The sequence below is a fragment of the Enhydra lutris genome, unplaced genomic scaffold (genome assembly GCF_002288905.1).
Source record: "Enhydra lutris kenyoni isolate GAN:26980312 unplaced genomic scaffold, ASM228890v2 scaffoldscaffold19, whole genome shotgun sequence".
Classification (NCBI taxonomy): Eukaryota; Metazoa; Chordata; class Mammalia; order Carnivora; family Mustelidae; genus Enhydra; species Enhydra lutris.
This window is the reverse complement of record NW_019154103.1, coordinates 33,781,646-33,853,734: the sequence shown is the minus strand read 5'-3', so window position 1 is coordinate 33,853,734 and position 72,089 is coordinate 33,781,646. Positions and strand designations below refer to the sequence as shown.

The following is a 72,089-nucleotide window of genomic DNA, read 5'->3' as shown; positions in this document are numbered from 1 at the left end:
CCCCAGGCTACAAACCTCTTGAAGCGCAGAGACTAGTACTTGAGATCTAACAAGTGCCATGAAAACAGATATGACGCCATTCTTTAAGCTTTAAGTAGAATTAGTCCAAATTTCATCACAAACTTCTCAATTCTTTCTGGGGATTCTGGGAGTGAGGATCTATTACTTATCTAATATAACATAACAAATTTCCCTAAAACTTAGGGGCTTAAAATAATAACACTTATTTCTTATGGCTTCTTTGAGTCAGGACACAGCAGAGATGGCTGGCCTCTGCCACACAATGTATGGGCTTTAAGCTGGAAAACTTGAAGAATGAGAATGGGAATCACTGGAGGCTTGTTTGCCCATATTTTTAGGAGTTGAAGCTGAGGTGGTTGGTTAGAATATATACACATGGCCTTTCCATAATTATATGCCTGGGCTTCCTCACATATGGAGGTGGGGTTCCAAGGACAGGCATCCTGAGGGAAAGCAAGAGCAGGTGGAAGCCGCATTCTCATCTTGGACCCTAGCCTCCGAAGTCCTACAGCATGCCTTCCACTCTGTTTATTGGTTGAGGCACTTATGAGGCACCCCCGGGTTCAGGGAGAAGGATCATAGACTCTCTCTGTGATGGAGATGCATCAGTGTCACATTGTTAAAAAACAAAAACAAAAACAAAAAAATCACAAGGGTTGGGGAATATACTGGTGTGGCCTTCTTGGCAAAGGAAAGGTTCCTACAGGAAACGATAGTGAGGAAGTGAAAAGCTTTCCATCACTGATGCCCCTTAACTCCTGCTTTTCCTGAGTGAGTTCCGCGAATGAACTGTTTTATGTGCTATCTCCCTATTCTCTACCACTTAGAAGACTCAAGTCCGGCCTCCTTCCATGATTTACACATACAAAGAAGGACACTCCCTACCAAACAAACACTCACAAAGAAAAGCACTCATTAAAGTTTTTTCTGTGTAGCTGACTTGACTGAGATTTGCAGCAAAGGATGGGATTTACACGGTGACCAAAGAAATCACTTAAAAATAGAATATTGGAAACCCTTAATTTGAAAAGCTCTATGGACCCTTTCCTGTGTCCAGGGGCTTTCCTCTCTCCCTGTTGCCCTGTTTCCTTGTCTGCCTCTTCTCTCTCTCGGGAGTAAAAACTTTAAATACCTTCCATTTTTTTATAAAAAGTAATTCTTCTTGGCTGCACTGAATCTCCATACCCCACACTCAGCAGATGTGCTCTCTTTGTCTGAGCAAAGCCCCCCGAATGTAACCTGCTAAACCACACAGGCCGCCTAAACTTCCACCTCACCCATCTCCCTCCTCCACCTCTTGCTGCAAGGGGAAGGAGCAGTGAAGAGAGTCAGTCCTTCGGCGGGATGAATTACCCCCTCTTCCCACCCGTCTTCTCCATGGAAAAGGCAGAAGTTGCTACATTCGGTTATGGTTTTAAATAACTTTCCCCCGCCCCCACCCCCAGCATTGCACTAGCATGCCTTGAACTGCAGCCAGCACTATCCACTGAAGTTTTCCATCTCTGATTTCCAAAACATTCAGGGAAAGCTTAAGCCTCAGATGTTATAAATATGCCTTAAGAACAGGGCTTCCGAGGCAAAAATCACCATTCAATGGAGAGAGCCTCCGAGTCTCCATTAATATCTAAATCAAGTAGGTAAACCCCACCGTTGTCTTCTCTCCTGTAGCCCCATTCCAAAGCCCATCCCTAAATCCTATGAATTTTCAGAACTAGATTGACTCTGGAAAAGCCTTTATGGAAACATATAAATATGACGGAGAGGCTGTCTGCCTAGTCCCTAAATAGGCAGAGTCGGGAAGAATATTGCTTCCCACATGGCAGCTATAATACAAATTGTAACTATTTTCGCCACAGTCATGTCTTCACTGCTCCCCCAGTCCTATTCTCAGCAAGCGTGCCCCGAGCTCTCTCCTCTCCACTCCCATGGCCCTGCTGAGGGGAGGGCGCCTTGGGATCCCACACGCCTGACCACAGCTGAATGGACTATGGTGCCCACTGGCTCGGAGTAATCCAATCCAATGGTTTCTACAGGACAGTGGGACAGGACTGAAAGACGGGAGCTAGAAGAGCCTGAACAAAGCAGCGCACACCTGTCAGCTGAGGCAGAAGCACAAAGTAGATGCTGAGAGATCTGACAAATATGCGGTTGATTCGGCTTCCAGAACTGGAGAAGGAAATCTAATTCCCCAAAGTCAACTAGTTCCTGCTTCCAGGTCCTTGAGATCTGGTTACTCCTCTTGCCCCCCAGGGTTGGAGGAGAGATTCCCAACAATGAAACAACAAGCTGACTCCATTTCTTCAACTACTCCACAACCAAACAAACAGAGATGATTCTACATACCAAACGTGAGAAGGAAAATGGCAAGCTATTTCTATTTTCACTAATTTATCTACCTACCATTTTCTGGGCATCTATGCTGTAAGCAATGAAGAATTTTAGATCAAGGAGTTTCTCTACAGTGTAACTGATGTTCCTCCCTGATACTCTAGGACCATTAAAAGGATAAAACATACTTTAATACTGAATGAGATGTTGCCATCGTGAACTTAGGTGAGATAATCAAAGAGCTGTCTCGAGAAATAATATGCCGTTGAAGTATCTTTGCATTTTTTAACACTTGAATAGTGAACTTTGAGGGGGCTTCATCACAGGGCTTTGCAAAATGCCAACGAATATGCTACTTTGCAGGTTTTTGGTTTTTTTTCTTCCCAAGAGATCTCTATCTGCTCCCTAGGATGAGTGTCACAGCAAAACAAACAAAAATGCCTTACAAACTCGTAAGGCATTTCTAAGCAATGTGTGCCCATTTCAAGAAATGGGGTCAAACGCATCAGTAAATTAAGAAATGTAACAGATTGTGGAAAAAGCCTAAATCATGATGAAATAAGTAAGGAGTTGGACTCTGCATGTGTAATTCTTTACAGGAGGAGTTCATCGGAATTCTGACTGGTGGCAAGCCACGTACTGCACACACAGGGTAGGGTTTGGAGGAAAGGAAGTATGCACCACATTCAACTATTGAGCAAGCTGCTTATACTCATTGAGCCTGTTTCCTCATTTGTAGGAGGAGGCTAACAGCATCATTGCTGCAGCAGGATGCTGTGAGGATTTAACGACAGAGTGTACCCGAAACCCTCGGCACGTGCACTGATGTGCTCACTAAGTCTCCTACTTCTCGTTCCATAGTACTTACTGTTCTCTTCATTGTTACACATGTATCTGGAAATTCTGGTGCAATTTTCCTGGTATGTGAAGAGCCTGATGTGCTGGTTGGAGATTGGAACCCAACTTGATTCTCCTCACCAAGACCACTCTAATTTTTGGGCTCTGAGCGTGTGTGTGTGTGTGTGTGTGTGTGTGTCTGTGCGCGCTCGCGTGTGAAATTGGTCTGTACTAAATCCTGTGGTTTCCGCCATCAGGCTTCAGTTTCTTTGGCTGTCTTTGGCTTTAGTTACCTTGATTCACCAGCAAAACAGAGAAGCTATTTTGATGTTTTGCTGTTTAACCTTTAAAGTTACCAGCCAGACAGATTCCCAGATGTTCCCTACCTCCCCTCTTTATCGTAAGCATCAGCTCTTTCACAAGACAACTGGGCTTAGATGGGAAAAAGTGACCCAACCCTCTGAAAGAATATTATCGGAACACTGCCATACTTTAATCATGCTCTTGACAAATTCCGTTTTCTTCCTCCACGCTTACAACTTCTGGAACCTTGACAGTCTTAAATCATATACTTTGCCATCAAGTTTTTATTTTTTCTTTCTTAGAGAAACTCAAAGTAATATGAGTTGTTTATTTATTTATTTGACTGAGAGAGAGAAAAAGAGAGAGAGACAGAGCATAAGCAGGGGGAGTGGCAGGCAGAGGGAGAAGCAGGCTCTCCACGGAGCAGGGATCCCAGGACCCTGAAATCATGACCTGAGCTGAAGGCAGACACTTAATCAACTGAGCCACCCAGGTGCCTCATTTCTTAGTTAACATATAACCATACTGAAGCATCACTGCATTTATTTTATTTATTTTTTTTAAAGATTTTATTTATTTATTTGCCTGAGAGAGAGAGAGAGAGAACAGGCAGACAGAGTGGCAGCAGAGGCAGAGGGAGAAGCAGGCTCCCCGCCGAGCAAGGAGCCCGATGTGGGACTCGATCCCAGGACTCTGGGATCATGACCTGAGCTGACGGCAGCAGCTTAACCAACTGAGCCACCCAGGCGTCCCGCATCACTGCATTTATTAATAAGTGTCCCAGCTCTCCCATACTCTCGCTGCTCCGTCTAGAAATTTCTGTGTTCCCATACACATAGTATACAATTCAAGTTGTACAATTGGTCATACAGTTAGAAGTGAGCTACCAGATCCCTCTCCAATAACTATTTGTTTTTTGTGATAAATATATATTTCTAAAAAAACAATATGTAGCATACATAAACATTCTCATCTAGGATTCCTTGAGAAAGTTAAGCTCTTGTACCTGAAGGTATCCATGCCATGTAATAAAGTAATATTTCTCCTAGGCAGGGAGTGTTAGGTACTATACTTGGGAGAATGGAGGAAATAGTTACAAATAATCCTGTGTGTGCAGTGGTTCAGATGAGAAACTCAAGTTGGGATATGCCTTCACTTAATACTCTAGACTATAGGTTCTCCACAGGGGTACAAATAGATCCACTCTCCTCCTACTACTCATCCTCATCTTTTTCCTTATTCTTCCTCTTTTACTTTTTTTATCAAAGTTAAATCAAAGTGTGTGGAGTGCATCAATCTTAAGTGTTCAGGGGGAAAAATTTTATATATGTATACACTCCTGTAACCACCATTCAGATCAATGTATAGAACATTCCATCACTTCAGAATGCTCCCCCATGCCATCAGAGACAAACCTCTAGTCTAACTTCTGTCATTGCATTTAGTTTTGCATGTTTTGAAAGTTCATATACATGAAACCATATCTGTATCTCCCTTCTTTCCTTCAACAAGTCAAAGATTTTCCGTGTTGTTGCATTTCCGTTTATTTTTATTGCTGAGTATTATACTATTGTATGAGTAGATCACTGTTGACTCATTCTCCTGTTGATGGACATCTGGATTGTTTTTAATTTGGGGTTGTTTTGATTAAAGCTGCTATGGACAGACTTGGGCATATCTTTTAGTGGATATAGGTATTCATTTCTCTTGGGTATCTATCTGTGTGCCGACTGGGTCATGGGGTCGGCTTTTGTTTTGCTTTGGGAAACACTGCCAACAGTTTTCCCAAATGGTTATTCCAATTTTGCTCATTCTTTTTAACAGCTGCATAGTATTAAGTGGATTTTTCCATGATTTGTTTAACTAGCCCACTAATAATAGACATACATGTAAGTTGTTTCCAAACACTTGCTATCACAAAATATGTCCCAAATAGTATCCTTCTACAGAGACCACTTTGTAGATATACAGGTTTATCTTTGGGAAAAACTATAAGAAGTAAAGTTGCTGGACCGAGAGATATGTGCATTTTTAACTTTAGTAGATATGAATAAATGGTCTCCAAAACGTTTCAACTAGCATGGGCCCCTCCTGGCAGTATTTAACACTGTCTCACCTCATGTTCATGGCCACAGTAAATCAGCACATGTTTTGAACTTGTCTGTCCAATAGGCATAAATCATGTTTCCTTGTAATTTTAATCTGAAAGTCTCTTACTACAAGTGAGTATCTTTCCAAAATTTAAAAGCATTCTTATTTCCTTTTCTGAGATTTCTCTTTTAATGTTACCTAATCCATTATTCTTTTTTAAAAAAAGATTTATTTATTTATTCGACAGAGAGAGAGAGAGATCACAAGTAGGCAGAGAGGCAGGCAGAGAGAGAGGGGGAAGCAGATGCCCAGCTGAGCAGAGAGCCCAACACTAGGCTCAATCCCAGGACCCTGGGATCATGACCTGAGCCGAAGGCAGAGGCTTAACCCACTGAGCCACTCAGGCGCCCCTACCTAATCCATTATTCTATTGAGTTATTGGTCCTTCATTGATTTAGGGGAGCTCTTTTGATAATAAAGAAGTTAGACCTTCGTCTGTGAGAATATTTTCCTTCAGACAGTTGCTTGTTTTCTCTCACTGTTAATAACTGACAGAATGATTTGGGATATTTCCTTTACATCAAGTTTCCAAAGCATATTTTACAAAGCTCTTGTCTTCTCTTTCTTCCACCACCCACATGATGTGTCTTGATCATTATTAATCATTAAAAATAATTTATGCCGTAAATTCACTCTCTGGATTATTAAAAATAATCTTGCCCTAAGGCACGCTCCAGAAAATTAAAAGAAAGCCTGCATATAAAGTGATTGACAGACACACAGAACCTAAGTGTGGCTGCTATCTTAGTTTTTTCAAGAAAGCAAAAGGCAAATTGCACTCTTAGTAATATTCTGTGTTAGAGTCATTTGTTCAGTTTTGAAAAGTTTTATGTGTGGTAACCAGAGGGCTCACGCTACCCTAGGGAGGCCAACAAGTCACAGAAGGATGGAAAGGTGCTTCACACTGCTCCCAACTTAGACTGTCACATAAAATGACCCCCAAATGAGGACTGGTATGGAGAGGGACTTAAGGTGCAATCATTGAGATGCTTAAAGCTATTGATCTCATTCTTCAGGAAGATTTCTCCTCACCCACTGACCCCTTATAAAAACCCTCTTAATGATAGAGAGCAAACTGAGGGTTGACGGACGGAGGTGGGTGGGGATGGGCTACATGGGTGATGGGCATTGAGGAGGGCACTTCTTATGATGAGCCCTGGGGGTTGTATGTAAACGATGAACTACTGGATTCTACTCCTGAAACCGATACTGCACAGTATGTTAACTAAGTAGAATTTAAATAAAACTTTGGAGGAAGATAATTTTTAAAAATCATCATGTTATAGCCTGACATTTACTCATTTTTCTCCTCTATCAGATTCTCTGCAGCCGGGGACCATTTATTGTTTGTATCTGTTTTCCATTAATGCCATAACAAATTATCATAAATTTAGCAGTTAAAACAACAACGATTTTTTTTTTTTTTATCTCAAAGTTCTGAAGGCTAGAAGTCCAGGTATCACTGCTCGGCTAAATCCTCTGCTTAGAGTCATGTACAACAGAAATCGGGGTGTGAGCAGTGTGGGATCCTTTCTAGAAGCTCTGGGGGTGAATCCATCTCCCAGCTGTTCAGGTGGTCGGCAGATTCGCTTCTTGGAGATCACAGAGTTGAGGCCCCTGTTTTCTTGCTGGCTGGTAGCCAGGTGTTCTCTCAGCAACTTGAGGCACCTGCACTCCTGTCTAATTGCCCCTCCAGCTTCAAGCCCATCATAGTGCATTGACTCGACACATTTTGAATCTCTCAGAATGCCCCTTCTGTGGCCTCTCTCTTTGCTGCAGCTGGAAGAGGTTCTCTGCTTTTACAGACCCATGTGATTAGGTGGGCACAGCTGAAAAATCCAGGGTAATCCTCCTCTTTTAGGGTCTATAACTTTAATTACATCTGCCAAGTCCCTTTTACTATGTAAGGTTATCTATTCAGAGGTGGTGGGGATAGGACAGAGACATCTTTGGGGGACCATTAATCTGTCCATTGGTTTATTCTTTTCCTCCCTCCCTCCGCCCCACTGCCCCATCTCTCTCTTATCCAAAGCTCTAGCACAATGCTGGGCATGTAACATAAGGAGAACTAACTGAATACTGGTTAGTTAAATGGTGTTTTCAGAGTTCTTCATCTTGAGGCTTCAGTCTAAATTCTGGGAATATGTATTAAATAAAAATTTGTCAGGTGCTTATCAACTCCTGGAAGAACAGAGTAGAAAAAACCACAGGGGGCTTTTCATGACCTCTTCCCTACAACTGGGGCTGAAGGACCTGCCTGGTGTGGGAGTGTGGTTCTGTGTCTTAGGGTCTAAGCTCACCTTCAGGATTGCCCTAAGTGCTTAGAGGTTGCTACGCCTTTCAGGGCTCTGTGACCATTAAGAATATTAAGAATATTAAGGACTCTGTAGAAAGCAACATATTTTGAACAAAGAAATATCCCAAGGAAGAACTTTAGATCATTTAAACCCTTAGCTTTGGTTCTGGGTCCTCTTGGTAGAGAGGAAAGAGACATCTTGGCATGGGAACTTTGATCACCATCTACCCGGAGGCAAATTCTTAGTGATGTTGGTTGGACAACGGAAAAAGATGGGTTCTCACCCTTTCCCAATAAAGTTCACTGAAGACATTCTCACTGTTAAATATTCTCAGTGAAAGAACCAGTCATTTCCAAATTTCTTGAGCAAAGAACTTTTGACTAGTATTTCAGCTCCCACTTCTTGATTTCAATGAAATAAAAATAATGCGTCATTCCTATTTTTTTGCATCAGTCAAGGACTAATGAACGACCTCTAAATACAATTTATTACATTTGTTTTAGAGTTACATAGTTATTAGAGTCTTTATGTATGTGTATAATTCTGTCTCCTCTACTAGGCTGCTCCTTCCTTGAGCAAAGATTTCGTGTTTAATCCAGGAACATAGTACAGTGCTGGGCCTATGGTAGCTCTCTAAATTGTTTTTCAAACAAATAAAGGCTCAGAGAATCAAGGGAAAGTTATGTGCACTGTAACTTGCCCGCCTTACTGTCTGTTGTAACCTGCAACTGAGGACATGTAGAAGATGTGTGAACATAATAGTTAAAAGACAGTGTGTTGGGCGCCTGGGTGGCTCAGTGGGTTAAGCCTCTGCCTTCGGCTCGGGTCATGATCTCAGGGTCCTGGGATCGAGTCCCATGTTGGGCTCTCTGCTCAGCGGGGAGCCTGCTTCCTCCTCTCTCTCTCTTCCTGCCTCTCTGCCTACTCGTGATCTCTCTCTCTCTGTCAAATAAATAAATAAAATCTTAAAAAAAAAAAAAAGACAGTGTATTTATATATAGTAAAATTCTGGAATTATCAATACTATGTTGACTTTAGTTGAATACAGATGAACAGGGAACCTAAAATAGATCATCTGAATATCATCATTCTGCTATTTAAGAAAAACCAAGTGGTAGTAACCATTAGTAACAAGGTAGCGTTACCTAAACTGCCGTGCTCTGAAATGCAGCATCATTTATGTTAGGTCTCTTGATTAATAACATATATTAAGGAAAATTCATGAAAAGGAACATTTCAGGAAAATGACATCTTTCAGGGACTGAATCTAAGGCGATTCAGCCTTATGTTGTTCTCTAGGGGAAACATCCAGCCCCCCGGTCAAAGGCTGAGATTACAGTTCCCGTAAAGAACCAGAGACGCCTGTGGTCTCGTGTTTGGTGAGAAGGTGGAAGAGATCACCTGATTGTGTAATACTAAGGCTTTTCACCTTTTCCTTGATGTGGGGCTGGACTAAGTAGGCTCACCTCCGTCCAGCACCTCTGATGGTTTATCAGGAGTGCAAAGAGAGAGACTCTTGACCAGAGTGTGATCGAGATGGTAATTTTCCAAGTCCTCACAGTTTGAGGGTAACTAAAGGAATGCATTTAAGTAGGAGACGCCATTTGTCAATTTTCACACAGTAATTCCATTCCAAGCTTTAAAGTCATAGGAATTTTTACAACGTTAGAACCAGAAGGGATTTGGAGAACATTCTAGTCCAACCTCCTTGTCTTACAGATCTTGGAATACCTCATAATTCCATTTCCTCTGAAACTTTTCCTGATGATGGCATTTTACAGTGGCATTCATAGCTAAGCTATTGTAACAGCAGATAGATATTTTTAAATCATTCTATAATCACAGTTCTTTTGCTTCAGTTATTTAGCCAAAACTGAAGTCATGCCCCATGTTCTTAGGGACTTTGGTGTAATTTTTGGTTTATGTTAGGAGGATAGGGAAATACTAAATTTTGATGGCCCAATAAAATCCTGCCTCTAAATTTTCCATTGGCAGATAGAGATACACAACTGAATATTTATGTTCTTTGTATGTGTGTGTGTGTGTGTGTGTGTGTGTGTGGTGTGTGTGTAAAACATATATGTGTAAAAGAGTAAGAAGCTTCTGGTCAGTCAGTCTTGCTTTCAAATCCTGTCTCTGTCATTTACTAACTGTGTGTGAGCATGGGTGGGCTCAGGCAAATTATTTACTCAGTAATCCCATATCTGTTAAACTGTATTAAAATCTGTTCAAATGAGTTAAAGAATGTTTAATTTGAAGAATTTGGTGAAGTTTAAGGGAAATTATGCAGGTGAATGTGCTTAACACGGCGCCCATGAGAACACACAGCTGCTCCTCTTGTGACTTGGGTCCATTCCTCATACACCCTTACCTAACACTTAAATCCAATCGTCATCATTTCATTGTTTCTAAATGAACTATCGGTGCTATTCTCCTAACAGCCGTAGGAAAAGAAAAAAAAGGACATTAACACAGATGAGAGATAGAAGTTTGAGCACTTTTTCTTCTTCAGGTGAAACCCAAATCTTCTATGTTTACATTTCCTTTCCTAGGAGAAAAATGGTTTTGTGTGTGAGAGTTGGAGAATACTTTGAAAGTCAAGCTCTAATGCTTGTTTCCCTTGCTTGCCCACGGAGGGGCATCAGGAATAATTCATTATCTTTCCTTCCCAACATCCAGTCAGACTTGCATCATCGCCATTTCAACTCCGACACCAAATCAGACTTGAGTTTTGGTGTGGTTAAGGGTTAAAAAAAAAAATCATTTTAATACCTCAGATAAATTCTGAAGAGCTGTCTTTATAAGTTGAAGAGAGAAACTACAGTTTGTTTAGATAACTCTCTGCAAATTCTGTGCATCTTGGAAATTAACCATTGATGATTTATTAAACACTTAGTAAAACTTCACTATCTTGAACTGACTAGCCACTTTAAACTCTATTTTAAAGGAAAACATGTATTCTTTCATATTTATACACTAAACAGATGTTCTACCCACTGTGTCAAACATCAAAAATCAAAAGTAATGGTCCCCAAAGTCTGGTGATACAATGAAAGGTTTAACATACAATGGGGCATGTGCTAAACCAGAATTCCTGCCTTTGTGATCTCATCTTCATTATTCTTTTCTGTTGCTCATTACTTTCCAGCCATATTATCTCAATCACACTCTTTCTATGCCTTTTTTTTTTTCTCTTTGTTCAAGTTTTTATTTAAATTCCAGTTAGTTAACATAGTGTGATATTGGTTTCAGGAGTAGAGTTGAGTGATTCATCAGTTCATATAACACCCAGTGCTCCTCACAACAGTGCCTGCCTTGATGCCCATCACTCATTTAGCCCATTACCCCACCCCCCTCCCCTCCAGCAGCCCTCAGTTTGTTCTCTAGAGTTAAGAGTCTCTTATGGTTTGCCTCCCACTCCTTTTTTTTTTTTAACCTCTTCCTCTATGTTCATCTGTTTTGTTTCTTAATTTCCACATATGAGTGAAATCATATGGTATTTGTCTTTCTGACTTACTTCACTTAGCATAATACCCTCTATTTCCATCCACATTTTTGCAAATGGCAAGATTCCATTCTTTCTGATGGCTGAGTAATATTCCTGTGCCTGTATGTATGTATGTATGTATGTACACACCACATCTTCTTTATCCATTCATCAGTCAATGGACATTTGGGCTCTTTCCATAATTTGGCTATTGTAGAAAATGCTTCTATAAACATTGGGGTGAATGTGTCCCTTCAAATCAGTATTTTTGCATCCTACGGATAAATACCTAAAAGTGCAATTGCTGGATCATAGGGTAGCTCTATTTTTAACTTCTTGAGGAACCTCCACACTGTTTTCCAGAGTGGCGGCCCCAACTTGCATTCCCACCAACACTGTAAGAGGGTTCTCCTTTCTCCACATTCTCACTAACATCTGTCATTTCCTGTGTTGTTAATTTTAGCCATTCTGACAGCTGTGAGGTGATATCTTGTTGTAGTGTGATTTGCATCTCCCTGATGATAAGTGATGTGGAGCATCTTTTCATGTGTCTGTTGGCCATCTCTATGTCTTCTTTGGAAAAATGTCTATTCATGTCTCATGCCCATTTCTTAACTGGATTTTTTGTTTTTTGGATGCTGAGCTTGATAAGCTCTTTATAGATTTTGGATAGTAACCCTTTATCATATATGTCATTTGCAAATACCTTCTATTCCTTTGCTTCTCCTATGCCTTTTAGTTTTGTTGATTGTTTCCTTCACTGTGCAGAAGCTTTTTATTTTGATAAAGTCCTCAAATTTCATCTTTTTGGGGCAGCTGGGTGGGTCAGTGGGTTAAAGCCTCTGCCTTCAGCTCAGGTCATGATCTCAGGGTCCTGGGATCAAGCCCCGTATTGGGCTCTCTGCTCGGTGGGGAGCCTGCTTCCCCCTCTCTCTCTGCCTGCCTCTCTGCCTGTTTGTGATCTCTGTCTGTCAAATAAATAAATAAAATCTTAAAAAAAAAAAAAAGTTCATCTTTGCTTTAGTTTTCCTTGCCCCCAGAAATGTGTCTTCTTATGCCTTCAACACTCCATAGATTCATGCCACAGTACCTTTGCCCTTGCTTTCTTCCCCTCTGATAGAGCACTTACCCCCCCCCCCCCCCCCCATATCTTTTAGCTGCTGTCTCTGGCTCATTTTGCAGGTCTTATCTCAAGTATCAGCTCAAAAAGCCCACCCCCAATATCCTTTCCCCCACCTTACCCCCAAGCCATTCTTTGCCACATCGTTTAAGACATTGTTTTTCTTTATTTAAAATGCCTTGCTTGCTAACTTATTTGTATTATGAATTGTGATTGTAGAATTAAATTCCATTAGGACAGTGCCAGTGTCTGTCTTGTTCACTGTTCTATTTCCAGTGCTAAGCTTTTTCCTCTGTGCATAATAAGCAGATGCTCAACAAATACTTAATGAATCGAATGAATGGTGTCACGAGGCATAATGGGTCATCAGGGAAGCTTCACAAAAGTGGTAATGTTTGACTTGAGGCTGAAGGATGCTGTTTAAAGTATAGGCTTAACACCAACCAGAGATGATCAGAAGAGTGAGTTGAGGAAGGTTTCCACCTGATGTGAGTGAGCACATGGAAGTGTGACCATTTGTAAAAACAGAGAACAGAAGATATTCCCAGACTTCCAAGAAAGTAACTTCAGGTTGGGGTAACATGAGTGTCCGATGCCTGCAGGACATACAGATAGCAAAGTGCCAGGGACACTAAGTCAAAGGAGACTAACACGTCCATGTTGAAGACAGAGATTTCTGCTACTTTTTACCTTGCAAAGCCACTAGCAGAGTTGCCATTGAACTACTCCAAAGCATGGGTCTTTTAGGATTACTTTAATAAGTAAGCTCTGTTTTGTTTTGTTTTGGGTTTTTGTTTGTTTGTTTGTTTTGGTAATTTACAGCACATTTTGTGAAAATTACGAAAAAGGTGCTGAAGCTCGACTCTAAAACATAAAGCTAGGCTTTTAAAAGCTTGAACCATGTTTATCTCATTAATTTGCCTGTAAAATCTTCCTTTTCATATATGTTGCAAAAATACAGTTCTGTCTCCTCTCAGGTCAGCCTAACTCAAGTTGAAGCATCAAAATTCTTGACTGTTTGGATTCCCAAGTTTGTGTTTATGTATCACCAGTGGAAGCTTTGTTTATGTGTATCCTTAAATCCCTAGGGTAGGAGAGATGCTAAAGTAAATTGCAATTTATGAAAAGTGGACAAAACGACTTCAGGACATGTAAGACTGTAAAACTGTGCATTTGTTGGCAGAAGGAATGAAAAAGTTTCTGAACTTAGCAACCAGTGAAGAGTTATCACCCAGAGGATTTATGTCAGAAAGAAATGTTCTCCCTTTGTCATACTGTTTCAGGAAAAAGCACTTACCCACTGCTTTCCTGGGCCTTTGGCCCCTGTCTCCCACCTGAACTGAAAGGGCACCTAATTCCATGGGGGAGAAATCAAGGGACTAGTCATTTGAACTTGAGTTTGTGAGGAGGAACCAACAGAACTCCAGGAGGATGAAAGGAGGAGGAGAGAGTGAGGCAGAGGGAGAAGAAAGGGGGAAGGCCTAGTAGATGATGGAGGAAGACCCAAGAGGAGAGGTTTCCAGGTATCTCCTGGGTGGATTCAGTATGTGGGAGGATAACACAGCACCGCCTTGCACACCCCCCTCTACGCCTGTGTTCTTGATTATCTGCCTGAAGAGTTCTCTCTCTAGTGAGGAGCTGACGTGTTTTACCCTATCAGCTCATCAGAGTTCAGCTGAGGGATTATAGCTGGATGCTTTAAGTCACTGACCTTTTGGCACAAAATGAAGGCAAGTCCATGAAGATGAAAACCTGGCCATTTTTCTTGGAACTGTCCTGATTTCAGCTTCTTAAAGTATACATTCTCAGAATTCTCAGGGAAGTCTCGTGGGCCTTCCTAATCACAGAGTCAAATTCTCACTATTTTATCATGATGCCTTTGAGGATCAACAAAAATAAAACTCTACACTATTTTGAAGAAACGATTAGGACACATTTTCCAACTCCAGCAAGGTGTTTAATTTAGAACGAAAGGGTTCCATTCAAGGCCAAAGCCAAGGTGAACCTGAAGTTATGAAATCTGTGTGCTTTCAAAAGGAACTGTAAGCATAGTTGCGTGTGTAAGTGAGTACGTGTGGAGCGGGAGAAGAGAATCTGGGTTTTTCGGTGTTTTCGGACGGTATATCATTACCAGTATTTGGTGGCCTAACTGGTATATAGTGTCACTCAAAACCACTTATAAAAGAAATTGATCACCTCAGAGGGTCACAAGCTGTTTTAGGGACAGTTTAGGTGATATTTTTTTTAACGAACTCTTCTGCCTAAATGACCATCTCATTTCTGTAAACTGTCAGAATGGATGGTGTAGAAGGAAGATGAGTCTGTAAGAAAGTCAGAGAAGCCAGAGAGTATAGCCAAGAATTAGGGGAAGTCAGAGAGGGACGGGCTAACCAGTGGCCACCGGATCTGGATATATTTTGTAGACTTCAGTGCACAGCAGGGGAGCTGAGAACATGGTGGAGAAGAGAATGGGTTCTGGAGTCAGACTTCTGGGCTCAAGTCCCAGCTCTACTACTGACATTGAGCTGGGCGCTTGGAGGGTGTAACCTCTCTCTGCCTCAGTTATTCATCTGTGAGGTGAGGATGTCACAAAATCAGTACAAGGAGTCCATGAGGTAACTGCCTGCACGTAGGCAGTGCTTGTTGCAAATGCTAGTCTTGGGGCAACGGAGGCCTTTGGCAAAAAGTAATGCAGTGCAGTCATGACTTAGACAGTCTAATCCGTGTTCACTAACTGAGCTGTGATCCTAAAGGGCTCCCTTTGTTTTTCTCCCTTTCCCCCCATCATATATATATGTATGTGTGTGTGCGTGTGTAAAAAGTACGACAAACATGTGTGATATTATTAGTTAAACCCAAATACTTCTGTTATTCTTTACATCTGTATTTCTATGAATTCCAGGGGAATCTGATATCTGAAGCTTCTGGCTAGGGCTTCTTGTGTATCTCCACAAGGAGAAGAGGTAAATTACCCCAACTTCTGAGAAGAAGAAAAAACTCATTCTGAAGACAAAGAGCCTTGTCTTCCAATCAGCTATTTCTTTCTTCGGTGTCAGCCCCTCTTCCCTCCTTCCCCCACTGAGTGGTCAGGTGGGGAAGGTGCCCCAAACTAGATCCCTGGGCATTTCGGGCTCTCTGGAATCCTAGAGTCTGAGGATGGCAGTAATGGGGACAGAACTTGGCTCAGCTCTCAAGCTGCTCAAGTTAGTTTCAGAATTAGAGTTAGTATGTATGGAACACTATAAACACAGCACAGTATCAGGGACATTTAAATCTAAGGACATTTTTTTCTTACTCCACCTCTTGAATGATAAGACAAGCACTACCTTCACATCATGTAATGATATATAGTTTGTGAGTCTTTTAGGGTATTAATTCTGCATTTCTCTAGCGTTATGGAGAATACACATTGATTACGTTAATCACTTTTCAAATTCAGAATTTCCCATAGGAAAAAAACATTCTTTGTTAAGGGTAATTAGCTAAAACACACATACACACATACAGGGTGCACACCCACTGGAATTTTAAAATAATTTCCTTTTACTTGTTTTGGAACAGCATTAACCACCAGTATTATTTTTAAAGTTTTGCTTCACCATTCAGATAACTTTTAAGACAAGCAGAAGGCAAATTTTTAAATGGGTTTCATATGGTCTGTTTTGTAGGGTAGGATAATCTGGATAAATCTTCCTTTGAGACATTCCTTCCATTTATCTCTTTGTTTCTGCAACAGCTAGCTTGTTCTTCACCTCTAGAAAGCTTAACTTGACTTTTCCAGGGATTTCCAATTATTTCCAGATGTTGGACAAAATATAGGCCTGTGGGTACCATGATTTTCAAAAGTTCCTCACTTCTTACATTTGTCCTTGATCTTTTAAATGCTATGCTCATCCTTATGTTTTCTAGAGTGGCATGGGTTATAAGTCATCCTGAATTTGCTTCCACATTCATATTTCATATTTTGCTCAATTTACACCTATTTTTCCTCCTTTCATTGCCGGTGTCCCCAGTATCAGTGACTTGGTTCTTGATGTTTTGTGTTCCTTCCTGAGGCTTCCTGAATTTTCAAATACGGAGGCATTTTCTGAACTTATTCTCAGTGTGGGTTTCTAAGTGGTGAAGGGAGAATCCTCATCTGTGCTGCCTTCACCAGCTGTGTAAATACAGCTGGAAACTTGCAAGTAGACAGGGGCGAGATCATAAATAGGTTTCCCTATGTGTTTCGGAATGCTGTTCTGAGAACCACGGACCCTGAATTTCAGATGAGCCTCCCCAACTCCAGCTTTCATATACATATTTAATGGGACTTTCTAGATCGGGACAAAGCCTTGTTCTTGGAGAACATATTATTTAGCTTCCAGATCTTTCTTGGACCTTCCATTTTTATAGTATCCCCAAACTCGTAACAAACAGAAATATTACAGATCTTCTACCCTTCCAGATGTTTGGTGCAAGGAAGGTGCATTAGTTTGCTAAGGCTGCCATAGTAAAGTACTACAGACTCGGTGGCTTAAACCAGGGGTATTTATTTTTTCACAGCTCTAGAGACCTGGTGGCTTAAACCAGAGGTATTTATTTTATCACAGCTCTAGAGACCGAGAGAGAAAGAAACTGGTAAATGGCTGTCTTCTCCCTATGTCTTCCCATGGGCTTTCCTGTATGTGACTGTGCCCAAATCTCCTCTTCTTACAGAGACACAAGTCGCAGTGGATTAGGACCCACCCTCAAGACCTGATTGACCTTAATTATCTATTTAAAGACCCTATCTCCAAATACAGTCACATTCTGAGGTACTGGGGGTTATCACTTCAACATAAAAATTTTGGAGGGGACATGAGTCAACCCATCTTAGGAAGGAGGCACGAGGAAGAGGGAGATGGCAAGAAGGAACTTATTCACGACTTGCTGTTGGAACATAGACTATGCGGGTTCTACTCTCAGTAGGTATAAAACTGAACTCATTGTCACTCCCTTCTCCTCCCAAATCCACTCTTCTTCGCATATTTTCCATTTTAGGAAGGAGCATGAGCAGTCACAAAGCCAGAAATCTGGGATCATCCTAGACTCTTTTTTCCAGCTAATCTCTAGTACTCTATCAAGCCCCCAAGGAACCCTGCAATTCTGCCTCCTTCCCTATTCTCCTTTCCCATGGGCCATTCAGGATTACTCACCTGGATTACGATAAATAGTCTCCTAATTGATCTCACTTCCTCAATTCTTCCCCTTCTCTCTACCCAAATGTATCCTCTGAATTGCGCAAAGAATAATCTCTCTAGGGGGGGAAAATCTGTTCATGTCACTTTCAGATTAAATATCATCGATCGTTGTATATTGCTTTAAGCATAGAATTTACATTTCTTAGCTCAAGCATGCAATAAAATTCTTTCCTTTCAGTTTGACTGGTTGAACTTAGGTCACATGCTTATCTATAGCCCATTATCAGCTCCAAACAATTTAATACACTGATGGGCTAAAACCACCAGGGTCTGTTCTTCAGAATCACTTTCCCTGGAATTTAGGGACTATATGGCAGGGGGATGAGGGGGTGGGGGGGTTGGGAAGGAGGAAGACTAGGACAAATCAGGGTTTCATTAAGAAAGAGGAGGAGGAAAGAAACAATGGGTGTTAGGCAAGTTACCAGAAATGTCTACTATAGTCTGTTCCTTCATGGAATTTATAGTCTGGTGGTAAAGACAGAAAAATAAAGCCAAGGTTACAGCAGTATGATAAGGACAGTGGCAACCCCTGAGCACAAAGACTCCTTTCTAAATCGGGCCAGAGGTTCAAAGCACATTTCCTAAAAGAAGTGATATATAACCTAAATTTATGAAGCAAGAAACACACTGGGGAAAGGGAAAGGGCCATTCTGGCAGCAGGTACAGCAAGTGAAAAGGTACAGCAAGTGAAAAGAGTCATGCCACGGAGTCACTCACTCGGAAACTGTGCAGCATTGAGACTGAGCAGAAGGGGATAGGAGATGAGGCTCAGAGAAGATACATTGTATAATTTTGGTTGTATAAAGTTACTTATAATACCTATTGTTTGAGCCTCTGTAACTGCAACTAAAGGCCAAACATAGTCTGTAGTTTCACCATAACACAGCACTTTGGTCCTCTGGTGTAAACCCCAGTCGAACGGTAAAGAAGGTTAAATCAGTTCTCAGGGGTCACAGAGCGCTGACTCTGACCACTTTACATCCAGCCTTTTGTCCGGAGCCCAAACTCATGGAACTTGTTACCCGAAACCACGAATGACACAGAAAATAAACACAATTGCAAGACTATATATTTGAGATGCATTTGAGTATATGAAGATACATTTGAGAATGAAATACCTACGGGAGGTTGAAGGAAAAGTCTGCATCTAAAGCCTATTCTCATTTTTTTTTTTTGAAAAGATGAATTTTTTTAAAAAAGATTTTATTTATTTATTTATTTGACAGACAGAGATCACAAGTAGGCAGAGAGGCAGGCAGAGAGAGAGGGGAAGCAGGCTCCCCGCTGAGCAGAGAGCCCGATCCGGGGCTCGATCCCAGGACTCTGGCATCATGACCCTAGCTGAAGGCAGAGGCCTTAACCCACTGAGCCACCCAGGTGCCCCAAGTCTATCCTCTTTTTGACCAAACCCTGGACGGAATGTTCTTTGGCAGCCATGCAAAGGACAGAACACAAGGGTCAGCTTCTGACCTAGGATGCTTGCGTTCTGGAATCACCTGGCTATCCCCAGTCACCAAGCAAATTCCTTAGCTCATGATTTACTCCTGCCTCTACCCCAAATGTCACTTTCCTCCTTCTTCAGTTTGCTGGCTTTTCTTCACTCTTTACAAATTCAGCTTAAGCATCGCCTCCTTTAGAAAACCGTCTTGGAGCCCCCTGGTCTGATTGAGAAAGGAGCCTCCGACCTCGCAGGGTGCCCCGTTCCGAGCTCCGTCTAGAGTTGTCCTTATCACTCTGTGCTGCAGCTTTGCCTTAGGTTGCTTCTCCACCCCTCGCCCCAGACTGCAGATTCCATGAAGATAAGAATATTGCCCACTTCTTTGCCATCTTTCCTAAGAACACCTTGCTTTTGTTCAGGTCTCTGTCCCTCCTGCACACAGTCCACATGACTCAGGCGAGGCCCCCTCTCCCACCTCAACAAATGGATCTGATTGTTTAAGACAGTGGTTCTCAACCAAGGGCAACTTTGTCCCTTCAAGGAACATGTGACAATCTCTGGACACCCATTTGGTTGTCACCACCAGGGTTTGCTACTGGCATCCAGTTGGTAGATGGCAGAGATGCCACTAAACATCCTACAAGAAATAGGACCTCTCCCTTCCTCCGCCCCACACCTTGGCCCCATCAAAAAATCATTCAGGGGTGCCTGGGTGGCTCAGTGGGTTAAAGCCTCTGCCTTCGGCTCGGGTCATGATCCCAGGGTCCCTGGATCGAGCCCCACGTAAGGCTCTCTGCTCAGAGGGGAGCTTGCTTCCTCCTCACTCTCTCTCTCTGCCTGCCTCTCTGCCTACTTGTGATCTCTATCTGTCAAATAAATTAAAAATAAAATAAATAAATAAATAAATAAAAATTCATTGAGCCCCAGAAGTCAACAGCACTGACGTTGGGGCATCCTGTTGGAAGTCAGTGTTAGCGTGACTTTGCTTCCCTAATGGTCTAGGGATACATGTATGCCCTAAGCAATCAAGGAGACTGAATTGGAGGGCTGCTATTCTACAACTGGGAAAGAACTGGATGATGAAGCTAGAAAATTGGATTGAGGTCACACTGTGGTGAGATCTGAGTGGAAGGCTAAAGTGGGGTCTTTATCCTGTAATGAAGCAGGGGGTGCTGTGATTAGAAAGGTATTTCAGGAGAGTGGGTCTGCCGTACAACCTGCAGGACAGATGGGAGGGGCTAGAGTGTGCTAGCCAGGATTGCGGGAGCCGGCTATCCTCACATCTCCTGAGTGAGGTGGTGTGGCGCGAGTTCCTTTATGTCCATAGTGTTTAGTACAGTCTCCTCTACCCAGAAGGGCTCAAGAATGTTTCTTCGATAGACAGATTGTAACCGTTTTCTGGAACACAGTAAATAGACTATGATTCTGACCCAGTGTTCTTGTTTCTTAAAAAAACAAAACAAAAAAACCCAATGTCACCCGTATGTTTGTGGCTATAGCATAGAAAAAATAACATATAATAGATCCCAAATTTCTCTGTGTTTTTAAAGGGCATCTTAGTAAGTTTTGCATAAATACTAAAGTCCGTGTGTTGTGTGTATGTTTTCTTATAGAAGTAATTTTTGAACATATCTTCCTGGGATAGATTTTTGATTGATGTGGAAGTACAGTGCCTTCTTAGATTACTTTTGAGGCCAAAGATCTCAATGTTGAGGTGCCTTTGAACCAGACTTCTGGGGATTTAGACCTACCAAAGCAGCCTGAGGTTCTTCCTGTCCCACCTTCTGACTCATTCCCCAGACCATCTACCTGGGAGGTGAACATTGGCTCTGAAGGCATTTAGAAGGTTTGATGAGTTTTGTGTCTTCGATTTGTTCCTAGTAATGGCTCCAAGGTAAGTTTTTTGCAGGAAAAATGTGATGTTTTAGATTAATTCAGGTAAACTCCTAGCTGGTCCCGTATGTGTCACATTCACGGACAGCTTAATAAGGATTTGCCTCGGCAGTGGCTTTTGTAGTGTGAAAGATCTATGGGCCTGGCAACAACTTTATAGATAATTTATTCTTCAGAATTAAGAGTGTAAAATATTGCTATTTAAGGTGTGCTCTATCTATACCCCCAAAAACCTTAAATCTAAAAAATAAGACCATCCATAAACATGTTTTTGTCAATTTTCCCTCCCTAGCACCCTCTTGTCTGTCTTCTCTGTTGTGGTGGGAAAACACTGCTTTCAGTGATTAGAACTAAAATGTGAATGTAAATTTAGAAGAGGTTATGATCTTTTATATCTTTCTTCTTGGCAAAGCATTATAATTAGGAAATAATCTCCTCTAACATCTGACATTTACCATAAAATGATAATTCTGTTTTGTTGGCAACAAAACCAAGTTGTAGCAAAATTTTGAGCTGTTACACTACTGTGAAGATATTCAGATTTTAAATAAGAACAATTTTTTTAAAAATCTGAAATATAAAGCACTTTTTAAAAATGCAATCTGCGAATTTAAAAAGTATGATTTTAGTAGGGCAAAGAGCAGGGGTAACAGGCTAAATCCTTCAAGGAAAAAGGAGCAAGAGGGGAGTGTGTCTCGGGCTGATCATACCAGGTCGCCGCTCTTGCCTGTTCGGGCGCGTGCAGCAGTGTGCACGCGTGCGTGCTGCCTGCACAAGCGTGTGCCCAATTGTGTGCGCGCAACCACCGGGCCTCGGGGCCGGGGTGCTTCCTGCGGACAGGGGCGGGCGCGCGGAGCCGGCGGGGCTGCGGGCCGGCCGGGCCGTGCGCAAACGCGTGCCTCACGGCTCTTTGTGTGTCGGTGTGCGGCTCCGCGCCGCCGGCGGGCACCATTTTCTGCTTCGCTCGGGACAGGCACATAAAAGGGAAGGCGGCTGCCGACCGTCGCCGTCCTCTTTCCCTCAGATGCCCTCGGCTGCAGGTTTATTATTACAGTACGGGCCGCGCCGCCTCTCCCCGCGGCCTGGCGGCCTGCCGGGCTGTGCAGCGCTCTGGCCGCCTTCACGCCTGGCGCGCCCCCAAACCGCCTCCTCCGCCTCCTTATTTGTCTGAAAAGCAACCGCACGTCGAGGCGTAGAAGCCCGCCCGGGGCGGGAGAGACCGGGCCAGGGTGTGCGCGCGCCGCGCTCCGGGGCGGGGCCGGGGCCGGGGCGGCGCGCGGGTCTGCAGGGGCCCCTTTGTCCCCCGGGGCCCTCCCCACCCGGCGGGTGCAGTGGGGGCGGCGCGGCGCGCAGGGCGCCCGGGGTGCGGGGTGCCTGGGCGCGCGCGCGCTGGCCGTTCGCCGATGGGGCCCCGAGTCGCCGATTCCTGCCGAGTAAGCAGTCTGGCTCCGCCGCGGCCGCACAGTGGCAGCAAGGCTGGGGCGCTGGCGCTGCGCCAGCCCCATCAGAATTAGCTCATTGTTCACTAGCACACTGGCAGCAGAGAGAGGGAGAGAGAGAGAGGAGAGAGAGAGAGAGACTGAGACTCTTAGAGAAAGAGACACACACACTCTTGGAGAGAGTGGGAGGCAGGGAGACCTTCCCCTCCTCCTTTTTCCACGGCTGCACTTCTTGGAAGTGAAGCCGGTTTGGGTTTTGTTTCCCTTCCCCCTCCTCTCTCCTCTTCCTCCCCCCCCTTCCCCTCCGCCCCCCCCCCCCCCAGCTGTCTTTCTAGCATGATGCCCTTTTTCATCCACATTTGTGTTTCAGGTGTAGAGAGGAGAGAGTGAACAGGGAGCGGGGCTTTTGTCTGTAAGTATATGCTATTCCCATCCCCGGCCGGGAGCGCTGCTTTCTCTTTTGTGTCGATTTCTTGCCATTGCTCTTAGCTGGACCCTTCAGCCCTGCAGAGTTCATGCTTCTTCCCTCTCAATTTTAAAGAGCCGAAGCGTGTACCTTGAAGAAATACTGGTATTTTGGTCCTGCTGCATTAAGGCTGGAATTTAACTTGGGCTTTTTTTTTTTTTTTTTTTTTTTAATGCACAAGTTAAGAGGGAGAATTCTTTTGGGAAGGGGTGGGGTTTTTGCTTTATGGTGTGGTTAATTTTTGTTCTTCTTGCTCATAAAGCATTGTTAGGAACTGTTTTTGTTTCTTTGCATTAGGTGCACTTTGGTGCATGCCCCCCCCAACCCCCTTGATTAAATGAATTCGTGTCCCTCCATCCGTACACTTTATTACTTTCTCCGCGCTGCTGCCGCCGCCAAGGGTCTTCTCAGACATTCGATCTTGCAACACTTTTTTTGCATTTTCTTATAAAGCACTTGAACTTTGGGGGAGGGAAGGCTTAAAAAGAAATGACTGCTTTCTGCTTGATGATGATAATAATCTGATTTGCATTTATGTGTATCTATGATAACATTATAGGAAAACTCTAAGAGCTTATGATACCCTCTTGGAGAACTTTTAGTTTCTCCATTCATCTTAATTTTTGTCATAACTTATGTTAACAAAAGAACCGTGTTCTGCTGACATGAAGGCTGAGAGGAAAATCACTGCAGCATATACATTAGTGTTTGGTATAGAGAGAAGGGCATAATGGTGTATATTCCTGACTTTTTCCCCCCCAGTGTAGTGGTTTTTTTTTGTTTTTTTTTTTTTTTGTTTTTTTTAACACGGAAGGTTATGTAATGCAGTGCCATTTCCAAAAATATCCACTCTGAGGCATTACACTACACGGTGGAAGGCTGATTCCTATTCTGCTGTCTTGATTGCAAATATACTGCCAGTAGTATGTCTGGGAACAAAGAGCAGCCAGAAAACAATCTATCTTTATCACTTGGTTCTACTTTTAAGTTGCTAAACCTTTTGAACTCCTTCAATTTAAAGATGAACCAAACACTAAGAATAGCCCAGGACTCTGCAAAGCGGGTACCAGGGATTCCTTTGTCCCCTATTTAAGCCTATAGACCCTTGGAAAGCTCTCTCCGAAGCCCCAGTGGTTACAATAATTTGCATGTAACTTATCTTAACCATGGAAAATGGCTATTTGTCTGTAACCTTTCAACAGACATTTTTCATTTGCGGACCTGCGGTGAGGCGATTTGTCTATTGTGTTTAAACATATTTTGCAGGTTGGTCTCCCTGGACTGAAGAGAGGGAGGGTGCGAGGCCAAGACTGTTAGCGATTCTCAAAATGGTAAGAATGGGTCATCAGAGGGGATTCTCAGGAGATTCTTGTCAGTCTTTATTTCATGTAAATATCAACCACCCGCCTTCATCCTGCCTCAACCCCTTATTGTTCCTACCCCATTTGACCTTTAAAAGGGTCTCTCTCTCTCCGGCATGTGGGAGCTTTGCAGTACAGCAATTTATATGAGCTGGATGTGGTGAATTAGATCTTTTGATTTGCAATCATTTTGAATAGCAGACTGAAATTCCTCTTTCAGAAGTGAAGATTTATTTAACTTGAACAACGGAAACTGTTCTGTTCTTTAAGAAGAGTGATGTGTTGTGACACGCAGAGAAGAGGGGGCAACAGTAGATCTCAGACAAAGCAGCGGGTCCTAGTTTAGAGATAGCTGGAACTTACCCACGGAGTAGGAGTCTGTGTCCTGCTAACCAAACAGCCATAGTATCTGCTCGCCTTAAGAGCAGTGTATATGAAGAGAATGGACTTTGATATTACTACACTCTGTCTCTTCTATCTCAAATGGTATTGATACTTTTTGTGGACTTGTACCTTCACTTCTGAGGGGCATTACTCAGTTTTAGAAGTCAAGCATGCTACCTCTAAAGGAAAGTGTGACTATTTCAGACAAGCATTATGATCCACAGAGAGGGCAGTTTCGTGTTTGGTGACTGAATAAAGAGCAAAAGAGATGAAATACATATCAGAAGCCGTTGAGTAAGTACATTGGCCTCGTATGAAAAAATGTCCTCCTTGGAAATAAGGTTGGACTGCAAAAACATAACAGAAATGTCCAACTTTTCAGTTAAGTACAACATGTCCCACTGCAGATGTTTATACTTTCTAAAACACCTCTTTGCCACTTAGAATGTGTGATTTCCAAATTTAGTTTTAGGGTTTTATTTTGTTTTTTTTTTTTAATGAGGGTGGAATTTAATGAATCAAAATCGAATCTGATATACTGGATGTTTTCTTTGAGAACAACCCAAGTATAAGCTTCCAAGGAGAAGAATGAATCAGAGCAATTAAATGAGTTCAGTTTGAATCCTATTAGCAAGTAAGCTCTTTATTTTTTGTGTATGCCTCCCCGTCAGTCAGTTCAACAGGTGGGTGTCAAAGCCTCAAGTAAAATAGCTCTTGCTCTGACTCAGAGCGTAGAGGCCAAATTAAGGAACGTGAGGTGGAAGGGCAAAAGGGATGAGCAGAAAATTAAACTGGTCAGGGGGTTTTGCATGAACATTCCTACCTTCATATTAAACTCCTAATCAGTCATTGTCTCGGAGTGCTACGATGGAAATAAAATGCACTGTCACAAAGTATTTTTCTTTTTACTGAGACTGGCCCCATCCGCTTGTCTGGTAGCTCTTTATCTAGAATCTTACCCCTTGTGTCTCCGTAGTTAGACCATGAAGGTTCATGTATGTTGTAACATGTCCAGTGACCAGTTTGGTTAGACATAAATCCGACCTCTTACCCTGTCAGAACTAGCCCTATAGGTCATGCTCCAGGAGTGAATATCGTGTTTCTGTGTTAGTGAGTGCAGTGAGCTTCGTGAAAGGCCAGCGTGTGTGCCAAAGCCGAGAATGGAAGTTGGAACGATTTGAATGCACAAGAGTAAATCTGAATTATTATTACATGTTGTTAATTTCTTACTGTTGTCCTTTATGTATGGTGGCAGGATGAGAAATCACAGTTTGTTGCTCTTGGAAGGATTTTTACTCATGGAAAAATTCTTACAACTTTTTGGTGATCCTTTCATCAAGATGTCAGTCCCTTTTGGCACAAGCCCATTGCCTGAAATGAAACCACCGACAGTTATTGTCTGTGGGTGATTCCAAGTAACTTTCTAGCAATTCGCTTATTCCGGGAGGCCTGAGCTCTTAGAAGGCTTTGCATATGTTAATGTTTTAAAAAAGTTTCTATTTTATTCTTTAAAAAACCGTTATTAGTGGCACCTCCTTTTCTCCTTTTGGGCAAAATGAAGTTATTTTCCTTCCTCTATTAAAACTGGGAATCACTTTGCTGATCTCTGTGACTGGCTTACTTAGCGGAAAGATGTAGCCTGCGTACAATGGAAACTTTGGCTGGGGAGGCAGTAGCTCTAACACCTGGCCGCCTCAGGAAAATGGATGAACATGCCTTTTCTGTTAAATGTGTATTTCCATTTACATAATTTGAAACACTAAAGAGGATCTAATTTCAGTGTACTTAGCTGGTTTAGTTAAGAGCTTATGCCAAATACAAATTTATAATCAGCTCATTCCAGGGTAAGAAATTACTGGTAGACCTCAGAGTTCAAAACAGAGAGATTCAGAATCTAGACATTTTATAAACCCTAAAATGATGATGTTCCACAGCAATAATTTGAAGAAACTCAAGAATCCTAGAGTGCCCTTATTAAACAAAAAAAAAAACAAACAATTTGTTAATTCTCCCAGGCACTAATCACATTGTATTCTGTGTAGGGGATTCTCTGAGCACAATTGCGGGTGGGGGGTGGGGGGGACACACCACGTATATAGATAAAATGTATTGTGTTGTACAACTCAGCACTGTTAAAAGGTGTAATTTTGAGTATAGTTTGCTGTGTCTTAGTTGACCAGAGTGTTAGTTCAGTAACCCATTCCCAAACTTTTTAGGTTATCTAGTAAACGTGCATTTTTCCAGTTGCCCTTTTTAATTTTTATTTATTTATTTATTTATTTATTTATTTTTGCAATTAACAAGATATTGTGAGACTCCAGAGAGCATCCATATTTCTTTAATTTATATTTGGCTTTTTGTTAAATTTGAATTTCTGAGATATATTTTATATGGGCTTTTGGTATTTAGGTGTTTTATTTTCAAGGTACTTGCTTCAGGTGCATCAATGGTAAGAAAATACTAAAGAATGAGCAGATGATCTTATTGGATAGTTTGAAAAAAATGAATTCTTTAATCCAGTGTCCAGGTTAAGTCCTGATTTTGAACAGGATCACCCTCTGTGCAGTAAGCTTGCCTTTGCATATGTGTGTGCACGGACTCACAGTGACCTACACATGGACTCATTATGTTTTAATGGAGATCTAGGAATTGGAACAATTTAAGTTCTCTCTAAGGCTGATGCTGAGCTTTTCAAAAAGATGAGTTGACTCTATTGTACTGTTCATAGAGCTCTGCTTTTTGTACAGTCTGTGAAGTGGCATTCATGGGTTTACAAGGAGACTCTTTCAATAATCTCTCCATTAACATAAGGTTTTCTTGTTTAAAGAGAAAGACAAAGATTGAGGAGGGATGAGGTCCTATTGGTAGCTGTGCCCTTGGGCTTTGGAATGTAAATTTACAGGTTGCTCAGTTGATTGTGGAGATGCTGGAGAGTACCTAGGAGGGTAATTTTATATGGTGCTATCTTACACAACGCCTTCCAGCACACTGTGAGGGGTAGATTGGGGATTGTTTGGGGAATTAGGACAGTAGGGATTTTCTATCCAGCTTTAACAAACCCAGTCCAGCTTCCTTTGGAGTTATATAGATAATTCAGGCAGGAGAAGACATTTGAGCAGAAATCTTAGAATAAACAGCTACTCAGAGTGTCACTCTATTTTAACCTGATAGAATTCTTAAAAATTGGTATGTAAAGCAGATCATTATAAATACATTAAAGGAATTCACTTTATTTTAAATCTTAAAATGAATACTTCTAAAGTAGAAAAACACACTTCTGAAATGCAGCTGCTTCAGAACAAGGCAATAAAATACGAATACTTCACTAAATTAGATGAGGGACCTCTAAATGATGAGTGTTACACATGAAGCATTCATCCACCTTGGACTGAGTGGGGAGCCTTGGGGTGAACTACTGGGTTCCTTGCTCTGGCACGTTTTTTTTTCTTAGTGGTATTTTTGGCTAAAAAGTCTTTTAAAGTCTTATCCACAGAGCCAAAGTGAAATGGAGCATTGATCGCTTATTGGAATAATTGTGCCTAAAACAAAACAAAAAAGCTCGACTTCCTGATTCCTCTTGGTTATTCAAAATGTTGCTAGAGTGATAGAGGAGTGGGAGGGACTTGCCTAAATGATCTGTGTAATTTCTTTGTTATACAGGAAAAGACTGGGGATAAGGAAATCTTATCAGCAAATCCAGTTTGAATACATCAGAGGAAAATGTATTGAATGTACTTGGGCTAGGTCATCTTGGTTGATCAAGATATATTAAAAGATTCCAATTTTAAACTGCTCTTTTGCTTTGAACTGGAAAACAGATTAACCATAAATATTAGCCCACATCTGTAGAAATTATGGTTGCTAAAAATACCATTTATTGGGTCTAAATTTATCTGAAATAGATATTTCTAGACATATTTTGCAGGTAGGGACAGCTTCAAGGATTTCTGTCTCAGTGGTTTAAAAAAAAATAGCATTGACCCTGAAATTGATCTGCTAGTGCATGACAAGTATTAGCAGCTCTAATGGCTTGGGATTTAAGCATTAACATGGCTCTCAACTAAATTCTAAATATCAATTCAGTTATTAGTAGCAATGACTTGGTATTAACCTGGGTGTAACACTAGATTATACTGTCCTACATTATTTGTTGGTTGAGTCATATTCATTTCTTCTGTTGACCAAATAACTTATAGGATCCCAGAGGGTTCATAAACTTCATATGCAGTGCTTAATAAAGTTTTAAATACATGTTAGAAGCTCAATAAATATTGGGTTGGACTTGTAAAAGTTCATCCTAAATGATTGAATCATGTTTAGTTTTAGTGATCTGGAAGTAATTTGTATCCTTACCTTTTTCTACGAGCTAGGAAGTTGAAGTGAATGTAATTTTAGTTTTCACAGTAAATTATTTTCCATGATTTATTAACAAGAGACCAAATTTGTGGTTAGGCCATAAAGCCACTTGCCAAAAGAGAGTGGCTTGCAATTGTTCGCACTGACCAGCTGTTAGAGCCACACTCTGATCAACCTGGTGATATGCTGGGTGATATGCTGGGCTCAATCCACCTGTGGCACTCAAAGTTTACAGCAACTTTTCCCATAGCCCTAAGAATCCCCTCCAAGATCCGGGGGGAGCTCTGACCCCCTAGTACTGGAACTTCAAAGCCCTCACTTATTTCTAGTATAATTTGATTCTGTGATACTATGAAAATGACCCTGAGAACACAAAGGTGCCATGACTGAAAGTATTGAAGAGAATGAGAAGAGTTAGTTGTAGGATTGTACGTCTGTTCCCATGCCAACTGGACAAGTAGTTTCTGAGCATTTTATCGGTGCTTCGTTCTCCCGCATTATGGAAGACGCACACTTGGCCCCTGCCTTCGGTCAACTTGTATTTTAGTTATGTAAGGAAGACTAACGTGTGCGATGAACTTAATGTCAGGTGGTATAATCTGGTTCTAAATTGTAAGATGCAGAAGAATGATGTTATTGAACACTGGGGAATGGGGATGGTAGAGGAAACATTTTTTTAAGGAGGTGGAAATTAAGCTAGACCCAGAGGCAGCAAATATGCACACCTCCACTAACTCCTACTATCCTGGTGGCAGATAGGCCAATCAAGCCTGATTCTCATTCTCATTATTCAGCCTGAGTAGAGAGCTCAGTAATAAGTGATTGGAGTTGGCATTAAATTTGAAACCTAGAAGTGGACTCTTTGCTCCTTGAGAGCAGATACCATGCCTTCTTGAGCTTTTTATCCCTAGGGCTTAACACTAGTCCTTAATAATTATTAGGTGAATGAAGAATTAGAAATATTTGGATAGATTTAGATGAGAGAGAAGTGAATTCCAGATGAAGGGATTGCATTAGAAAGATACACTTACTTGCAAGAGTAAGCATGGTGCATTTTTATACAGTGGGGACTGTCCTCCTTCCTATTTAGGGCCTCTCTGCTGTCAAGGACAGACCTCACAAACTAGACCTAGAAGTCAGGATTTGATGTGCTAAGTCAGAGGGAGCCACCATCAAGCTGGCATCTTAAAGGTGGCCTAGGGCTGTCACTCAGGTTCCAACCTGTCAGGTTCTTTGCCTTTGGACTGTGCCCAACAGAAAAGACCGCAGACTTACACATACTTCTGGTTAGATGTCAGCTTATTGTGTTGGTGCCCCTCACTGTCCTTGGCTGGGGTGGAGTGGTGGAGAGAAGGAAGACCCCCTCGCTACAAGGAATTGCGAAGGAAGAAGGGAGCACAGTTAACCTCTTTCTCTCGAGAAGGTGGCAGCACTTCTGCTGGCCACGCCCAGCCGCTCCGTCAGTGCCCATGTGGCCAGAGGGGGTGTTGCTCCCGTGCCAGCACCACACTTCCCTTCTGTGAGGCTAACTGGGTGTAGCCATGTGCTAATCAGTTGCAACCACATGGACCCAGTTGGTTCTCTCTCTCCACTTCTTCCTGATTGGCCAGACATACTTACTCAAAATTCAAGCCAACACTGACATCATCATCATAAAATTGTTTATAGTTTGAGGTCCTGCAGGCTGTTACTAAGTTAGTCAATAGTCTAGTGAGAAGGGAATCTCATCACAGGATAAACAGAAGTTGGGGAAAGCCAAGACTGAGAAGGACTTTTCTGGAATTTCTTCTCGATACAGCACAGACTCCTAGCTTAGAATACATCAGCCTTGAGATTTTCAATGTGAAGTGATTCCACTAGCTCTTTTAGTCCTTTCAGATGTGGCTGGACTTACCCAATTCTCTTGGTAAAAGTAACGTAGGTAAGCATGGTTCCTTGAATTCTTTATGCCTATTCTCACCTCATACTTCCAAATAATTTATTTTTAATTTCTGTGTTTAGACCTTCAGAAGTTTAATTTCTGTGACTGGGCAGCCATGCCAAGAATTATATAAACTTACCTTCTATTTCTAACCACAGTGGAATATATTTTCCTAGAAGGACCAGCCACTTGTTACTCTAAACATACCCCATGGGTCCTTCCTGTGTCTTTGCTTGCTTAGTCCTGGAAAGAAGTTCCTTCTGACAAAATAAATGTATTCTTCGAGACTGAGTGTCAATGACAGCTCCTTTGTGGAACTCAGCCCTGCACGTCCAGCAGGAATGATCTTATGCTCCTCTGTACAGGCGTCACCCTTACAACATTCTACTTGTTGGCTGGCTTACTTCTGCCAATCTGTTCTTCTACCCTCCAAGACTGGAAACTCAAAACAAGAACACTGACCCCTGGTAAATGAGCATCAACCCTCTTTTTGGTAGCAGCTTAGACTGTGATGCCTTGGTTTGGTTTGGTTTGGTTTTTTTCTTTTCCTCTACGGTTAGGATGGTGAATTCAGATGTGGGAAGGTTTTATCACTGAGAGGGAACTCTCGAACAGCTAGTGAAGTTCATTAGCATTCTCTTTCCACGAAGTGGAAGGAAGCCCTAACTTTCATTGACGTGTTCTAATGGGACCTTGGAACAGACCCCTTGATGTCTCTGAACCAGTCTGATCACTGCTTCAGTACCTATCCAGGAATTGGTGTATCCTTAGTGATCAATAAATGTCTATGGAATAAATGAATGAGTCAGTAGTCATGGATACATGGAGATCTGTTATTTCTGGGCAGAACCAGGAGACTCACCTTGAGATTTATAGCTAATAACCGCCCAGTGCTTTGTAGAATTGTGACAGCTCAGGTTATAAAACGTATAGCCCAGGAAATGAGATGAGCATGGACGGATTCTGAATTGACTACTGAAAAGCCCCCTTCCCCGATCATTAAAGGAGGCTCCGTGACCAGGGAGGTAGGGGTATAGTGATATGAAATGTAAGCACACTACAGAAACAGCTCCCTTCTTGTACACGTCCTTCAACAGAGGAGGTCCTAAGAGAGTCCAGAAAGTTCACTTGGAATGGTCTGCTCAAAGAGAAATCTCATTCTGGGGTAGAGTCACATGTCTCCTCCAAAACATGGACCGTGTGGTGCTGCTCTGTGCAGGAGTAACTCTGTGTCCCTAGAGGTTTCACACATGGTGTATTAGCAGTTTGACTGAGGCCGTCGTGACAGCAGAGCGTCACCAGCTCTGGTGCCCAAGGGGACCATATCTTCGTAAAAAAAAAAAAAATCACTGCCTGTTACTACCTGAAAGTGCTTTCCATTTTAAGCATTGTGCCTTAAAAAGTGTTAGGATTATCTAGCTGGAGATGTTCTTAAACCCTCAATTTGCGACCGTGCTTGTTCAACATCCATCCTTACTTTTGTAGACTAAAATACAAATGTGAACGAATGTGGCTCGTGTCTGAGAAGGAGAAAGAGAAGATACATGAGAGAACGTGGCCAATGAAAGGAAGGTCTGTTTGCCCTGTTGAAGCCAAAATTGGGAAACAGAGCCCCTGATTGGAAAGAAAGGGAGAATAGCTGAGTAGTCATTGCCAGTAATAATACAAGCCAAAGACTCATACCAATAAGTGATTAAAACAAGAGGGAGATTCATAATGTGCACACACGTTTGGTGGGGTCGTCCAGTTCTAGCGTCTTTCCCTTCTCCACTCCAACCGGTACTCAGATCACCATCACACACCACTGTCCTTTGATTACTGGGGCAGGTAACAGCCTTCCTGTCTGAACTGTGTTTGATACACTTCCAGCAGGGAAAAATACTGCAGTCCGGTGGCTGAACAGAGAAAAATCTACAAAAGTCATTGTGTTTAAAGTGGGTCCAGGCATTTTGAGGACGCTTTTGTTGGACAAAGTCAGTGTCGGATATAGAGCCCGTCCTTGGACAGGAAAGAGGAGAAATTAGGAGAAGATACTGCATCTTTGGCAGCCAACATTCAGAACTGTCAAGGAAAAGCTAGAGTGAGTAGTTAGCTGGATAAAACTTACGAAGATATTAATAAACATGACCCAAGTAAGGGATTGTTATTAAGTGCTTTTCCAAGAAGTACTGTTTCATGCCCTTCATCAAGTGATCGTAGTGAAAGTTTCCCAGAAGGCTTATTGGGACCACGATCTGGAAGTCTGTTCTTGTTTGGCCAGGTAGTTGCTCAGTCTTAGTGTTTCAGTGTGCTGTGTGGGTCTGGTAGCAGCCCATGGTTGAATACTTAGCCTAGTGCCTCCTGCGCTATGGGGACTCTGAATACAGGCAGAAGGGGTGAGGAGTGTGCAGGGAATGGAACCATTCTTTGAAACATGCACAATCAGGGACTTCCAGTTGTTGTATGTTTCAGAGAACTCAGATTTGAAAAGATGACTTAATTATAAGCCCACTCCTTTCCCAGATAGACATCCCAGGATTTGGTGGCTTTGTTCTAAAAAAAAAAAAAACGTTTTTGGAAAAAATGTGTTCGCTATCCTGGCACTTGCAGCCTGAATTAATGGGATGTACTCTTGATAAGACGTTCATTCTCTAGGATTGAAAGCTACCTACCACATACTCAAGACTTCATGGAAAGTAGGTAGGTAGTACATATTTTCTGATTAATTGGCTGGATAATTGAGATTATATGCCCAACCAATTCAGTTACTCCAGCATCAGAAATTCTGCCCACATCTTCTCTGAGTCCTTCTCTTGTACTTAATTGTGATACTTAATTACCTGGATTTGACTGTTTCTGAAGCCTAGATGCTGTGGACCATAACTGAGTCTCCATTTCATGCTGCCCTGTGGAGACTTGGGTCTAATTATACATCAGGAAATGCCCCCGGCCCTTGGATATTTTGCTCACTTCTTGATAATAGAATCTTAAATTGTTCTGATCTTGTTATCAAGGTCTGGAAGCCAAGTCTCTACCTCTTTTCATCTTTATTAAGCATATTCCTTTTCCTTTTTTTAAAAATGTTTTTTAAACTTTAATTTTATTATATGAAGCTTAACTGTCTACACTGTCACAATCAATTCAATCAGAAATTCAATTAAACTTGCTCTTTGGCCTCATAGAAACAATTCATCTGATTATTAATGTGAATTTTTACTAAAATGATCAGCTGCCCTTACATCCCTCGGAGAAAGCCAGAGGGGCGCCCTATCTTTCAGTGTGATTGAATACAGTACTCCACACATAATCGGAGGATCAAATGCTATGTACCTTGTTAATTATTGTTTTGTACCTTCATGATGGTAATAACTAGTGATTGGCTTGTTACCCCATCTCTACTTTTTTCATTTTTTGTCTTAGAACTATCTGCATTTTTACATTAATTAGAAGTTTCCCAATGGAATGAGGTTAAATTTGTTTTTCTTTCTGAATTACTATTCTTGGTAGTTGATACACTGTCTCTCTGGGCTAATATGTGTTTATTTTTTCCTCAATTGGGACCACTTTATATTTTTATGTGGTAGAACTGACTCGAGCAGCACAGGTTTGAACCGCTCTGGTCCCCTTATATGCAGATTTTTTTTAGAAATACAATACAGTACTGTCAGTGTATTTTTGTTTTATGATTTTTTAGTAACGTTTACTTTTCTCTGGCTGACATTATTGTGAGAATACAGTATATAATATATATCATGTATGAAAGATGTGTTGACTCTCTTACTGGTAAGGCTTCCGGTCAACACTAGATTATTAATAGTTAAGTTTGGGGGGAGTCAGAAGTTATACACAGATCTTTGACTGTGCAGGGCCTTGGGACCTCTAACCCCCATGTTAAAGGGTCAACTATATATGGTTTCTATATTTGAAGATCATTGATAAAGATAAAATTTTAATTCTCCTTTAAGCAGTTTGTTTTTAAATGGAAATGTTGAAAAGCAAAGTTCTAGTGAACACGGGTCCAAATACATTTGATGAGGGAAAGCTATTCTGAATTTGACTGTGCATTGCTAGGCCATCTGAGAAGTTGTCTGAGAGTTCATTTGGAGGTCATATTTAAACAATTTGGTTTCTCAGCAAATGCCCTTTGTTATTAGCTGCAGTGATTGCTAGATACTAGTTTTGTTCCAAATATTTCCTTCCAGGGAAAACTGAAAAAAGACAAAACTGTGATGACCAGTGTAGCTTGGGTTTAACCAGATCCAAAGTCTTAACGTGACCCAGCCAGAGCTGCTGCGCTAACAGTTCTTCGAGGACTCTAGTGACACATGGTTACTGAGAGCAAACCCTGTCTGCCCTCAAACTGTGCTAACTGGTTTGTAGGTAAGTTATTTTTGAAGGGCAGCCAGTTATCAGAAACACAGGCAGCAGAGCTGCAAATATTTTTGAGAAAACTCCTCTTGATCGTAGGTGTTAGAAATTCATCACTAGGGCAGAGGGCAGAGATGCTCAACACGCCCGGTTCTTGGGGGATGGAAAACAGGCCCTGGCTCTCAGGGGAGTTCATGGCAGCGCTCCAGGTGGCTCTGGGGAAGTGGGGAGAAGGGCCACGTTGACAGATAGTATTCCATGACAGGAGAGGTGGGGTTTTGTGATCGTGGGCAGGCTCCTCGACTGCTCTCTCTCAGTATTCTCATCTGTAAAACGGGGAGAATGATGGTAAGGACACCCGGCCCAGATCCACTTATGTGCCTGATGCTGTTGGCAGCACTAGATTGATGCATTTCATCTTTGGGGCCACACTGTGAGGCTTCAGTAAGTGCATGTGGGAAACATGCCTAAAAACATTATAAAGAACCCGTGTGTGCATTTCCACCAAAAACCGCAGGTCTCCAAATTTACATGCTCTGCGTGTGCGGGTTCCAACAACTCCCATGTACTGCTTATAGTCCTCTTCCTTTAGAGAAGTAGAGTTTTGATGACTGGTTTACAATAGAAGAAAGACTGGGGAAGAAAAACAAGAACATGAGGTCTAAGTATTCTCTTGTTGGAGAATGCTGCCAGCGCTTGGAAGGAAGGCCTGAGTTTCCAGTACTACCCTTTTCGTGTCAATGAGAATGTAAGTGAGGGAACACAGCCCAGCGTCCTCTAACGTGGCCTTCCTTCTGCATTTATCTTCACGCTCTGTAGATTCTTGATTCTTTGGTGACTCCCAGCCCTGGGCTGGTGGCTGCCCCTTTGGGCTTATTTGCTTCCCACAGTACTGCCTGACTGAGCCCTCATCAGAGAGAAGCCTCCTGAATCAGACCATGTCCACTCCCCCTCCTACTACCGCCCCTCCAAGACCCTCCAGTGGGGTTGAAAATCCAGATGGTGCAAAGGGGCACATCCATCCCAATCTTACTCTCTTCCTTTTAGGTTTTTGCCTGTTTTCACAGGGAATCCTCTCATAGCCTCTATGTGACCTGAGCACTTATTAACAGCATGCGGATACAGATCTGGCTTGATTTTTCCTTTTTTTTTTTTTAAAGCCAAACTTTTAATAAGGTAATCAGCATCTGATTTAAACCAATTTTAATTACATCCTCTTGCAATAGAAATGACTTTCCCTCCAAATTTGGTGATGTGTTATGAAGCTGTTTGTTGTTGAAGAGATAGCCATGTTTAAATGACCAAGGCAGGATTGGGCCCGCATGGAGCCGTAAATGACTTTTGCTCAGTGCTGGGTTGGGACGGTGGGGCCGGTCTGCAGGAGCCAGTAGGAGAGGGCACGCTGATGGAGAGAGTGGACAGTTTCTTTGGGAATGTGTGCTTTGGGACAACATGCACTTTTTGGAAAGTTCAGTCTTGAACATGTCAGCCACAGAAATGCTTTGAGATGTCCACAAACTCCTCAAAAGCAACTGGCTATCTCATCCTCCACCCAGACCAAGAAAAATACCAAATCATTATGTCTAGATAAAAACAAAACAAAAAAACCTTACTACCTTTTGATTGACGACTTTAACAAAATAAACTGATATTTGAGGACTTTTTCTTCTATGTTGGTGAAAATCTTCCTAAGATTTTAATGAGTAGCACATACTTTAGGACAAGAAGAAAGGAAAAATGGCATTCTTAGTAGAAATCAGACTTCTTAGTTATTTGAAGGTGAAACCTAGCATACCTAAAATTATTTAAACCAGCTAATAAAAGCAAGTCTATCATATGGTTTCACTTATTTGTGGAGCATAACAAATAGCATGGAGGACAAGGGGAGTTAGAGAGGGAGAAGGGAGTTGAGGGAAATTGGAAGGGGAGGTGAACCATGAGAGACTATGGACTCTGAAAAACAATCTGAGGGGTCTGAAGGGGCGGCGGGTGGGAGGTTGGGGGAACCAGGTGGTGGGTATTGGAGAGGGCACGGATTGCGTGGAGCACTGGGTGTGGTGCAAAAACAATGAATACTGTTACGCTGAAAATAAATTTAAAAAATTAAAAAAAAAAAAAGCAAGTCTAGATGTTTCCTATTAACCTTGGAATGTGCTCGGAAGAAGTCCTGCTAACTCTGATGTCTTGTACTGGAAAGCATGTCGGCAGCATTACCCTCATTTGTGGCAGAGACTTTTGTTCGGGAAATTCACGAGCACAGTTTGTTGTACAGGGCACAATATAGTTTTCTTTTTTCTCTAGCTCTCTCCCCCGCCAACTTCCTTTCTCTTCTTTCACCTTAAAAGTAGGAGAAACATTGCAAAATGTAGTGTTTCTAATTTCTTAATTACAAGTGAAAACCAAGTTCTATTAGGGAATAAGGTGGTCCAGACTTAGAAACTCAATGTGTTAAGTAAATATTTACTCTGGTTCCACTCCAGGGAGGTAAAAAATTTTATTAACATATTTGTTGAGGTCATAGGGCCAAGGAAAAGCTTATGCCATGCTTAAATGCCTGAGGGGCTTTTTTTTTTAATTTTTTTTTTTCTGCTGCTAGTTAACAAAAGCTGGTTTTTTTGTTGTTTTTTTCTGCTGAAAAGAGCAAATATCTTTTGTGGCCTTTACTTTCTTATTGTTCATTCACAAACTGCTTTATCTCAAACCAGAGCTTTAAAAAGCTGCTTTATTTTTTCCCTTTGTCTGGAAAATCTCTTCTTAGATATCTCTTATGAATTTTGTTTCCAAGCTTTGTTCTTTTACTTTTTCCTCTGGTTTACTTTGAGCTGTTATCAGCTGTTTGTACTTTGTTTTGTCTTCATCACCGAAAAGGAAAATTGTCCACTAAAAGTCAAGATTTGAAGCGTTCAACTTCATTCCTAGAGTCCAGTCCGCAGTTTGGCTCTGATTATTGTACCAGGCTGACCTCCAGCCCAGGGGAGGGTGCCTTGGCAGAAATCTGAGAATTCCTCGATCAGTAACTCCCTTTTTTGGATTTATGGAGTCTTTAGGTGGATTGCTTTGTGCTGAGCAGGTTCCTTTTGGAAAGGAATGAGGCTGGGGTGGGAGGAGGAGTTTGTACCATGCACGTGTCCGCAGCCGACCGTGTCCGCCAGCTGCCACTGCACCCTGCCTTGAACCAGGCACTGCCAAAGCCCTGACAGGTCACCGAACAGTCTCAGAGTGGCGAAAATGCAAGGCTGGATAATGATGTTAACCTCCTGTGGCTTGCTCCTGACTTGATTTGTTGCTCCTCCTGAAAGTCTTTGCTATTATTCTTAGAAATCAAATTTTTAAAGACTCAGCAGCCAAACCAGCAGCATATTATACTGTGGAACTGGGAAAGCTCTTTGTGCTGACGATTAATTTCACATGTAAACACTTTCGCTTTGTTGCCAGCGAGATTTCCTTTTCCTTTCTCTGCCTCCTTGAAATCTAGAAATAAAATCCCACAGCTGTCAGGTTCCCACATATTCATCAGCGGCCTCTCAAGATGGCTTCACGGCAAGCAGAGTGAATTTACAGGATTCTGCTATTAAAGTCGACACGGCTTGTTTCAGATACCTCAGCTCACAAAACGGAGAATTACCAACCACCGGCCTGCCTGACAGGAAACGTTGGCAGGAACACATTGTGCTGTGTGTCAATAAAAGGTGGACATTTTCTGTGCCCATAGTGGACCCGTGCACCCGAAGCAAAGCAAATGCCGGTGGGCTCAAGCAGTTGGTGGGATACCATCCTCTTCCTCCTTGAACCACAGTTGTCTCCCCTTCCCCCATTTCTTTGGGTTAAGAACTTGTCAGGCCTTGGAAAAGCTGAGTGTGTCAGCAGGTGTTGTAATCGATCAGCGCCCTAAAAGGCCACGGTCTCCTTTCCAGCGGGAGGGCATTTACAGCTGGGTGTGACGGTCAGGTGTCCGTAAGGGGTCCGTAAGCGTCCAGCTTGTGCATGCGTGCGTGTGTGAGGGTGGATGTATTTAGGTGGCTGCTTGTTTCTTTTAGTGCCCAAACCAGAATGTTTGCCAATTCAGGCACCGAGTGACACTCTGCTTTCCCGAGCGGGCAGAGGTTAGATACATTATCTGAATGGACTGGGGTTCTGTACTGTTATCTTTTTTGTCTTCTAGGGGCAGTGCATTTCCTCGGCGGTGTGCTCCAGCTCCAGTCAGCACTCGCAGGGTTAGGCAGATTGCTAAGACTAGGTCTCTAGAGAGAGAGCTCAGTGCATCATCTTTTGGCACCATCTAATCTTTGATGTAATGCTGTTCAGAGAAAATGATCCTTGCAACTCATTTATGGTTTCACTTTACATTCTGCCCTCTCACATGGCCAGCAACACCTGGGAGCAGAGTCGCTTTAGAGGGAGATTCTTAATAGCACCACTTCAAAGGGTATTTGCAGAAACGAAGTACAGGTATATGCATATAAATTCTCCTTGTAATACACTACCAGCTTTCATGACCTCCCGGCCAATTAGGTGGAATAGAACATGTACACATGCACACACACACACTCAGTTTAATTGGCAGAGAGATTATGAAATATGCTCCTTTGTTGTTAGAAGAATTAATTATGCAGGTTGGACACCTGCTGCCCTGCTCTGTTTTCCTAATTGCAGGGGGTGGACACCTGTCCTTGTTAAGTCATAAAAGGGCCATGTGTGTGCATTCCTCAAGCACACAGAACTCCACCAAGGATAGAAAATAATATTATAATTATGGTCACTAACAACCAAGCCATGCAGCATCTTCATGGCAGGTTTCTAAGAAGGTATGTTACCCAGTTAACTAAGCAGCATATACATATGTGTTTGGGCTCTGAAGAAAGCCACAGCCCTGATTTGGGGATTGTTCTCCTTTAACAAAGGAGATCAACAAAGATGATTGAGAAAGACAGTAAATGAACAAAGAAAAAATACAAATTTATTCCCAAACCAGAGTGTTTGCCAACTTGGGCATCAACTGACAATTACTCTGCTTTCCAGAGAAAAATACAGGTAGAAACAGGTTATAAACAGCTACAATTAGAATTTTACATGCTGTATCAAAGTGACAGAAGACATGTCAATTTGTTAGATTCGGTGTGTGGACCATACTACTGGGAAACATTCTTCAAGTTTTTAAATGAAAAGCTTAGGAGAGGTTTCAAAAAGAAGTTAAGTGATAACCCAGTTTGCACGGTTTTAGGATTTTGCAGGAGTGGCCTCTGATTTCCCTATTTTATTTTTCAAATTTGGCTATCAAGTAGTAATTACTGGCAAGCTTATTACCTTATGGACTTAAAAAAATGAAGGTTTTTTTTTCATAATGCATTATCCAGAGAGTAAAGCCAAGAAAGAAAGAAAGAAAGGAGATTTACAAAGGTGAAACCATGAGCATTTCATTTCTCAACTTATAGGACAGACCATTGAAACTTAAATACCCAAACATCACATCCATGGAAAAGAATCAGTAAGCAAGAGCACATTTTCACCATAAAACTGTATTGAAATATATAGTGGGTTTAAATATATTTAATAAAAGCATAAAATTGGTTTTACCGAAGAGTTGCTCATGGATATCTGAATACATATCTATCATTATTAGCGTGCTTAAGCCAGTGTGGTTCATTTTGTCAGTTCTGTTGTTTTTAAACTTAGCCGTCAGCGAGATAACGCAGCACTGTAAAAAAAGATGCATTAACTAATATATTCAGTGACAAGCATAAACCCTTAGCCTTTCCCAGAATTCAAGCAAAACTTTTGCATGTTCTTCAATTTAAAACCGTTCCCTTCCCAGTGTATTTTCTCAAACACTCATGTGTTCATTGTTGAGGATATAGCTTGTTTCTGTGATTCCTAACTTCAAGAACAATAGTATTCCAGGGGGTTCTGAAGATTTTACCTGAGCAAGAGCAAACAATTATTGTCTATATGGAAGACAGTTTTAACAGAATATGTATCTTCTTGTTAACAGGACACAATCTTCTGTTGTGAGGATTAAGCCATAGTTTGGTTTGCTTGTGTAACAGAGCAGTAGTTTTGAGGTAGCGCCATTCGTATTATCTGGAACGCTTGCGTAGCTGAGATGCACGTCACCAAACCAATAGAGAACTCAGTAAGTTTAAAAAAGAAACAGTTAATTAAGTTGGTCTTCATGGGGGAACACAGTCTTGAATCCAGAAAATGGAATGAACTGGAGTAAGTTTAAGCCATGTGTCATCACGTAGCCATCAGCTGACTAGTACCAAAATGAATGAACAAGTTTAGGGTCCAAGCAAGAACAGGTGGACTTCAGGAAGACAGATCGACTTCTCTGTTTTCTGACCCATGTTTGATCAGTACTCAAAAACCCCAATCCTAGGGCCACTGGCAGCTCCTGATATTCTGAACTGAGCCAAAAGATGGGGTAGAGCAGCTGTGGGGCCGCATTTGTGCTGCTGCTTGGATGGCCGCTAAGAGCTGCAGCGTGACCTCCTGGCCGTAGGGTCTTTCCCACATGGAGCTCATGATGCCCTGACCCTCAACCCACTGTCTTCGTTGGCTTGCATCTGCTAGCCATCACATGCCCTCCCAGATCGGCTCACTGCCACCCCCCATTTCTTCTCTTGACAGCACTGCTGGATGGCTTGCTGAATGTTTTTTGTTTTTTTTTTTTTTTTTTTTAGTCTGTTGATACATTTTCCAACAGCTATTATATTTGACATAACCTATACATTCCTTTTTTTTAAAATTTCATTTAAAGCACATAATTAATTTGCCTGGGCTGTCAAAACAAGGTACCACTGATTAGGTGGCTTTTAAACAACAGAACTTTGTTTTCCCACAATTCTGGAGTCTGGTACTGTGAAGTCAAGGTGTCAGCAGGGTTGGTTTCCTCTGAGGCTCTTTTCTTGGCTTGTAGATGGTCGTCTTCTCCCTGTGTCCTCATGTGGCCTTTCCTCTGTGTGTGTCCTTTCCTCCTTATAAAGACACCAGTCGTACTGGGTTAGGGTTTCCACTCATGACCTCATTTTAACTTAATAACCTCTTTAAAGACCCTATCTCTAAATATATGTACAATCTAACTGGGGATTAAGATTCTGACATACGAATTTTGTATGTGGGGAATGTACAATTTAGCCCACAGAACACACTTTTATAAAATGATCTTTTGTGCTCCAAGAAGGCAGGGACTGTATTTCTCGTAATCCCTAGAACCTAGCAGTGTCCAGCACATTGCAGGTACCCCGAAAACTTGTGGCAAATGCATGCTTAGACAAGGGTATTCTGAAGTATCTGAGAGCAAGGGTAATGTTTGTCATAGATTTTTTTCTCTTAAGTCCTTCACTTTAGAGTCTCAAAACACCACAAGTAAAAGAACGAACAAAGCTGTAATGGAGGTAGTATATATTTCCAATAATCTACCAACTTTTTCCAAATCCAAAAAAAAAAGTTTAAACATCCCCTTCAGATGCTATATCCAGGGATATGCTGAGTTCTTAGAGACCAACCAAGCAAGATTTAAGGATGTAACAGATGCTTCTATCCCTGCCATTTTTGGCTTCAAATTCTGATTCTGAAGGAGACTGGAAGAATTTACCACACGGCCAAAGGGACATTTATTTTTCCTAAAGTATACCATGACTACTTGATGATTCAGACACTAAAAAGTGCCTAATTAGAAGTGCCCTTGGTCAATCTGTGGCTAAATTATGTTTCAAAAGAACAAATTGGGAAAGGGTAACAAGTTTCTTTAGTTGTGAGTTTTGCTATCAGATACCCATGTTCCTGAGTTCTTTGGCAAAATAAATAAATAAATAAATAAATCACTGTTTTTCTTAAGGAAAAAAAAAAAAAAGAAAGTTCTTGGGAAAACAAATTGTAACAATAATACGTATAATGATTTCTGAGGCTAGCTTTTTTTCCCTGCAGATTGGACTTGGGTGGCTTTTGTAGTGATGCTTTGAACCTGGAAGTTAAATGCTAAAGCAGTGACATTTTGTTAAAATAGACTATCACAGAAAAGCTCAAGAACAAAGATAAAACATTTACTTGATGTTTCTTTTCACTGTGTCCACGCACCTAAGTTTTTACATGTATTTTTATCATTTATTTACAACAGAGCTTTATTTCTTGCTAATATGTATAATATTTAAAATTTGTACTGCTCTTAAAAGTAGTAATGTAGAAATTTATTTATGTTAAGTGAATTTTATATCAAGTGAATCTATAGTTGATCCCAGTTGGGATCTCCTTAAATCAAGCACAAAGTGGGATTTAGTATGCTTTAACTTTGTTTTAAGCTTTAAAAAAAGCTGTATATTTTAGATGGCAATTTCTTTTTCTTCACCCATTCCCAGTTCAAAGGTATGTTATGGGTGACTTGTTTGTCCCAAACAAGGCAGATGGTGGAATTCGGAGGGGAAGGCTGAAGGAGGTTCAGGTTGGGGAAACCACATGGCCCAGAAAGCAGACCCAGTCTGAAGTCAGACTTCTGTTCTTACAGAATGAGCTCTCAAATATGTAAGATAGAAGTGTGTGGTGTCTGTGGACTGGTGTAATTTTGAGAGAGGTGGTAGGCAATTTGCATTCTGGGGTGATTTGAGGGCATCAGGATAGTGGGAAGTTGAGACTCTGGAAATCTGGTTTCAGTTCAAGTCCTATCCTGTTCTCCCTGTGTGGCTTTGGACAAGTTGGTGACCTGAGTTTCTGTTTTCTTATCTCTGAAATGGTAAGACTTAAGTTTATTATCAGGATGTAATTAGTGTATGCAGAGCTGCTTGCTAACCTGGGATGTGCTGTAACGTTACTGGGGTAAAGCAAAGACAGCTGCTGTTCGACTATCCTGAAGAACCAACACAACCATCCACATTGCCTAGCTCAGTCCCCCTGACCAAGTGGACTGACCAGGACAGTGGACACTGCAGTTGCCTCATGACTAGGCTCCCACATCTGTGGCTTCCAAAAACAAAAACGTCGTCAAGCCCGTTTGTTAACCTATTAATGAGATGTGATTCTTCATATTGTTGAATGTGAGACTTATTTAGAGCATTTAGTGAATCAGATCTGGAGGGAATCTTATCTAATTTCCTCCCCTCCCTTCAAGCAGGGCTGTATCAAATGTGAATTAACTCTGGCAGATGGTTGTTAGATTCTGTTTCTAAATTTCTTAAAGGAGATTTCACAGTTTTCCTCTCTAAATTCTTTCAGTAATTTAGCGATTCTTATGCCAAGTCCTTCCTTATAGCTGACCTAAATCCATGTTGTAATTTAATTCCTAACCCCCTACTCTTGTCTTTCCTGGAGATGGAGAACAGCTGGTCTGCAACTTTCTTATGCTAATAACCCTTTGTATACACTTAACGAAGAATTACTCAGTTCCACTCCGGGCTCTCCCCCTTGTCCTGCATGGCCCCACCCCCAGATTCATCAGCTGTTATCCTCTGATAGTTCATGGCAATGCCACCCATCTCCCTGCTTCTGACACTTGGCTACATTCAGACATGGGATAGAGCATCGCCAGTGGCCATGTGGACCTGGGGAGAATGCAGGCTGCTTGTTCCTGTCCTCCTTATGCTTTGCACATAATGTTGAGCCTTTTAATCGATTATTGGGATAAACCCTCACAGAGTTGCATGGGTGTGTGGCACGTTTATCTTATAAACATGGAGGATTGTAAGTATACTTACCATAGGTTGCTTTTAAAGTTAGGCCTCCCCAGTGCCTTAGTTTGCTCAGCCAGTCACTTCAGGAGGCTGCCACTTCGAGTGCTGAAGGTAACACTGATTGACATCTTTGTTCTGTTGGACTTAGTCCTAGAAGACCCTGAGCCAGAACTCCCCTGGGTGCTATACATCTGGATGCACACTAACTGTCTGAAAGAGGTGAAGGGCTTTCCCACTGCTCTAAGTTGTAATCAGGAAAGAAGTGACACTGAGGATTGAGCTCATGAAGTTGACCCCATGTGGTTTCAGAGTGGATGCTGTTTTTAATCTGAATATGTGTGCTTTTATGTCTCTGTAGGTTTATTACCCAGAGCTCTCTGTCTGGGTCAGTCAAGAACCATTTCCAAATAAGGAAATGGAGGGAAGGCTTCCTAAGGTAAGATCCCTAGCTACCATTTTGTTAAAAATGTTTTGGTTAAAAAAGCCAACTAAAAAAATCAGTTCTTTTTTATTTTAATATCCATTTAGTCTACAATAAGAATCTAATAACGTGATACTGTAATGATCTTACAAATAATATATAGTACATATGTACTACAGATACATATATGTCCTAAAGTCCTATGATTCTTAAGGTTCACATTATCTTTCTTTTTGACAAGTTCAAAGCAGATTTTCATTTAAGAATCACGGAATCAATTTATCAAATGCACATTTTACAGGTTTTTACTTTGTTCAAGTATGATTAAACTAAAAGATATCTTAAAAGTACAAAATGATGACACTTTTGTCTGGTAATAGTGCCTAAATGTCTGATGAAATCACCCAAGAAATAACATGAATAACATGAACTATTATTTTTCTTTCTTTTAATTTTTAAGCTTAAAAGTATTCTCTACAAACATCTTTTCTTTGTTCTGACATCTTAGGTGTGATAATTCTCTGCATTAAGAAAATTTGTCAGATTTACATTTTGGATTTTAGCACCATTTCTAACAACAGCAACACTTAGCAGTTTTTAGGATAGATTCCTTTGGACTTGCTTGTTAAGGTAAATATCAATTTGACCTTAAGGAAGAGGACTGTACTTTTTACCACTGACCTGTTGATTTTGCAATTAAGAAAATGTGCACTGAAAATAAAATTTCCATTCAGAAGTTTCATAAGTGTAATTGACACCTGGTGAGGCTTTCCCAGCTCTTATTGACATTTTAATGTTTGAGAAACTCTTACTTACACTAAATGGTTTCAGCAGTTCCCTATCTTTTACTGACAGGCAACATTTGGAGAGATTGTGTCAACTGGTAGTTAGCACTAAGAGAAAACAATTCTAAATCACTTTAAATCTTCTAGAGAATTTCTGAAGGTCCAGGTTGAAACCAGTGTTAGGAAAGTAGGTGAACAAAAGTATTCTGGACCTGCCTGAGCTACACTTGTGCCATCTTGTAGAGCTGGGGTGGAAGCGAGCTGGTGTCCTGGAGCTTTACTTAAAACACATGCACACCCCCATCACCACCCCACCGCCACCTCACAACACCACCGCCCACCACACCCCCCCACCTCATCTCACCACCACTTTACCACCACACACTCCCACACCTCCATGCCAGCACTCCAGAAGCTCCCCCACCCCCACCCCAGCAGCAGCAGTAGTATAACTCTAGGCATTCTTTATTGGGAAGCTCAGGGCATCATTCAGCTGAGCAGCTGAGGGTAAGACATGATAATGGAGGGGAAAGGAAGAGTATAGTGTTTTCATTATTTCTGCCCCATTCAGCCATCCAGAAGTCCTTGCTTTGATACTGGTGACATCAACCAGAGTGGCAAGACTAGGCAAGTTCTTCAGTGAGGTCAACAGCCCTCCCTTTTTCTTAGAAGGCCAACCCAGGACCTAGGCTGTGCCTCCACTGAGTCACGCTTCACACGGTTGGCACAATGGACCCTGAGATTCAGGTCTTCTGTTAATTTCTTTTCTCTCTCCATATGTGAATAAATCCTTTAAGCATAATATATTTGTCCTTCCCAGAAGTTTTCTTGTGGAAAAGCACATCTTTGCATAATCGACAAAAATAATCTTATGTTGTCCGAGGTACATTATTGAGAACCTGGGGGATTCAGACTCGAACAGTTCTCAGCAGAGAGGGCCGTCCAACCTGAGGTAGCTTAATTATAGAAGCATCCGGGAGAACCAGTCTGGGGAACCACTGGACACATCTGTTGCTGCTGCTCCAGCCTTCTAGATTGATCCTCAGTTGTCTGGGAGCCATGAGGAGCTGGATGATGGAGGAAGATAGGATTATTTTTGCCTGAATTCTTATAAGGCCTAACTTCTGAAGAAGTAAGACTACATTGTATCCCCTCTTCAAAATCCTTCTCCCCTTGCTATAGAAGCCTATGTATGGTTCTTTCAGTGAGGGAGCAGACTTTATTCTTTTTTCAAAAAATGAGGGACAGGAAGTAAGGACTGAAGTCTAGTAAATTCCAGCCTCCAAAGGGAAGATGTGCAAAGCTCTTTCTGGCTGGTCAGGTTTGGCCCCTCAGGGCACTTTAGCAGCATGCCTGTCCGCATGGCTTACCACTGTTGCCTTGCCATTGTCCAGTTAACCTGGGCATCTCCCCTACAGAAAATAAAGGGCAGGATGGACAGGGACTATTTTTGTCTCTGTTTTAATCTCTGTAGCTTTAAAATCTGAGTATTCAAGCCACAGTAGGTATTCAGAACATGAATAATAAATGAAGACGTGAACTTTTTTGGGGGGTGGTGGTCTCAAAACAGAAAAAGTAGTAAAAATGGTAAATTCACATCTGAAATAATATCCTTCATATTTTTTTTCCCTAGAAATATGTCTCCCTAAATTACCCAGAATCCCACCCAATCTTCATTTGGTTTTGTTTTGTATTTTCCATGAAAATAATGGGGATAGTAAGATGGAGACTTACAGAGAGACTGGCTAGTTAGTCATGTAGGAATTGAAGTAAGCCGCTTTAAGGGCAGCCATGGACAGAGTGTAGCTGAGTAAAATCACACACAAAGTTTTGATTTTCCTTCCTGGCCTGTGATAATTAGCAGCCACTGAATTTTTTATTCATCCAAAACCCAAGTTTGTCACATCTTGAACTAGGCTAATTGGTTGAGGGAGAGGAGGAAAACAGTTTAAAACCACCGGATCACAGTGGATTTTTTTTTTTTTTTTCTATATCTTGGGATTATATGTCAAAATTTCAAGATTAAAATTTTTTGCACAACTGAAAAAGACTGCCCAATATAATGATTCTAAAGGTTTATCTAGGTCCTTAAGTGTGTGTGAGTGATGAATTACATTTTAATTCAGTTTTCTGCTTTGGTCCTATTGCTATTTAGTGATACCAAAACAACTTAAATCACAATCTAATACTAGAACATGAAAGTACACACTGAGTGGATTTTCTATAGATCCTGAAAATGTATGTTCTCAAAGTCTGAGATTTTTAAACTCAAAATTTAGGCATACCAGGTGTTTAACATTTAAAAAATATATTTATAGGAAATAAGACTTACTAAAGCTGAATTATCTGTTACATTTAGTTCATCCTGTGGCTGCTGAAAACATTTACTCAATTTCAAGTTGTTTGAAAGTTCCTGACTTCTGAATTCTTAAAAAGAGATTCAGATGTGATAATTTACAGATCTCAAAGCAAGATTATTATTTTAATTCAAGTATTCATACCCAGCCAAAATAGATTGTAAATGTCTAACTGGAACATATGATCTGAGCAAAAAGGAAAAAAAAATCTTTTAAAACCGTATTGGATAATGTGTCTGAGAAAACTCCAGCAATTAATGATATGGCTAAAAGATAAGACTATTGTCAAATCACTATTTTCATATCTGATTGGGATATACAGGGTATTTGTTGTGGTAAAGTTAAAAGTTAAGACCTATCATCCCTTGAGCAAATGGGCTTCCTGTCCTGTCCTCTTGCTCTCTGGTTATGATGAAGAGGTGCTCCCCATGGGTGCCTGATGGAGCATCGGTCACAATGTGGTTGGATTATTCTAGACAGAAACAGAGACACCTTACTCACATTTGTGAGGACAGACTTAGAATAGCCCCAGGCCAAACGAGGTGGATCTCACTAAATTCTGTCCTGGGTGTCACACTGTCCTCCTCTTTCCTGCAAACACTCCCACCTTTGGTACCTGCTTGTGGTTCTGATTATCAGGCCCACATGGACTGGGCCAGTTGACCGGAGAATAAACCATACATAAGTTACCTTTGTATAAGCTGCCATCTCCTTTTAAATATTTTTATTATATATTGGAAAACAGGCAATTACATCTCCTTCACAGTCACTGAATGCTTTGAAGAGAAATGAGCACCTCTTACCCAGCCTCATGTTGGGCCCTGTCTCATACTAGAAACTGTCCTCAGAAACCTGACTCTGGGGAATGCTGCCTCCCCCATGGCTGGGCACAGCCATTAGAGAAGCACTTGATTCTCCTGAAGCCAAGGCAGTGAGTGTTTAATTACTTCATGCCCCCACAGACCTAATATTTACATTCAGGTGAACTGTGTTTAATATGTAAACTCTGTTTGCAAAACATCTGGAGTTCAAGGATAAAAGGCAAGAGGGAGAAGAAAAAATTTCAAATGGTTTCAGAAACATGACTACGTGTCTTTGTGTGTGTGTGTTTGTGTGTGTGTGTGTGTCCCCACCTGGTTTTCAGGGAAGACTTCCCGTCCCAAAGGAAGTGAACCGCAAGAAGGATGAGCAGATTGAGGCCGCCTCCCTGACTCCACGTGGCAGCGGTGAACTCCACTCCCCAGGCATCGGTCACCTGCACTCTTTTTAACTGTCGCACCTCCATTTGTATTGCGTATGGTGTATGGGTATTGATGAGGTCATGGTATCATATATGGGATTTTTTTCTGTGTAAATCATCAAGTATAAGAAGAAACTATGGGACTCTGAGCCTTGCTTTAGAGAATTTACAGTGGACAAATAGGTATCATCAAACCAGTTTTTAATCATTCTGACTCAAGTGAAACCGCTCAGAATTTCACACTGTGAATCCACGTTTACAACCCTTACAGGTGGGCCTTCAGGCCTGGTTCTCAACAACGGTGTCTTCCACAACTCAAACTCCCTCTGCTCTCACACAACCGGTCCACTCCTGCCTTTTCACTCACATAGCTCCCGACGGCTTCTCGCAGAGGCTGAGAGTCCCCATTTTTTTTTTCCATTTAGATGTAATAAGCCTAGTAGTTTATGTTCATCGATTGTCTGTATATCTATATTTTATCCATGTACTCTTTTGATGTATAGAAGTAGTTTGAAACTCATTGTTTCCTTGTGGTAAGTGACCGAGATGCTGCCACAGGACCTGAGACACTGATGAATGGTGCTATTTTGGACTTTCAACATGCTCCTTGGTGAGGTAGCTCTGATGGAGTTATATTTTATTTCCATGTTCTAAGAAGGTGTTGGTACTCTGTTTCCCTGAATGTTGTTCTCTAGACTGGATTGACTTGTTTTCCTCGTGTCTTCAGTGTGGCTTTCTTCTTCAGCGTTGTAGGTTGAGTGAACGCTACCAGAGAGAGTGAGAGACTCACGTCTCGCAGGATGGCACTCACGGACAAGCAGTCCCAGTAGCGGGAGCAATCACAAAACTGTAATTTACTTACCAAATCTCTTCTTTCCGGTAGCCTCGCCTGCCTAGCTTAGAGAAAGAAAAGCAATAATTTCACAGGTGTTTTTAGATGTCTCTTTTGGTTCTTTTTGTTTGAAAGGGTATTTGGGGGGGAAGAAAGGGCAAACGTTTCAAACAAATGCCCTCTGAAAAATAATCCAAAACAAAAAAAACCTTGCCATCTGAGTCAGAATCTAAAATTACACCTTTCCCAAAAATTAAGTTGGAAAAAAGGTCTTTATAAAATTTTTAAGAACCTGAAAAAAGGCAGAGCACTTTTCTTCAGCAATTTCGATAAGCAAGGTATAGATTTTACATTTTTGTCCTTGCTCCCAATGAAATGGATAAACAAAAATAAAACCAGACAATACCATCTACTCACGGATTGTTGTTGTGTTAGCCAGTCTGAAAGCCCACCTTAATTTTTATATAACTGTCTTTCAGCTCTTCCTTGGACGGGGCAGGCTGTGTTCTGCCCTGTTCCGCGTCTGACTGTTATCGCCCATGCTGCATGCAGCGCACTTCTTCGTTCTCTTCTCGCTCCCCCATTGGCCCGAGTTTCTTGTGCATCTTCCTGCCCCCTCCTTTGTTAGAATAGGTATATCAGCTGTGTAAATAGAGCAAGAAAACAGTATTCTGCATCTGTGGCATTTATGTAGAGTTGCAGTTGTGCACTGCTGGAAATGCAGGCTTTTGTAACAATGTGACCTTTACTGATGCACTCACAACAGGTACCCAGTGTATTTTAGCTATTTTAGTAGTATTTGTTCAATAAATATGCAAGCTGTAAGGTAACTGGCTTGGCTCATCATTGGAGAGGCCTACTTCTGAATGCTTTCACTGGTTTGTGCTAGTTCACTTGTTCTCAGAGCCCCCAGTGGAGACCGAAGGGCAAAGATCAAAAGGGAGAGAATCAGCTCTGCCTTTCACGTGTGTTCCCTTCCGAAGGTTCTATGAGATTAGGGGCGAGGCTGTGGCACTCTTTTTCCAAAAGATACGAGACCTCCCTTCTTCAGGGAATATTTGCACTTATACATAGACAAAAGGCTTCCTCTTGGAGGAAGATGAGAATTTGAGGCGGGATTTTAAGTCATTAGTTCATATGTACCCAGCTACCTGGGATCTAGCACGTGATGAGATGGCATCACCAGAGGTCTCCTGTGACCCCCACAACCAGAAATTCAGGGGGTTCATCCTCTCCCTGCACATGAGAAATGCAGCTGCTCCCTCCTCCATGAGGACGTAACTTCACCTGGTTTACCACAAGTTGCTGAAGTGGCTGGTTGCGTCCAGATACTTCAATTTCACCTGAACAGAGGCTAAGGTCCAGGCCTCTGAGATAAAGGCCAGAGAGGAGGGAGAGGAACCAAAGGGGGCACGGCTCCAAACTGGGTGCTCAGCTTCTGGAAACTGGGGATCAGATGCCCGCTTGACTCCCGTGTGTCAGGAGTCTTGACACCTGTGTGTCGGGAGGGACATTTATGCTGGGGAGTTATTTTTGAAATTCACATGCATCGCAGATTTTGGTTAATTTTCCTATTTACCTTCAACTTTTATTAAGAGAAAGGAACGTTAGAGCAGAACTAAATCCCAACTGCCTACCACATGCTCAGAATTTGTTCAATCTAAAAGAAAATTCTTTAAATGGAGCTACCGCTACACCTTTTTTGGTAATCTCATCCAGAGGTTAACATTTCCGAATATAAGAGAAGTCGTCCTTAAACTAAATTGCCTTTCACCTTACAACTGCCATATTCCTCACGCAGCAGCTTCCCATCCCCTGTATGTTTTCACAGCTCGGAGGGGATGCATCTTGTCTTCCTGCCATTGCTAAATGGGAAACCCGAGAAGCAATGAGGCCATGCCACAGAGGCGGTATGGCCTAGGTGGCTTTACACCTATCTGTGTTAGTAATCTGTTGCCACAAAACACATTACCGCCACACCATGCACCCTGAAACAACACTTTTCTTAGCTCACAGATTCTGTTCTAGTCAGGAGCAGGTTAACTGGTGCTTCTGGCTCAGGATCTCATTAGCTTGCTGTCAAGTCAGCAAGCTGCGGTCTTCTGAAGGCTTGATCAGGGCTGGAGAATCTGCTATTGGCAGGAGATCTCCATTCCTCCACTCATGGGCCTCTCTACAAGGCTACTTAAGTGTCCTCATGACCTCTGGCTTCCCTCAGAGCAAGTAATTCGAGAGCTGGGAGCGAGCCATAATGCCTGTGACCTATTCTCAGAAGTCACTATCATCCATCATATTCTATTCATTAGAATCAAGTCACTAAATATAGCCCACACTCACGGGGAGGGAATTAAAGCTCTATCTCCTAAAGGGAAGAATACTGAAGAATTTATGGCCACATTTTAAAACCAGCACACCATCTGAAGTTAAAGCACTGAGGGTAATCGTAAGCCAAGGGCTGAAAGTGAGAAGGGCTGAAATAGAATCATAGCTACTTCTTTCACTGAAGAGGTTTTCACAGTCTTTATAGCTCCAGAGTGAAGGTCCAGCTTTCCAGATTGAAGGTGTGTAAGGGAGAGCATCCAGGAACTGCAATATTGGGGCTGCACACCCTCCATTTATTAAGACAAGGGCTGCCAGCCCCGAAAGGAAAACTTAGAGAATATATCAGAACTGTAAAAACAGGAAAGCTAGAATAAATACTGTCTAAAGTTCTGTTCAATGCAGTGGACTCCGGTTTGCCAATGACAATTCCCTCAGCCTCCGTGAAGCCTGAAATATTTGCTGCATTTTAAATTTGTGGGACCCAGCTCTGACTTGCTGAGCTATGCACTTCAAGGGTTAATAACTGCTGAGGCAGAGGTAAGAACTTGGAGTGCTAGCTGGAGTCCATGTGGGAGACACAAACTCTGATTAGGAGCTGCTTTGTTCTCTCAGGAGGCAAAAATAACACCCTGTGGCCTTTGGGCAGAGATTGCTAACCAACAACCACGGATCAGATAGGATGTGTAGACTTGTTTTGCCTGCTAAGTGTTTTATAAAAAATCTCAATTTGATTGCCAACATTTACAAATGGGAAGATTTCATGTGAAAATGCAGGTTTTTGTCTTCCCTGGAAAACTGAAAAAACTGGCGATAGAGGGGTTAGAGCCAAGTAGGGCCTCCCCCTTTGGTGAGGCATGACTCCCCTCCCCAACAATCCAGAGCTCATAACCTCTTATTTTCTTATACCCTGCCTGCCTCCATTGGCTTGTGGGTCTGCAGCACCCATGGCCGGTTTCAGACAACAGTGACCTGCTTATTCACCCACAAAGGACCAGGGGACCGTCTCGGAGCTTTTTGTTTGGCAACTGGAGCACATGCAGGTCTGTGAACACCAGACAGGGAACAGGCTTCTCATCACTGCTCCCCAAATAGGGGCTGCTGCTGTTCCATCTGCATCCCCAGAGTCTCTTTTAAACTCTTCAATGGTCCCTCAGGGACTGAGATCCCTATGGTTAAAAAAAATCTTGCATTGGGTCAGGTTAGGCTAGATAGGGGTCTGATAAACTCCTGATTTTTAAACTAGGGTGTGTGCCTCAGGGCATGTGAAGTCTTTCCAAGGAGTACATGCTCCTAGGTAGTTTTAAGGGAACTAATTTCCAGATCCCCTACACATATCCTACTCTTTCCCAAAATGGATCTACTGGAGAACAAATCTGTATTCATATTAGTCCCTGCCCCACATTATAAAAACAAAGATGTTGGTCTCACCTATCCCAAATCTTAATATGACACAAGGCCCTTAATATGAACCCAAACTCCCAGATGTGGCAAACAAAGGGAAAATTCCCTTTAATGGAACCTTTATGGTCCTTTGAAGGTTCCTTTAATCAGAAATCCATACAACTCTGGGCTCTCCTTTCGTAAACACATGTTAAAACTGCTATGTTAGAAAACAGAAGTAAGGTGTTTGGACTCATATATGGTTTTTCAGAATTCAGATATATATGGTAAAGTGGAATGATAGAAATAATGACAATTTTTATTTAATACCTTTTCCTCTTCCATCTCTTCACTCTTTTCAAAGAACGCCTTGCTCTTGAGGGGGAGAGACCTGAGAGAATGAAGCACAGAGAAAATCAGAGAAACTAAATACCAAAAATGGCCTCTTTGCGCACTTGTACACAATTATTTTCCACAATTCTCCATACTCATCCCTAGGATATATCTGAACTGGGAAGAAATGCAACTTAGAGCAGCTACAGCAATATATAGGTTTGCAATGGTGACTACTATAAATGTAATTAGAATGCCTTCAGGCAATACTAATTTTTACAAGATAAGATGGATAAAACCCAAGGATAAACTTTCCTGTGCATTTTCATAGTCAATGTACATTAGTTAATACAGTTGTCAAAACCTGTTGTATCAAACCAGAGACTGAAATAATTATTTCAGTTATAGTCATATAGTTTTCTTCATATTTTCTTGTTTAATATCTTTTTCATAATAATAAAAAATTATGTGCTGCCAGACTGATTAGCAGCATAGGACCTTTCCATATTATTAGTAGTATTTCTACTACTATTTTTACACTAGTTCTTTTTTTTTTTTTTAGATTTTTAATTTATTTGACAGAGAGGTCACAAGTAGGCAGAGAGGCAGACAGAGAGAGAGAGGAAGCAGGCTCTCCGCTGAGCAGAGAGCCCGATGTGGGCCTCATCCCAGGAACCTGAGATTATGACCTGAGCCAAAGACAGAGGCTTAACCACTGAGCCACCCAGGTGCCCTTTTTACACTAGTTCTTATTCTCCAAAGCCAGTCAGCCATATATACCATTTTTACCAGAGACATACTGCCTTTTATCATTCTTATTTTTTTAAATTTTTTTAATTTCAGTGTTCCAGAATTCATTGTTTATGCACCACATCCAGTGCTCCATGCAATACATGCCCTCCATAATACCCACCACCAGGCTCACCCTACCTCCTACTCCCCTCCCCTCCAAAACCCTCAGATTGTTTCCATTCTTCTTATTTTATATGAGACAGCGTCTATTGATTATCTTGTTTTTATAACATGGAATTAACTATATTATATCATTTTAATTTATATTGTGTTGGTGATCAGCTTCACAAGATATGTTTTTAATTTTCATTGATTATTATAGTCTTCAAAACAGCTAAGTGAACTGAAAAATGAAGTCAAAGTTTTTTCTGACAGAAAGTCTACCTGATTTGGCTACTTGGTTTGGCAGTGAACACTGGCTCTGCCAATGTGGTTTGTGACAGACATTTTCTAGAAATGAGTTGAATCTCCAGCTCCAAAGTAATAGTAACACATTTAAAGCAAAAACAAGGTCAAAGTATTTTATCAAAAGGCATTGTTTTGGCAAAACTGTAATGAAATTAAAAGAATACATTTCTGAAGACACAGAATTTTAAAAGGTGAGTCTATGTGAAAGTGTTATGGCATAAAAACAATGAGAAATCTTAGCAGAGCTCTTTTGGTGTACTTCCCATAAAACGAGAAAGTGAATTATGCTAATGACAAGAACAAAGCTCTTTGCAAGTCACGTGTTTTCCAATTCACTGCTTGTAAGAAGAACGAAGGAGAACCTAATCAAGTTGTCAGGTGACAGAGGATTAAAAGTATTTTTTGATAATAGCTCATTATATGAATTTTGGCATATAGAAGTTCAAATAATTGAATTATATTGCTATAATAAAACACTTTCAATTCCTGCAGCTTACATCAATAAAAAACAAAAAATAGAAATAGAATTGAAGCCAACCCGTCTCATTCTAGCGAAAAGTAATATTCCTCTACAGAAACATGAGCTGACAAAAGTCCTTCATCTCATTAAGAGATGCACTTACAATATAATTTCACTTTTTGCATTTAATAATTAGTATATTTGTTATTTTAATCAAAACATTACTAATAATGACAATTCAATCACATTTTTAATGCTTCGAGTTTTATGGTCACAGAAAATAAAAATTAAAATTTTTAATTTGGATACATTTTATTAAAGTAAATGTAATAGGGTAATTAATAGTCTTTTTAAACAAAAATTATATTAAGGTAAAATTTGGGGCAAATGGAAAGAAAATTTGGGTTGGAGGAGGAAAAAAAGTCAAATTTCTGCAAGTTAAATAAGTGGTTTTTAAAAATAGAATGATAGATAGGGCATCTGGGTGGCTCAGTCAATTAAGCATCTGACTTTGGCTCAGGTCATGATCTCAGGGTCCTGGGATCAAGCCCTGTGTTGGGCTCCCCACTCACTAGGGAATTTGCTTGTCCCTCTTTCCCTGCCCCTGCTCCCATTCTCTCCCTCTTAAATAAAGAAAATCTTTTTTTTTTTTTTAAGTGGAATGATGCATTATCAACTGCCATAGTGTTTAGATTTGATTGTATACATTTACAAAAGAAATTCAACTTCCATTTTAAAATGTTAACATTTATAATATGCTCCAAATTACATCCTTTGAAAGTATTCAAACTTATGGTGAAAAACTTTATTAACTTAAAAATTGCATGATAACTCATATTCTATTAAGATTCTTTCGGAAAGTGTAAGAATCAAGAAGTCTGGAAACCTCTGAGCTAGACAACCACCTATGCACCTGTGTTTTGAGGAACTCACTCTTGGGCGGAAATACTTCCCAACCAGCCACAATTCCTAAGTTTCCCCATTTTTCTGATGGAAGCCTTCAAAGTTGCTGACCATGAACTTATGGCACTGCAAGGTATAAGACCTTGAGGAAACAAAGCACCAATAAATTTTGATGGACAAGTGAAAGAAAGATTCAGACTGCCTGTCAGCGGATGGTCTACTAAGGCACCAACTTAATCACATGAGGGAGAGGGGGGAGATCTTAGACATCAACCCTCCGGAGCTGCATATTTGATGAGTCTGTAGAAGAATGGCAATTCTTTTTAGAGCCTTTACTTCATTCCCTTACAAAGTCAAATCTCTTTAGTGCTAAAATCCCTCTTCTCCAGATTCTTTCAAGCATGGCATTATACCCCTACCCAGCATATCCAAAAGGTTGGGTTAATGGTCACGAGAGAAAGGGGCTGGGTGGTGAGAGAAGAGGGACTGCACATCAGGTGCTCAACTCCATAGTCCTTGAGACCCCAGCACTTCTGGGGAAAAGCCCGTAGAGCAGCAGGCAGCTCGGGAATGAGGACGGAAAAGGGGGGTCACCTTTTCTTTCATTGCATGTGTCCATTAGACTTACCCCCAAGCATAACTACTGAAAGCAACACGAAATTAATCTCTTCCTTCACACAATACACAGTGCCATTAATGCACGACTTGGCTATTTCACTGAGACCCATGTAGCTAAATGAAAGCCTCACAGAATAGAGAATTTTAAGAATGCATTAATTTGCTGATTCTTTCAAGTTGGGCAGCTTTAATTATTAGCTGGAACTTTTCTGAGCCCAATGCCTTCTATTACTTTCAGCCCTTGGTCCTAGCTGCATTCTGAGCTACACAGACTAGGCTGGCTCCTTCTTCCACACAGCAGCCTTCTGCATCCTGCTCCCCTTGCCTTTATCTCCTCCAGACCAAACTGCCTCAGTTCCTTTAGCCAGTGTCCCTGTGACCCATTTTCTGGAACTCTCACCACCCCTATTGCCCTCTTGCAAGAACCTTTGTTCGCAGCTGACCCAGCTTCTTTTTAGAAATGACAGGATTGATGGCAGAAACTTCCACAAAAAACACACAGTAAATGAGGCCCTGGCCATCAGAGTGCCTGGTGATATAGCTAACTTGTGAAAGGGGCGCCTGGGTGGCTCAGTGGTTTAAGCCTTTCCCTTCGGCTCAGGTCATGATCTCAGGGTCCTGGGATCTAGCCCTGCATCGGGCTCTCTGTTCAGCAGGGAGCCTGCTTCCCCCTTTGTCTCTCTGCCTGCTTGTGATCTCTGTCTGTCAAATAAATAAATCTTAAAAAAAAAAAAGAAAGAAAGAAAGAAAGTGGGAGTCCTGGTTACTGCCTAATGGCTGCCCTCAAGCTACTTGTGCTCTGCTCCCCCAACCCAACACGTGGGGCAACCCCAGTACTAAGCCAAGCGCTCAGTATGTGCTTCCCTGCACTGCTGCCCTCATGGCCCCTGAGAAGGGGACACACAGTCCCTTCTTTTTCAGAGGCCCTAGACCACCTCCTGTTCCTTCCTTGAGCTGTATGTGCCAAAGGGGCCAGCAGGATGGGAGAGGGGAGCAAGCAGCAGTGCCTCCCCAGGCCTCCGCAGGGGTGACTGCCCTGCTGGCTCATGCCTTCAAATCTCAAAACTAGTTTCTGAAAAGCAGATGTTCCCTGCAGAGCTGAGGGACACTGCTTTCTAGGAGAGAGGGATAACTCTCTAATTTGTCCTTAACAGCTAGGTTTTCCTTTGTCAAATGTGATAATGAGGGAGTATTTGATGTGAGTTCTTGTGGAGGAGGATTAGCTCGGAGGGACATTGAAAAACTGTGGTAGCAGCCCCTGGGAAGGGTGTGATAGATAGCCCTTGCTCGCTGCCACTGTGCGGGATACTTGAGGGGCTGTTACATCTCTTCACATGTGGACCTAACTGTGAGGGCAGAATCAGCAGCTCAGCTGAAGGGTAATTCACTGCTTGGAATGAATGACCTTGTCTAAGTCCACAGAGTCTTTTCCTTAAATCTTTACATGTCCTACACACGCCTAACATTGCTGGTGGGAATGTAAAGTGGGGCAGCAGCTTTGGCAAACAGTTTGGCAGTTTCTTAAAAAATTAAACATAGATTTAGCATTGACTCAGCAATTCCACTCCTAGGTATAGAACAAAAGAATTGAAAATAGGGGCACATAAAGACTTGTCTATGAACATATGTAGTGGCATTATTCAGATCAGCTAAAAAGTGAGAACTGAAATGTTCATCAGCTGATAAAGAACTAAGCAAAATGTCCACACAATGCCATATTATGCAGCCATAGAAAGGAACGAAGCATTGATATGGGCTATTTAGGTTGAACCTTGAAAACATTATGTGAGTTAAGAGAAGCCAGTCACGAAAGGCCACTTATTGTAGGATTTCGTTTGTATTTAATGTCCAGAATAGGCAAGTCTTTTATAGAAATAGAAAGTAGATTAGAAGCGGTCAGGGGCTGAGGAAGGAGAGAATGGGGATTGATTCCTAACAGATAATGGTCTTTCTTTTTGGGATGATTAACATGTTCTGGAATTGTAAGAACTGTGAGGGTTACAGTCTTCTGAACACACTGCAAACTGCTGGATTTTATACTTTAAAAGGATGAGCTTCATATGTTAATTATATCTGTTTTTAAAAATTCAACAATAAACCATTTGAAAATGGCACAAGGCATGAAGAGACGTTTCAGTGCAGGAAATATACAGGTGGCAGCTGAGTACACAGATGCCCAACATCATTAGCCACCAGGGAAATGTACGTGAAAGTCACAATGCAGCATCACTAGACAACGATCAGAGACAGTTGAGACAGCTGCTTATGAAGATGAGGAAAAGCTGGGTCACTTCATACTTCGCTGGTGGGAATGTGAAAAGGTATGTATAGCCCCTCCAGAAAACAATTTGGCAGTTTCTTAAAAAACTAAACATACTACTGACCTATGACCCAACAATTACATTCCTGGGTATTTCTCCCAGAGAAATACCCAACAATTACATTCCTGGGTATTTCTCCCAGAGAAATACAAAATTATGTTCTTTAAAAGCCTATGTGTGAATGTTTATAGCAGCCTGATTCATGACAGCCCCAAACAACCCAGATGTCTTTCAATGGGTTGTTTAAACAGACTGTGTGCACCCATATCATGGAATACCACTCAGCAATAAAAAGACAAGCATTACTTATGTGTGCAACAACCTGGAGGAATTTCCAGAGAGTTATGCTCAGTGAAAACATGCCAATCCCAAAAGCTTACATGTAATTTCTTTATATAACTTCTCTGAAGTGACAAACGTATACAAAGAGCAGATTAGTGGTTGCTGGGGGCTAAAGAGGGGGTGTGGTGGGCAGGAGGGAAGGTATAAAAGTTCAACATGAGGGGTACCCCGGTGGCTTCGGCTCAGGTCATGATTCCAGGGTCCTGGGATCAAGCCCCGCATCAGGCTTTCTGCTCAGCAGGGAGCCTGCTTCCCCCACTCTCTCTGCCTGCCTCTCTGCCTACTTGTGATCTCTGTCAAATAAATAAATTTAAAAAAGAAAAAGCTCAACATGAAGGATCCTTGTAGTGATGGACATGTTCTGCATCTTGATGATATCAGTGCCCATATCCTATGACATTGTGCTACAGCTTTACAAGATATCATTGGAAAAACTGGGGAAAGCATAAATGGGATCCCTCTGTATTATTTCCGATGATAGTGAATCTACAATTATCTCAAATTGGGAAGTTTAATTTAAAAAAGAGGAAGAGAAAAACATTGAACGTCTGCAAGATACTCAATTATAGCAAACCTTACCTATTCCCTGCACTGGACATTTATGTTGTTTCTTATCTTTCACACTCTAAATAATGCCGTGATGAACCTTTATGCTCCAAAACCTCTTCAGGTATCTGTTGTGTTTCCCTTTATATTTTGCCAAAGTGCTTTCGCAAAAGTTTGTACCAAGTTACAGGTTTATCAATACAGTAGTATATCTGCCCTAGAAACCCCATCAGCCTTGCGGTGCATACCGGGATGCCAAACTCTGCCAATCTCACAGGTGAAAAATAGTACCCCATTGCATCTATTTTCTCTTTCGTATTAGTGAGGGTGAACATTTTTAATGTTTTAAACCATTTATATTGTTTTATGATTAGTCTATTCATCAAGTCCAAGGGATTCCTCTGACCCTTCATGCATGAAGCAATGGGCACAGGAAACATTATGAACTGGTTAAAAACTGATTGTAACCTTTTAAAGGTTACAGCAAAAACGACCAACAGGTGTCAGGGGAATCCTGAGCTGAAATACAACCAAGACGTGAGGAGGAGGAGCAGACATAGCCAGAGCGAGGCCAGAAGTAGGGCCCAGACGAGATATGATTCAAGTCCGGGTGAAGTCAGCAAGTAATTGGTACAGATAGCAACAGTATGAGGCAGGGGGTGGGGGTCAAGAGTAAAGAGCTGCGTAGAGCCTTTCTTTGGGGGGAAAAAAAGGAGCAGGGAGGTTGGTAAATACACAAAAATTATGTAAGAATCAAATAGCATAGAAGTACAAATGACAGAAAGCTAGAGAGCGAGCCCAGGGCATAGATTTAATCCCAGAAACAAGGTCCTATTGTTTCAGTAGAGACCTATCTTTTAAAACAAATGTGGGGCTAGGGTTGTTTGAAGATGTGCACGACTATGGGTGTAAATAAAGGAATGGGAAATGTCGGGCTGGCGAATGTATATGTACCTGAACAAATGTAGAAGCCGAAAATTATTTATACTGCTTATAATGGGACTAGAGATGCAGTGGAAGGGCTCCTGACTGGTTCCCAGGAAAAGGGCACAGACCAACTAACTTCTCAATCTGTAAAACTACAAGACAAAAGACCCTCCTGTGTCTACACATGGATAATCACATCTAAATCATACCTACAAGGATAGAAAATGGGCCAACATTACAAAATCTGTGTTGCAGAGAAGTGAAGAGAACTTTCTATATCCAATCTTCTACCTTTAGCAAGAATCTCTCCTGAAGCCTTGGATAAACCTCTGATAAGAACTTAAACAGTTCAGGATGCCTGGGTGGCTTAGTTGGTTAAGTGCCTTCAGCTCAGGTCAGGATCCCAGGGTCCTGGGACTGAGTCCCACATCAGGCTCCCTGCTCAGTGGGGAGCTCGCTTCTCCCTTGGCCAGCTGCTCCCCCTACTTGTGCTCAAAAAGAACTTAGTTTCTTCTTGGATACTGCCTTGATAGGAATTTATTTCAGTAAAAGATAGTTTAATCTATTTTTATGATACTAAAATTATCAGAAGATTCTTTGTTTGAATTAACTCACTATTTTCCCATTTTTGATTCTCATCCATAAATTCTAGTTCTCCCCCCTGGAGCCACACAAAACAGTGACAACAACAGTTAATTAATTAATTAAGATTTTATTTATTTATTTGACAGGGAGAGAGACAGCAAAAGAGGGAATGGGACACAAGCAGGGGGATGGGAGAGAGAGAATCAGGCTTCCTGCTGAGCAGGGAGCCAGATGGGCTCAATCCCAGGACCCTGAGATCACTACCTAAGCTGAAGGCAGACACTTAAGAATTGAGCTACCCAGGCACCCCAATAGTTTTTATTTTTTTATTATGCTCAGTTAACGAACATTAAGTACATCATTAGTTTCTGATGTAGTGTTCAGCGATTCATTAGTTGGATAGAACACACAGTGCTCATCACCACAGGTGTCCTCCTCAATGCCCATCACCCAGCTATACCATCCCCCCACCTCCCTCCCTTCTATAACCTCAGTCTGGTTCCTGGAGTCCAGAGCCTCTCATGGTTTCTCTCCCTCCCTGATTTCTTCACATTCAGTTTTCCCTCCCCTCCCCTATGTTTCTCCATGCTATTCCTCATGTTCCGCATATGAGTGAAACCGTATGATAATTGTCTTTGTGCTAAGTGAAATAAGACAACAATAGTTGATATTTAATACATGCTGACTACTGGATGCTGTGTACAGCATGTGCATCATTTTCTTTAGTTCTGACAACACCTTTTTATTACCCTTACCTTACAGATAAAGAAATGGAAGCAAACGTGATTATGTAACATCCCCAAGTTAGTGTATGGCGGCAGCCAATATCTGAATTCAGGTCTGTCTGTGTCTGGCTTTTCTCTCTTAAGTATTGTGTTAGGTTCTGCTAAGCTGCTCCAAAAGTCTGCACCTTTGGGAGAGTCTGTAAGTCTAGAAAGCCAGCTCTTCCTTCAGAGTTACACATTTCTGCCACCAACATATTGTCACATCTGCCTCCAGAGACTTCTCTATGAAAAATCTGGTCAGATTACCTACAAGGACAGAGAGCTGGCACTTCAGACTCTATGAACCACTGATGGGGACTTTGTGGGGAAGTAACTAATCTCACCCACTTCTAAATATCGCCTACCAAAAACAGCTATCATTATCCACAAAGCAAACAAAGGAAACATATTAAGAAAAACCTCCAATTTGGTGAATAATCAAACTGGTGTAGGATGGTTAACAATTCAATAACAAAAAGGAATTTCTTCTCCCTCCTTACCCTGGGAATTCTGGAAGATCTCCTTAAGCTTCTGGTCAAGCTGCAGAAGAACTGAAAAGTGTCAGATGTAGAGAGTAGTGGAATCTTGACATCCCAGTACCACTGGGAAACATTTTTACGTGACTGCCATCACAATGTGGAAAAGAAAGGAAATGTAAAGCAGCTGATTTTGTAAGTTTAAAGGGGGTGCCACCTCCTTCTTGGCTTTAATTTCCTCTGAAAAAATGCCTTGTGTTTTGGTCTCTAACCAAATGCCCATTACTGACCTCTCTCATTTCCAGAATTCACATAGCATCTGTTGCTCTATTTTTTCAGAAATAAGTTTCTTTCCCTTTTACCAACAATAAAAGCAAGCCATAACTGTAAAATCAAGTTCAAATATTCACAGGTGAACATGTTCCAAAATCATAGACTCAAGAAATAATCTTTATCTTCTCAATCTTTCTGTTGTATATATTACACATATGGTTTTGTTTGCAAAGGCCAAATTGTGTTAGATGTAGTGTACACAAGTTGTTTTTTTTTTTTAAATAACATACTGTGAACATTTTCCTTGCTAGTTTTTGTATCTCTCTCTTGTTTTGAATGTCTGCTTACTATTCTATTTTTTTACTATACCATAACTTAATAACTAGAACCATACTGACAGATTTTTACCTTGTTTCCAATTATCCATTACTATAGATACTTCTACAATGAACAAAACTTGTGTAAATTATCTTTATGTCCATGTGTGGGCATCACAGCAGAGAGAAAGTAAGGACTGTACCCAGAAATGAAATCATAAGGAAAAAGTTTATGCATGATTAAAATGTTCAAATCTGTTGCCAAACTATTCATTAGAAAAACTGCACTAATTTATACAACTACCAACAGAAAAATACTAGGGTTCAGATATATTTTATTGGGTTTTCTATGTGTAGATACATCATGCTAAACCACTGTATATGCTTACATGCTACATGTGTCACAGGTATACCACACCATGTGGAGCAGGAAGCCTTGTCCCCCCTGAATTTCTGGGGCCTCTAGTTCTGGGACACAAGTCAGTCAGCTGCAAAGAAGGCAAATCTCTCTATGGCCTGGCTTTCAAACCAACAAGGCACTTCTCAGTAGTAGAGCTTTACTGGCTGAGCTTGGGGCTCTGACTAAGAATATAAAGATAAGACACTCTAAGAATTTATCCTGTTCTAGATTAAGACAGTCTCCGAGGAACCCTGAATTACAGATATTTGAACACAATGTTATAAGGTAAAAGAAATAAAAAATATCAAATGTTTGTCAGGGGAATTCCCAGAACCTGTGAATATGTCACTTTACAAGGTAAAAGGGACTCGGAAGATGTGATTAAGTAAAGGATACTGAGGTGCAGAGACTTCTTGGAATATCCAGGTGGGTCTAATATAATCACAAGGGTATTTATAAGAGGGAGACAGGAAGTTCAGACAGAGAATGCAATGTGATGACAGAAACAAAGAGAGATTTCCAGATGCTACCCTGATGGCTTTGAAGATGGAAGAGGGGGCCACAAGCTAAGGAAAGCCAGTGGCTTCTAGAAGATGAAAAAGGCAAAGAAACGGATTCTTCTCTAGAGCCTCTGGAAGATAGTCCTGTCACTTCAATTGTGCAAGCCATTTCAGACTTCTGACCTCTAGGATTATAAAAAAAACCAATCTGTGTTGCTACTACATTTGTGGTAATGTCACAGCAGCATTTGAATACAGAAAATTAGGGAAAGTTTAATGGAGGGTTTATTTCAGCTGAACTTTGATATATAGGTAGGATTCTAGTAGGCAGAAAGGAGAAATAGAATTGCAAGGAAGAGAACAGCATGGGCAATGGCACAGAGGTGAGAAGTATAAAGAGTGTGCCCTATAGGTACAGAAAAGCATGGGGACCTTTAGGAAAGGAAAAACCTGGTTGACGTGCCTACAGAAGACAATATCAGACATTATATAATCAGGGTTCAGGGGGTGCTTAGATGACTTCGGAGAGGACGTGGATGGGATCCCTCTTGAGTGAAACCTAAGAAAAAGAATTTGAGTCTAGAGGTTCAGCTAGAATTAGATGAAGAATAGCATAGGAGGGGCACTGTGGGCAAGGTGAATGGGATAACAGGGGGTCAAGAATACAGCAAGACAAGGATGAACACGGTAAGAAGCAGCTGAAGAGAAAGGAAGGAAGGAGGCTTAGGGCAGGCTACAAGGTGCCTCTAATACTGAGGCAAGGGGTTTGAAATTCTGTAGGGAAACACTGAAGGAATTTGAGGAGACCAATACTATGACGTGTTTGTTTGTCTTCTTTAATCCCTTTGTTCTCCGTAGAACAGATATGTAAAGCCACCACTGTTCGTTAGTGAGGAGGTGGACAATTCCTGAGGTGTGGAGAGGAGATTACACTCAGGTTTTTCTTGGCTGCACAGCTCCTGTACTCACACTTGTTATTTTGTTTGACCTCCAGCGAACTGACTTGGACAGTTCAATGGTTAGGTTGGCGCTGTGGGATGGGTAGGATGGTGAAGAAGACCTTGAGAGCCACTGAGAGTATGGATGTCATAAATGCTGAGCTGAAAGTCAGGAGACCCAAGTTACAGACACAACTTTGCAGCAGTGAACTATATGAACTTGGGCAAATGATCATATATGTCTCAGAGACTCAGTTTCCTCACCTACACAATAAGGATCTGAGCTGAGAGAGGTGTGGCAGTTGTGAGGGTTGCCGTTCAACTATGCTGACAGCTCCCAAGCATTCCCACTTTGATTCTGTGCCCAGAAATCTCAGATTTTAACATTCAATATTGTACAGTCCAAATCCTTCCCTGGCCACTTGTCACTAAGCCTTGGTTACTTTTTTGCAAATGGTAGATCACCGAGCAAATCTCAACCTCCTATTTGTCCAATAGCACAGGCTGAGATCTAGAGCCAGAACTGACTGATCCCATTGCCAGTTGAGCAGGTGGTATTCTTAAAAACACAGGTCTTTGTCAAAGATGTAAAGAAAGCAGAATGGGAGACCACAGAAAGAAGGGAACCCAACAAAATAAGCTTTGATCATTGATGCAAAGGCACAGAAAAGTGATAAGCAAATAGCCTAAAATAAGCAAAGAGCCAAATTTCTGACATAAAAGAAAAACAACTGCCTTTCAAAAACATTACAGAGGGTTTCCCTGGAATTTCATATTTATGACCAGATTTCAAGGGATTGACCATATGAGTCACTGATTAAGCAAGACTTTTTAGATCACCCATAGGCTAAGTGCCTTCTATCATGGCCATGACTAATGCTGTGAATCATGATTTCAAGGGTAACCCAGGGTCACTATTCAGAGTTCAGTTAGTGTATTTTCTTCCAAAATGTTGGAATACCAGCCCTTTTCCTGAGACTGGCCGTCAGTCAGGAGATATGGTAATATGTAGAGTTAATTCAAGTTCAGACACTGGCAGGGGAGTGACTTTGACCCAAGAAACCTTTCTGACAGCGAAATATATGGGAAACACTGCCTTTCTGCCCTGGAAAACTTTGATGGTTTGGTTGCTTTGGAGTTTTCCTACAAGATTTAATGGAACAATTTCTTGTGCCCCTGTCTAACTTTATGGCTTGATTAATCAAATTGGTCTCCTTTGATATCATCTTCAGTCAAGGCAACCAGAAGAGAACCTGGGCAATGCCACGCAGTGTTACAGTGTGAAGACAAGAGCTAAAGGAGAGAACTCAATGGAAACCCGCTCATCTTCACACTCTGTGGTTGCTGTTGTCATTGTTGATTCAGTCAACTGGAGACCTGAGCCTGTGCCAACTAAACATATTACGACACGGCCATTAACTGCTAACTGCTAAAAGGCAGACTGCTTCTGACCTGAAAATCCAGAGCTTGCTTACCACAACCATTAAGAATAATTGCACAGGCATACTTGATGTTTATGCCAGTAATATTTGTTCTAGAAAGTAAAATTCGGAAAACTCTGAGGGGACTTTTAAGTAATCTGTGAGGCAAGTAGCAAATCAACATCCTGGACACTTTGTATAATTTCCTCTGCCACCATTAACAAGAAGAATGAAGCAGTGGAAACCTGCCAGAGAAATGTTCCACAAGTGTTGGAGCACCCTGCCTTGAGTGTGTTTGAATGAAGTCCTGGATGGCCCAGGGGTAGCTGGGAAGTGGAACGCAGAAAGCAGATTTAAGCGGCACAGCTCGAGTCTTGGCCAAGGCCTTCCTGCTGGGCCCAGGATGGGGAGCTCCATTCGTTTCCTGAGTTAAACCCTGCAGTCCTGTCCATCACACCATTTCACTCATTCCTGAGGGAGACCTCCCGAAAACTCTAGAATGTTAGCATTTAAGACAGCCTAGGGTTTCCAGAAAGACAATCAGTTAAAAATGATGCACGCTTTGCCGACAAGAGAGAAGATCAGAATGAAGAGGAGGAAGACCGTTACCATAACACTGATGTCTCCTGCATCTCCTCGTTTTATTTTTAGGGGCCTGGATGATATTGCATTTTGACATTTGTATGAACCCCTCAATTGTTACTAACCTCCCAAATTCATATGTGGAAGCCTTAGCACGATGGCAATCCAGCAGAATATGAGTGCGTGTGGCGATAAGGTCTTTAGGAGGGATTATGAAGCCATGGGGGTGGGCCCTCACTGCACAGGACTGGAGTACTTACAAGGGCAGGAAACACCAGCGACGCCGGTGCCCAGACTAAAAGACCACATGAGGACACAGGGGGAAGGCAGACATCTGCAAGCGAAGGAGAGAGGCCTCACAAGAAACCAGTCCTGCCTACACTTTGATCCCAACTTCCAGCCCCCAGAACTGTGAGAAAATAAGTTTCTATTCTTTAAGCCATTCTTATTATGGCAGCTCCAGCAAACTAATATAACCCCAGTGTTAACAAACTCTTCAGCTTTTTGGGTAATCCTTTCAATTCAGAAAACAATGACAACAAACAAACAAACACATCAATAGTCTGGAATCCCATTCCGAGTGATGGAGAGATGGAGGTCTGGTGCTACCAGATTCTTACCTACCCTACTGCCTCTATTACCTGTTAGAGAATTCACTTAGGAATGTTTTCATGTTCCATTAAATGACTTGATGAACCTATACCCCTCAGCCAGCCGTCCTGCTCTGAATGACATTCCTTGCTAACTAGCCATCTACCTTTTACCATCTTATAACCTGTTTCCTCTCTAAGTAGGAACGCTGGATTCTCCCACATGGACACTGGTAATTCCTCCAAGTACCAGCTGACACCACATAGCAATGTTTAACAAAGGGTTATTAAAGTATAGACTGTTAGGCAATAAACATGCAAAAAAACAAAACAAAACGAAACAAACAAAAAAAAACCCCACCAAGATTAAAAACTAGTTTCTAGATAGGAGTCTACTAAAATCTCCTCCTAGGAGCTTCCACTGGGTCCTCCTTAGGCTATCTTTGTTCTGAGATGCCACAAAGGAACCATCTTACCTTCATACACAAGAGCACTGACCTTGCTCTCCTTTAGCCAGATCGGAGGCTTCCAAAATCATCTCATTCCTAAGAAAAGGGAACTGTTCTGAAGCGAGGATCAAGGCATGATTTATTATCTGTCCTGGATGGTTGGCAGAGGAAAATCTCCACCCTCCAGAGGACATTCCTGCATCTACTGACAGAGCATGGGCTCATCCACAATAGGGCAATCCCACAGTCCTATGTTTCATTTTTCAAAATCTGGCACACTGTTGTGTAACTCAAGGAAGTAAGTTACACAGGAGATGGTTCACTAAATTAACTAAAAATTAATTTTAAAAAAATCACAAAATGTCTTTGATAGGCACAAGACTCCATTCCTTGATTTGGAAGACAGAGAAAGAATTGTGCCTCTGGTTACAACTTTAAAGATTTTCTTCATGGTGGTTGACAGTTGTAAACTAGGAAGAAGAAAACCTTCCACACGAAAGAACATTTAGGGATAAGGAGAGATATCACTCAGGAGTCCATGCTTTTCTCATACTCTTCTTTGCCAACTCTGGGCTTCTAACACCCCTACTATGATTTCCTGAGCCAGACTGGCAACTGCGCTGCCCTGTGAAAACGGCAACAGTAACAATACACACAGCACCTCTCTGGGTCTCAAACTTTGAGGGGCGCCGCGATCTTACTTTACATTCTCCTGAGGCTCTTCTTCACAACCTGTTCTCAAGTTGGTAATACAATCCCATTTTCTAGATGAAGAAACAGTTTAGAAAGGGAAGCATTTTGCCCATTAATGTCACCTCTCAGAAAGCTTTTTTTTAAACCTTTACTATCTTTAATTTTTTCATTTTAAGCTGATTCCAGGGATATCCTTTTGTCTAGGAGAACATGATGCTAATGATACTTTATTTAATTGGATACTGGCATTCCTCCTAGCCAAGATTATAAGTAAGGACAGTTTGTTTTTCCCAGGAAAAACTAATATCCTGAATTGGTCTGGGAAGCATAAAATGGTTTTAAGGTCAACTTCTTTTAGGTTGGTAATTTTAATTCACCCAGATTCAGTAAGAGGCCGGAAAGGCCACTCTGTACACTGTGCCATGGAATACCAAGTTGAACAAGTGAATGTCCTTGGTTTGAGGATTCTGCATTAGTATTGTTAGCTAAAGTCTCCTCTTTAGGGACAGGTTACATGGTACGTGCTCTCTGTAGAATGTTTCAGGTCTGAGGCTTTGAGGTGCTAAGCTTATCCTCTGCACTCTAGAACAGGAATCAAATTCAACCACATGATTCATTTTAAATGTCATCTGGAAACAATTAAGGACCAGCAGCTCTTCCAAATGGCTCATAAGTGGTACTTCTGGCAGTTGGTTTGTGGAGAAGAGAAACCCATTCTTTTCTAACCACAAATGAAAATACCGTCATTACTAGCCTGACTCCTCCTTAAATGGTCTTTCGGGAAGGGGCCAAGGTGGCGAGCTGTGCAGGTACACAGGTAATTAGAAAGTACATACCCTGTGGCAGTCACTGGTCTAAGTCATACTCAATTTACTGACAAAACAGCAAGAAAAAGAATTGACAGAGTGGGCAATGATAAATAATGGGTCGCCAAAGGTTGAAGCTACTGAGATTCTTAGGTTGGAAAATGATGTCAAGAGAATTAGCTAGCATTACACAATAGCATCTTATTTCAAAGAAAAAAACATTGCCTTGTATACCATTCAGAAACACTAACACTAGAGAATACTTCTGGTGAGTGCTAACTATCTGGAGGACACAACGTAACTGTTGTTATTATTTACCTGTATTGGTTTGTTAATGCTCATAATCTTATGAGACCTGGTTTCAAGATGTGGGAACAAAGACACTACAGTGTTGGGCTGGCATCACTCCAGCGTGGAATGCAATGGGGTCATCCCAACCAGGACTGTATTAGAACTTTGAAAGTCCTTAGAGGCTTTTGCCTTTGTGGCCCCTTCTCTACTTTAAAAACCAAAACTAAAACTGTATTTTACAATTGCTTTGGTAGAGAGACAAATACAATCCAGGATGGATTCATTATTTGATACTCATGTTTACTACATTCTTTTTTTACTTCTGATTTTAAAAGGAAGGAAAATTAAGACATTTTTGAGGCTCTTGAAAGTATGGTGGGCTCAAGGTGCTATGCTTAATGGATTCGTTGGCCCTATGCCCAGTCGAAACTCCTCTCTACCAGACTCTCTTGCAGCCTGGGGTAGCCTCGTGACATCAGCTCAGTTTCTTGGAAGTTTCAGGAAGGATTGCTCCTGCCTCTGCCTTATTCTGTCTAGGAGGAAGCACGTGAAACACACAGAGGCAGCACGCATTTTGCAACCATGGAACCATAATGTCTTCTCAGTAACGATAGTAGAGAAGAAAATAGAAGGGGCCTTGCTTCAAATGGTATTTTGAGTTGCAACATCAGCCAAAAAGCCTTGTTCGATGAGGAAAAACAAGTTACGTCCTGCTTGCTTAAGTGGGGATTTGGTTTCCTGTTCTGAGCAGCTCCCTTCTGCTACAGGGCCTCAGCGCTGCTCCCGGGTGAGGCACAGTAGTGGGACTGGACCCAATCTACTCAGAACCTCAGGAAGCAGCCTGAGGACCTGGAAGTGAATGCAGTAGACAGGAACACAGAGGGTGAGTGTAAGACTTCCTAGTCCTCAGAGAATAAACACTGGGTGAAAAACCTTTGCCCTCTCCAGATGGGACGATGGAGCCACAGGACTATAGGAAACCATGCTTGT

The 72,089-nt window shown here is 41.7% G+C and overlaps 1 protein-coding gene across 1 annotated transcript; it reads left to right on the top strand.

Moving 5' to 3' along the window:
- Positions 1–22,895: 22,895 nt before the first annotated feature.
- Positions 22,896–51,490, top strand: LOC111148376 (neuronal regeneration related protein). Its single transcript, XM_022504880.1, has 4 exons — positions 22,896–22,945; positions 24,266–24,330; positions 45,386–45,463; positions 49,735–51,490. Exons 2-4 carry the CDS (start codon positions 24,328–24,330, stop codon positions 49,858–49,860), a joined length of 207 nt encoding a protein of 68 aa, XP_022360588.1. The 5' UTR covers positions 22,896–22,945; positions 24,266–24,327; the 3' UTR covers positions 49,861–51,490.
- The last annotated feature ends 20,599 nt before the right edge of the window (positions 51,491–72,089 follow it).

What these genes read in the sequence shown, in the direction of transcription:
- LOC111148376 (XM_022504880.1), top strand. An exon ending in TGGAGGGAAGGCTTCCTAAG is followed by an intron (nt 45,464 to 49,734) that starts GTAAGATCCCTA and finishes CCTGGTTTTCAG; the next exon opens with GGAAGACTTCCCGTCCCAAA.